General features: G+C 42.4%; 3 protein-coding genes, 1 long non-coding RNA gene and 1 other non-coding gene across 5 annotated transcripts; 2 read left to right on the top strand and 3 right to left on the bottom strand.

Moving 5' to 3' along the window:
• Positions 1–7731: 7731 nt before the first annotated feature.
• LOC133559935 (uncharacterized) lies at positions 7732–9837 on the bottom strand. Its single transcript, XR_009808343.1, has 3 exons — positions 9712–9837; positions 8004–8073; positions 7732–7854 (listed from the first exon to the last, which is right to left on the bottom strand). It is a non-coding gene; the product is annotated as an uncharacterized LOC133559935 (long non-coding RNA).
• Positions 9838–20953: 11116 nt separating this feature from the next.
• kcna1b (potassium voltage-gated channel, shaker-related subfamily, member 1b) lies at positions 20954–23517 on the top strand. The gene is made up of 2 exons (XM_061914397.1): positions 20954–21244; positions 21346–23517. Exon 2 carries the CDS (start codon positions 21367–21369, stop codon positions 22840–22842), a length of 1476 nt encoding a protein of 491 aa, XP_061770381.1. The 5' UTR covers positions 20954–21244; positions 21346–21366; the 3' UTR covers positions 22843–23517.
• Positions 23518–31160: 7643 nt separating this feature from the next.
• On the bottom strand, positions 31161–34861 carry rpl18a (ribosomal protein L18a). Its single transcript, XM_061914396.1, has 5 exons — positions 34736–34861; positions 31745–31924; positions 31545–31674; positions 31366–31475; positions 31161–31291 (listed from the first exon to the last, which is right to left on the bottom strand). The coding sequence occupies exons 1-5, from the start codon at positions 34751–34753 to the stop codon at positions 31199–31201; spliced, it is 531 nt and encodes a 176-aa protein (XP_061770380.1). The 5' UTR covers positions 34754–34861; the 3' UTR covers positions 31161–31198.
• Positions 32036–32169, bottom strand: LOC133561322 (small nucleolar RNA SNORA68). Its single transcript, XR_009808630.1, has one exon. It is a non-coding gene; the product is annotated as a small nucleolar RNA SNORA68 (small nucleolar RNA).
• A 4387-nt stretch (positions 34862–39248) lies between the features above and the next one.
• On the top strand, positions 39249–58668 carry xpot (exportin, tRNA (nuclear export receptor for tRNAs)). Its single transcript, XM_061914388.1, has 25 exons — positions 39249–39415; positions 43609–43762; positions 43928–44010; positions 44073–44129; positions 44202–44271; positions 44339–44557; positions 47547–47731; positions 50038–50206; positions 50276–50512; positions 50599–50637; positions 50711–50773; positions 50839–50963; positions 51029–51173; positions 53032–53151; positions 53374–53468; positions 53629–53698; positions 53781–54019; positions 54096–54381; positions 54459–54648; positions 54911–55027; positions 57573–57688; positions 57762–57809; positions 57891–57962; positions 58031–58087; positions 58151–58668. The coding sequence occupies exons 2-25, from the start codon at positions 43676–43678 to the stop codon at positions 58175–58177; spliced, it is 2916 nt and encodes a 971-aa protein (XP_061770372.1). The 5' UTR covers positions 39249–39415; positions 43609–43675; the 3' UTR covers positions 58178–58668.
• Positions 58669–60334: the final 1666 nt, after the last annotated feature.

Below are 60334 nucleotides of genomic sequence, written 5' to 3'. Positions count from 1 at the left end.
GGAAAAGCCAGCATCTGTGATGGTATGGGGGTGCATTAGTGCCCAAGGCATGGGTAACTTACACATCTGTGAAGGCACCATTAATGCTGAATGGTCCATACAGGTTTTGGAGCAACATATGTTGTCATCCAAGCAACGGTATCATGGACACCCCTGCTTATTTCAGCAAGACAATGCCAAGCCACGTGTTACAACAGCGTGGCTTCATAGTAAAAGAGTGCGGGTACTTTCCCGGCCCGCCTGCAGTCCAGACCTGTCTCCCATCGAAAATGTGTGGCGCATTTAGAAGCGTAAAATACGACAACAAGACCCCGGACTGTTGAACAACTTAAGCTGTACATCAAGCAAGAATGGTAAAGAATTCCACTTTCAAAGCTTCAACAATTAGTTTCCTCAGTTCCCAAACGTTTATTGCGTGTTGTTAAAAGAAAAGGTAATGTAATACAGTGGTGAACATGCCCTTTCCCAACTACTTTGGCACGTGTTACAGCCATGAAATTCTAACTTAATTATTATTTGCGGAAAAAAATAAAGTTTACAAGTTTGAACATCAAATATCTTGTCTTTGTAGTGCATTCAATTGAATATGAGTTGAAAAGGATTTGTAAATCATTGTATTCCGTTTATATTTACATCGAACACAATTTCCCAACTCATATGAAAACGGGGTTTGTTTGTATGTATGTATGTACGTATGTACAAACCCCGTCTCCGTATGTGTTGGGAAATTGTGTTAGATGTAAATATAAACGGCATACAATGATTTGCAAATCCTTTTCAGCCCATATTAGATTGAATGCACTACAAAGACAAGATATTTGATGTTCAAACTCATAAACGTAATTTTTTATGCAAATAATAATTAACTTAGAATTTCATGGCTGCAACACGTGCCAAAGTAGTTGGGAAAGGGCATGTTCACCACTGTGTTACATCACCTTTTCTTTTAACAACACTCAATAAACGTTTGGGAACTGAAGAAAATAATTGTTGAAGCTTTGAAAGTGGAATTCTTTCCCCTTCTTGTTTTATGTAGACCATTAGTCGTTCAACAGTCCGGGGTCTCCGCTGTCGTATTTTACGCTTCATAATGCGCCACACATTTTCGATGGAAGACAGGTCTGGAGTGAGGGCGGGCCAGGAAAGTACCCGCTCTCTTTTTTCTAAAAATAAGCACGGGCGTCCATGATAATGTTGCTTGGATGACAACATACGTTGCTTCAAAACCTGTATGGACCATTCAGCATTAATGGTGCCTTCACAGATGTGTAAGTTACCCATGCCTTGGACACTAATACACCCCCATACCGTCACAGATGCTGGCTTTTGAACTTTACGCCTATAACAATCCGAATGGTTATTTTCCTCTTTGTTCTGGAAGACACCACGTCCTCTGTTTCCAAATAAATTAGAAATGTGGACTCGTCAGACCACAGAAAACTTTTCCACTTTGCATCAGTCCATCTTAGATGAGCTCGGTCCCAGCGAAGCCAGCGGTGTTCCTTGGTGTTGTTGATAAATGAGTTCTGCTTTGCATAGTAGAGTTTTAACTTGCACTTAAAGATGTAGCAGCCAACTGTAGTTACTGACAGTGGTTTTATGAAGTGTTCCTGAGCCCATATGGTGATATCCTTTACACACTGATATCGGTTTTTGACTCAGTACCGCCTGAGGGATCAAAAGTCTGTAATATCATCGCTTACGTGCAGTGATTTCTCCATTTTTTTTAATTTTTTTTTTACTTTGTCATGAAAAAGGGAAGTTTTTGTGGTTGGTGCACTAATTGTAAGTGTATATTGTGTTTTTCATGTTGATTTAATGGAAACAAAAAAACGTTTTTTTTTTTTGTTTTTTTTTAGATAAAAATGAATAAAAAATTCTTCTGCGGCCCGGTACCAATCGGGACCACTGCTGTAGATGGTAAAATCCATAAATTAGCTCAATAGCTCGTTGAGAAATGTTGTTCTAAAACTGTTCGACAATTTGCTTACAAATTGGTAACCCTCGGCCCATCCTTGTTTGTGAATGACTTAGCATTTCATGGAAGCTGCTTTTATACCCAATCATGGCACACACCTGTTCCCAATTAGCCTGCACACCTGTGGGATGTTCCAAATAAGTGTTGGATGAGCATTCCTCAACTTAATCAGTATTTATTGCCACCTTTCCCAACTTCTTTGTCACGTGTTGCTGGCATCAAATTCAAAAGTTAATGATTACTTGCAAAAAAAAAAAATGTTTATCCGTTTGAACATCAAATATGTTGTTTTTGTAGCATATTCAACCGAATATGGAATGAAAATGATTTGCAAATCATTGTATTCCGTTTATATTTACATCTAACACAATTTCCCAACTCGTATGGAAACGGGGTTTGTATATATGTATATAATATATATATATAAAATGTATAATATGTATGTGTGTGTGTATTTGAATAGATGCATGTGTGTATGTATATGTGTATGTATATATGTGTTTGTACGTGTGTATTTATGTGTATATATGTAGATGTGTGTTCTAAATGTGTACATATGTGTATGTATGAGATGGAAATGTGCACGCGCTCAAGAGTTGTCTTTTATGCTGCTTATATATGTATGTATATATGTATATGAACACATATATATTTGTGTGTGTATATATACATTTCTACATAGAATATGTGAGTATGTGTAAGTATGAGATGGAAAAGCAGCTGACACGTGCACGCGCTCATGAGTCGTCTTTGTGCTGCTTGGTGGGCCGGCCCCCCGGGGCCACACACACACACACACACACACACACTCACACACACGTTTTTTGCATTGGTTGTGATGTTTTACCCACAATGCACTTGACTTGCTGTCTTGTAGATGTCGGCTTGTTTGACCCTTCACATGTGAGGCTTCACAAACAGGAAGTTAGCTTAACTTGTTTTAGCTATGCGATGTGTACAAACCGTCCCTTTACACCCAACCAACCTCAAATGGACGCCGTCCTCCCAACTTGCAATGGATCCCCCCTTCACACACACACTGACCCATTTAAAAGGTTAGTTTCTTGGCCCTGCGGTGGGATTAAGAAAACAAAGCGTGAGTGCTATATTTATCCTTTTCCTTATCTAATGCAGCAGCGTGATGATGTGGATTAAGTAGGAGTGTCCCTGCACTGCCGGCTGTAAATAACAACACAATGAATAGCCGGCATTAGGAGGCTGGCTCAATTAACTTGGCAACGTCCTTAAAAAGTGCAGCGTCCTGTTTTCCAGAAGAGATGAGATGCGTGTGCACGTGTGCGTGCCAGTGGGTTGTGCACTGGTCCTTGACTTGAGGGCAGCGTGACACAAACGCTGCTTTAATTCAGGCTGACAGGCGGTGAGTTCAGGTCCAGTCAGAAATCCGAGATTCACACACTCCACATGATGTCATTATAAAGTTCCTCAAGCAGCTCTGCCATATTTGGAGACGAGGGGAGGGGCAAAGGGGTGGAGCCTGTTCCTATTTCACATCGTCTTTGTTGTTTAAGAGGACGACCCGCGTGCGTGTGCGTGGGAGCCGCAGAGAGCCGAGTCGTACTTCTCGCCACCGGAGGTTTGCTGGAGGCAGTTACCATAGCGACAGGTAACCACTAACAACCAGCAGACACCCTCAGGTGTGTGCGTGTGTTTGTGTCAGTGGTTATGGTCCACTTCAAAAGAAGATGACCACAACAATTTGCGCATGTCAGGTGTCAGATTCAGAGCAGATTACATAAAAAAAATATATATTTGTCACACAAACACACACACACACACACACACACACACACACACACACACACACACACACACACACACACTCTTAAAGGCCTACTGAAATGAGATTTTCTTAGTTAAACGGGGATAGCAGATCCTTTCAATGTGTCATACTTGATCATTTCACGATATTGCCATATTTTTGCTGAAAGGATTTAGTAGAGAACATCCACGATAAAGTTTGCAACTTTTGGTCACTAATCAAAAAGCCTTGCCTTTACCGGAAGTAGCAGACGATGACGTCACCGCTGTGAGGGCTCCTCACATCCTCACATTGTTTATAATGGGAGCCTCCAGCAGCAAGAGCTATTCGGAACGAGAAAGCGACAATTTCCCCATTAATTCGAGCGAGGGTGAAAGATTCGTGGATGAAATTTAGAGTGAAGAACTAGAAAGAAAAAAAAAGGGAAAAAAAAAAAAGGTGATTGCAATGGGAGTGATTCAGATGTTTTTAGACACATTTACTAGGATAATTCTGGGAAATCCCTTATCTTTCTATTGTGTTGTTAGTGTTTTAGTGAGTTAAATTGTACCTGATAGTCGGAGGGGTGTGTCCACGGATGTGTTGACGCCAGTCTCTGAGAGAAGTCACGAAGCTGCAGCAGGACAGAAGCTCCGCTGATCTCCGGTAAGAGGCGACTTTTTATCACAATTTTCTCACCGAAACCTGCCGGTTGACCATGTTCGCTTGACCGCTCTGATCCATGGTAAAGCTTCACCTCCGGGAATTTTAAACAAGGAAACACAGTGTGTTTGTGTGGCCAAAGCAGGGGTAGATAACCTATGGCTCTAGAGCCAGATGTGGCTCTTTTGATAACTGCATCTGGCCCTCTGATAAATCTGAGCTGACATTGCTTAACAGTAATGAATAATTCCACTTGTAATCATAATGTTAAAAATAACATTCAAAATATAAAACATTCTCATGCATTTTTATTCAAGAAGTTGCGTTAATGGTAAGAAGTAATTTGGGCTTGCCCTCCTGGGAGTTCTTCAGACCACCAAGCAACAACATGAGAGCCTGTTTTAGGGTTAAAATATATATATTTTTTTCAATTAGTCTCTCAGTTGCATTCCAGCAATTGTCTTTTTCTCTTTCGTCCTCATTCGCCCTCTGGCTCCAGCCCCAACCCTGTCTCTCCTCCTGGCTGCTGCTTATAATAGAGCGACAGGGGATTAGATAACAAGGCCCAGGTGGCACATCTACGCACCTGTCGCTGATTTCGAGGCCGGTACTGGCAACATCCTGCTTTGCTGCAGGCCCGCAGGCCACGCCCCCTCCACAGTTAGCTTCAGAATAACAATGTTATTACAAAGAATAAGAGACCTATTATACTCTGGCACACGTTTAGTTGTGTTCAGTGTTAAAAAATATATTATATGCCTCTTAGAGAAATACATTTTAAAATATTTGGCTTCTTGGCTCTCTCAGCCAAAAAGGTTCCCGACCTCTGGGCTAAAGGCTAAAGCTTCCCACCTCTATCTTTCTACTTTGACTTCTCCATTAGTAATTGAAAAAATTGCAAAAGATTCAGCAACACAGATGTCCAAAATACTGTGTAATTGTGCGATTAAAAGAGAGGACTTTTAGCCGCAAGTGGTGCTGGCTAATATGTCCCCTCCAACCAATAACGTCACAAACACGCGTCCGTGACGTTTTCAACAGGAAACTCCGCGGGAAATTTAAAATTGTAATTTAGTAAACTAAAAAGGCCGTATTGGCATGTGTTGCAATGTTAATATTTCATCATTGATATATAAACCATCAGACTGCGTGGTGGGTAGTAGTGGGTTTCAGTAGGCCTTTAAAAGATTAGCAGGTGTGTTTTCAAAGCACTCCGTCAAGTGATGACATCATCCACGCCTCATTGTCTAAACTCCACTCGCCCCCAGTTCGGCTGCAATGCATTGTGGGCTGATGTATTGCCGCTGAGTCATGTGACTGAATCATGTGTTTGACAACGCCCCCTGCTGGCTGTCTTGGACAACACGAAGCAAACGTTTCGATTCGCATCGCAGGCTGCGAGGAGCCTCGGAGCATTTAGCGTTAGCTTAGCGCCGCGTGCGTGTGTGCCGGATGAGCGCTCGGGTGGAAAATGGGAGCGCAGGAGGCTTGAGCCAATCACAAGACTCCCCCGCCCCTCCAGAGCGCACAAAGGCCCTCGGGAAGACATGAGCACACAGGAAGTCAACATGTTCTTCACACAAGTCCAATCATGACCTCCCTCATCCTTCCCGGGTTCTCCATGGGCGTCTGAGGACGTATGTTCCGTGAAGGAGACGTCACATGACTCGTCATTTTTCTCGGCTATTTGAGCGACCCACTGTTGCCATGGAAACACTCAGTAACAGGCTCCTGTTGCCAGTCAAAATGCAGGCCCCCCTTCAGCTGACCACATGACATGCTGTGGCGTCCACAGGCCAGCGGGTGGTGCTGTAGTTCTTCGCCACACAGCACTCCTCATGTGTCTTATGCAAATGAGCCTGGAGTGTCTCACACACACACACACACACACACACACACACACACACACACACACACACACACACACACTCTTAAAGGCCTACTGAAATGAGATTTTCCTATTTAAACGGGGATAGCAGGTCCATTCTATGTGTCATACTTGATCATTTTGCGATATTGCCATATTTTTGCTGAAAGAATTTAGTAGAGAACATAGACGATAAAGTTCGCAACTTTTGGTCGCTAATAAAAAAGCCTTGCCTGTACCGGAAGTAGCAGACGTTGTCGAGCTCCTCACATCCTCACGTTGTTTACATGGGACGGGGGACGGGGGGTATTAGGATGACAGGGGATGCAAAACAAAAACAGTGCAATACGTTTTCATAACATGGTCACTACTGCCTACTTTGTCTTGTTATATTCTTATTTTACTGTTATATTGTTATTCCCATTGTTTTTATTCTTTTTGTAATATTTCTCTATTTTGTTTCCTTTTAAAACCCCATTATTTACTTTTTACTTTTTTTTAAATTGATCTCAACTCTGTACACTGCTGCTGGAATTTTAATTTTCCTGAAGGAACTCTCCTGAAGGAATCAATAAAGTACTATCTATCTATCTATCTATCTATCTATCTACCTACAATCATGGCCACCAGCAGCAAGAGCGATTCGGACCGAGAAAGCGACGATTTCCCGATTAATTTGAGCGAGGATGAAACATTCGTGGATGAGGAAAGTTAGAGTGAAGCGCTATTTACTGGGATAATTCTGGAAAATCCCTTATCTGCTTATTGTGTTACTAGTGTTTTAGTGGGATTAGAAAGTCATACCTGAAAGTCGGAGGGGTTTGGTGACCGCCAGTGTCTCTGATGGAAGCCATGGAGGAGCCAAGAAAGTCGCAGCTGCCTTTTTGACAGCTGCGGCAGGAGGACGCAAGCTCCGCTCATGTCTCCGGTAAGAGCCGACTTATTACCACAATTTTCTCACCGAAACCTGCCGGTTGACATGTGGTAGAGAAACATGTTCGGTTGACCACTCTGTTCCATATTAAAGCTTCACAAAAAACAAAGAAACACCGGCTGTGTTTTGGTTGCTAAAGGCAGCTGCAATCCACCGCTTTCCACCAACAGCATTCTTCTTTATAGTCTCCATTATTAATTGAACAAATTGCAAAAGATTCAGCAACACAGATATCCAGAATACTGTGTAATTATGTGATTAAAGCAGATGACTTTTAGCCGTGAGTGGTGCTGGGATAAAATGTCCGCTCCAACCAATAACGTCATCATTCCGCGACGTTTTCAACAGGACACTTCGCGGGAAATTTAATTTTCCAATTTAGTAAACTAAAAAGGCCGTATTGGCATGTGTTGCAATGTTAATATTTCATCATTGATATACAAACTATCAGACTGCGTGGTCGGTAGTAGTGGGTTTCAGTAGGCCTTTGAGGTTAATGGCAAGTGTGGAAGATGCGCATGTTGAAGCTCACGTGCGTCTCGGCTGCGGCAAGAGGACGCGGCTTCCGTGATGTCACACGAGATCAGACCGGGACCGCGGTGGGTCAAAGGTCACAGAGGTTGAGCTTTTGATCCTGCGTGTCGTCTTCCAGCCTGCATGATGTGAATATTTCATAAGCACAGAACAAGACACCGCTGTTCCCCGCTCAGCTTTTTCATGTGCTTCTTGAGCCCAGCCTGGCCTATCTTAGCTTAGCGTATCTCTGCATGCACACAATAGGAAGTTACAGCCTGTACTATACCTGAGCGCAAATATTGGTCAGCCAATCAGATGTCTTGCTGGCATGGGAGCATCACCAGAGGCTTGGCAGTCTGTCAATATTTTTAATATTTTAATCACAACCAGAAGATATAGCACACACACATTTTGATTGATTGATTGATTGAAACTTTATCAGTAGATTGCACAGTTCAGTACAATTGACCACTAAATGGTAACACCCGAGGAAGTTTTTCAACTTGTTTAAGTCAAGATCCGCGTTAATCAATTCATGGTACAAATATATACTATCAGCATAATACATTCATCACACAAGTTAATCATCATAGTATATACATTGAATTATTTACATTATTTACAATCCGGGGGGTGGGTTGTGGAGGGGGTTGGGCCTTGGTGTTTAGTTTTGGATATCAATGAAATCATCTGAGAAATGGACATTGTAACAGTGTAGGTCTGACTTCGTAGGATATGTACAGCGAGCACTGAACATAGTGAGCTCAGAAAGCATAAAAACTCTCGCTACTATATTGGATCCACTTTGGACTTGACTCTCACGGTTATGTTAGATCCACTATGGATTGGACTTTCACAATATCATGTTAGATCCGCTCGACCTACATTGCTTTCGGTCCCCTGGAGAGGGGGGGGGGGGGGTTGCCAACATATGTGGTCCTCTCCAAGGTTTCTCATAGTCATCATGGTCGACGTCCCACTGGGGTGAGTTTTTCCTTGCCCTTCTGTGGGCCCTACCGAGGATGTCGTTGTGGTTTGTGCGGCCCTTTGACGCACTTGTGATTTATGGCTATATAAATAAACATTGATTGATTGATTGATTGATTGATATATATACATATTATTATATATATGATATTATTATATATTATGATATATATACATATTATTGGGACGGGGTGGCGCAGTGGAAGAGTGGCCGTGCGCAACCCGAGGGTCCTTGGTTCAATCCCAACCTAGTACCAACCTCGTCACGCCCGTTGTGTCCTGAGCAAGACACTTCACCCTTGCTCCTGATGGGTGCTGGTTGGCGCCTTGCATGGCAGCTCCCTCCATCAGTGTGTGAATGTGTGTGTGAATGGGTAAATGTGGAAGTAGTGTCAAAGCGCTTTGAGTACCTTGAAGGTAGAAAAGCGCTATACAAGTACAACCCATTTATCATTTATTTATTTATTTTTTTACATTTGATTATTTTCAATTCGGGGAGATGAGATGTGGTGGGGTGAGGGTATCAGTCTAGGCCAGGGGTCGCCAACCCAAAATGTTGAAAGCTCCATATTGGACCAAAAATACAAAAACAAATCTGTCTGGAGCCGCAAAAAAATTAAAAGCCATATTAATTGGCCCTAGTGTGTGAATGTGAGTGTGAAGGTTGTCTGTCTGTCTGTGTTGGCCCTGCGATGAGGTGGCAACTTGTCCAGGGTGTACCCCGCCTTCCGCCCGATTGTAGCTGAGCTCCCCCGCGACCCCGAAAGGGAATAAGCGGTAGAAAATGGATTACATACAGATAGTGTGTCATGAGATATACATTGAATTAAGAGGACTTAAAGGAAACTAAATGAGCTCAAATATACCAACAAATGAGGCATAATGATGCAATATGTACATACAGCTAGCCTAAATAGCATGTTAGCATCGATTAGCCTGCAGTCATGCAGTGACCAAATATGTCTGATTAGCACTCCACAAAAGTCAATAACATCAACAAAACTCACCTTTGTGCATTCATGCACAACGTTATAAGTTTGGTGGACAAAATGAGACAGAAAAAGAAGAGGCATAAATCACGTCCTAGAAAGCCGGAGAAAGTTATAAATGTAAACAAACCACGGTGAGTTCAAGGACCGCCAAAATTAGTAGGACAAAACGGCACTCGCCAAATCGAATCAGTGAATCACGTTTAATATAAACTGTGTGCTTTATAGCAATTATGGAGCTTTGTGTCATGTTTGTCCTCCTACAGAAACCAAATTAAAACAAAAAATATGTTTTTTTGTCCTGATCTTTTCCCTTTTTCATATATTTTTGAAAAAGCTCCAGAGAGCCACTAGGGCGGTGCTAAAGAGCCGCAGGTTGCCAACGCCTGCTCTAGGGTTATAGTTGCCTGGAGGTGTTCTTTTAGTGCGGTTTTGAAGGAAGCTAGAGATGCACTTTCTTTTACACGCATCCAAAGCACCTGAGCAGAAAGTCCAGAAGTGGTTCCTCCTCCCCAATGTACAATTATAGATGTGTCCTTCTATTAATTATTTGAAACCATGAACGCCATACCTTGACAATTTTACCATAATGCCCACAAAATGATGACGTCGCTTATTATTTTAATATTAGTGCATGATGTTAAGATGGGCTTCACGGTGGCAGAGGGGTTAGTGCGTCTGCCTCACAATACGAAGGTCCTGCAGTCTTGGGTTCAATCCGAGGCTCGGGATCTTTCTGTGTGGAGTTTGCATGTTCTCCCCGTGAATGCGTGGGTTTCCTCCGGGTACTCCGGCTTCCTCCCACTTCCAAAGACATGCACCTGGGGATAGGTTGATTGGCAACACTAAATTGGCCCTAGTGTGTGAATGTGAGTGTGAATGTTGTCTATCTGTGTTGGCCCTGCGATGAGGTGGCGACTTGTCCAGGGTGTACCCCGCCTTCCGCCCGATTGTAGCTGAGATAGGCGCCAGCGCCCCCCGTGACCCCAAGAAGGGAATAAGCGGTAGAAAATGGATGGATGGATGCATGATGTTAAGATGTGGTGTGCACTGCCACCACTAGCACACCCACAAACAAATCAGGACTCTTTAGCCAGCACTTTTTTCTTAGCCAGCACTTGTGTTTTCTTTACGTTTACTTTTGAAAGAATATTTAGTTTGTCGTCCTTCTACCGTAGTACCTCTTTGTTTTTTGCTCTGAAATGGTTTCAAAAGGTCCAACGAGAACTGAATCATGTAAAAAGCCAAGCAATGATTCCTATCATCTGTTTGTTCTAGACACCCACGAATATGAATGAAATCTACATACAGTGGGGCAAAAAAGTATTTAGTCAGCCGCCGATTGTGCAAGTTCTCCCACTTAAAATGATGACAGAGGTCTGTAATTTTCATCATAGGTACACTTCAACTATGAGAGACAGAATGTGAAAAAATAAAATCCAAAGATTCACATTGTAGGAATTTTAAAGAATTTATTTGTAAATTATGGTGGAAAATAAGTATTTGGTCAACCATTCAAAGCTCTCACTGATGGAAGGAGGTTTTGGCTCAAAATCTCACGATACATGGCCCCATTCATTCTTTCCTTAACACGGATCAATCGTCCTGTCCCCTTAGCAGAAAAACAGCCCCAAAGCATGATGTTTCCACCCCCATGCTTCACGGTAGGTGTGGTGTTCTTGGGATGCAACTCAGTATTCTTCTTCCTCCAAACACAACGAGTTGAGTTTATACCAAAATGGATACATGGATGATACAGCAGAGGATTGGGAGAATGTCATGTGGTCAGATGAAACCAAAATAGAACTTTTTGGTATAAACCCCACCCCAACCGCCCCTCCCCCAGGACAAATTATGGGGACCACTGATCTACGGTTCGTAAAATCATCAAAAGGTTCAGAGAATCTGGAGAAATCACTGCACGTAAGCGATGATATTACAGACTTTTGATCCCTCAGGCGGTACTGCATCAAAAACAGACATCAGTGTGTAAAGGATATCACCACACGGGCTCAGGAACACTTCATAAAACCACTGTCAGTAACTACAGTTGGTCGCTACATCTGTAAGTGCAAGTTAAAACTCTACTATGCAAAGCAAAACCCATTTATCAACAACACCAAGGAACGCCGCTGGCTACGCTGGGCCCGAGCTCATCTAAGAGGGACTGATGCAAAGTGGAAAGGTGTTCTGTGGTCTGACGAGTCCACATTTCAAATTATATTTGGAAACAGAGGACGTGGTGTCCTCCGGAACAAAGAGGAAAATAACCTTCCGGATTGTTATAGGCGCAAAGTTTAAAAGCCAGCATCTGTGATGGTATGGGGGTGTATTAGTGCCCAAGGCATGGGTAACTTACACATCTGTGAAGGCACCTTTAATGCTGAAAGGTACATACAGGTTTTGGAGCAACATATGTTGTCATCCAAGCAACGTTATCATGGACGCCCCTGCTTATTTCAACAAGACAATGCCTAGCCACGTGTTACAACAGGGGGGCTTCATAGTAAAAGAATGCAGGTACTAGACTGGCCTGCCTGTAGTCCAGACCTGTCTCCCATAGAAAACGTGAGGCGCATTATGAAGCCTAAATTACGACAACGGAGACCCCTTTCTTGTGAAAGACAGAGCATTTCTTGGGAAGCTGTTTTTATTCCCAATTAGCCTGCACACCTGTGGGATGCTCCAAATAAGTGTTTGATCAGCATTCCTCAACTTTATCAGTAATTATTGCCACCTTTCCCAACTTCTTTGTCACATGTTGCTGGCATCAAATTCTAAACTTAAGGATTATTTGCAAAGAAAAAATGTTTATCAGTTTGAACATCAAATATGTTGTCTTTGTAGCATATTCAACTGAATATGGGTTGAAAATTATTTGCAAATCATTATATTCCGTTTATATTTACATCTAACATTATTTCCCAACTCATATGGAAACGGGGTTTGTACTTTCATTATTATTTATATCCCACATTTAGTTTTTAATTAACATTAGTCATAGTGTTAACTACAATGTTGATTCAAAGGTGATAAATTTTTTTAAGACAAATATATATTTAAGTGTTTTTTAAATGTGTGAATGGACGTTTTAAGAAATAACCCAAACTGTTCCACAGTTGAACCCGCCTGACAGAAACACATCTACTTTTTAAGCTCGTTCTTAGGTTTGCTTTCTGAAATAAAGCTGAACCTTTGAGGTCATAGGGATTCTCTCTGGGTTTGAACCTCACCTGTAGACAGCCAGGCAGCATGTGGTTATCAGCTTTGTAAGCCACAATAGTCAACAAGATCGTGCAGTTTTAATGTTTTTAATTTAATGAACAGAGCATTGGTATGGTCATAATAATTCACGTAATGTACAATTCTAATCGCTTTCTTTTGAAGTAAGAATATAGAGTTGCTGTTTGATTTATAATTGTTACCCCAGATTTCAACACAATAATTAAGATATGGGAATATGAAAGTGAAGTGAAATATATTTATATAGCGCTTTTTCTCTAGTGACTCAAAGCGGTTTACATAGTGAAACCCAATATCTAATTTATTTTTTTTTATTTTTATTTTTTTACATTTAAACCAGTGTGGGTGGCACTGGGAGCAGGTGGGCAAAGTGTCTTGCCCAAGGACACAATGGCAGTGACTAAGATGGCGGAAGCGGGATTCGAACCTGCAACCCTCAAGTTGCTGGCCCGGCCGCTCTACCAACCGAGCTATACCACCCCACAAGAATTATATAACATGTGAAGAGCTTTTTGATTTACAGAGTTTTTACTTTCATGTAACATAGCAATAATTTTTGCCATCTTTGTGTAAGTATATTTATGTACAGTTTACAATTTATTCATCATCTATATAGATTCCCAAAAATGTTATTGAATACACCCTTTCTAGCTCCATATCATCAATTCTTATATGACGCTGTATGTTATTTTTCCTATTTCCAAAAATTTAATATTTTGTTTTCTTTAGGTTGATTGATAGTTTATTGGCATCAAACCATTGCTTTAGTATGTGGAGTTCAATCTCTACAGTCTCTAGGAGTTGGTCAAGGTCTTGCCCAGAACAGTACAGACTTGTATCATCTGCAAAAATAATACAGTTGAGTTTTTTAAAGATTTTACAAATGTCAATATACAGTAAAAACAATGTTGGTCCCAGTACAGAACCTTGGGGTACACCGTGTGTAATAATCTTTTTATCTGAATCTACATTGTTCATATGCACATACTGCTCTCAGCCACCAAGATAACTTTTCAACCAATCATGAGCAAGACCTTTGACACCATATCTAGTAAAGTGTGATCGATGGTGTCAAAGGCTTTGTTCAGGTCAATAAAAACACCAACAGCAAATTCCCTCTTATCAATTGCAGTGCTTACCTCCTCAACTAGTTCCATCGCTGCCATGGAAGTAGACCTATGGTTTTTTGATTAATTGATACTTTTATTAGTAGATTGCACAGTTCAGTACATATTCCGTACAATTGCCCACAAAATGGTAACACCTGAATAAATTTTTCAACTTGTTTAAGTCGAGGTCCACGTTAATCAATTCGCTTCCCCTTTGGTCCGCATGACAGGATGTCGAATATTTCCAAAAACAATTTGAAATGTGGACTCGTCAGACCAAAGAACACTTTTGCACTTTGCATCAGTCCATCTTAGATGATCTCAGGCCCAGAGAAGCTGGCAGCGTTTCTGGATGTTGTTGATAAATGGCTTTTGCTTTGCATAGTAGGACTTTAATTTGCACTGACAGATGTAGCAACAAAGTTTATTTAGTGACAGTGGTTTTCTGAAGTCTTCCTGAGCCCATGTGGTGATATCCTTTAGGGATTGATGTCATTTTTTTGATACAGTGCCGCCATATGTGGTCCTCTCCAAGGTTTCTCATAGTCATCATTGTCACTGTCTTAACGTCCCAAAGGGTGTGAGTTTTCCTTGCCCTTATGTGGGCTCTACCGAGGATGTCGTTGTGGTTTGTGCAGCCCTTTGAGACACTAGTGATTTAGGGCTATATAAATAGACATAGATTGATTGATTAATTGATTAAATACGGGAACTTTTACACACACATAGGCGCAGATTCCGTGGTTGCTTTGGGGCCCGAGAACCCACAGACCATGCCGAGCACCCACGTGGAATTTTCAATCTTTAAAATAATTTTAAAAAAATCAATATTGTTGTAGTTTATTTAACACACTTTTATTCCATGGCCTTTAACACTCTGTGATCTCCATCCTGCTCTGGCGTCCCATAATGCACCTGCTGTCAACCTGTCTCTGTGTTGTACTTGTTTTTTTTTTATCTTGCTCTGTTTGTGTTGTGTTGGCTCGTTTTTCTTGTGTTATCTTTAACCTGCCTATTGTACAGCCCTTTGGCTACCCCTGTGGTTAATTTTAAAGGCCTACTGAAATGAGATTTTCTCATTTAAACGGGGATAGCAGCTCCATTCTATGTGTCATACTTGATCATTTTGCGATATTGCCATATTTTTGTTGAAAGGATTTAGTAGAGAACATCGAGGATAAAGTTCACAACTTTTGGTCGCTGATAAAAAAGCCTTGCCTGTACCGGAAGTAGCAGACGATGTGCGCGTGACGTCACTGGTTGTAGAGCTCCTCACATCCTCACATTGTTTAGCGATTCGGACCGAGAAAGCGACAATTTCCCCATTAATTTGAGCGAAGATGATAGATTCGTGGATGAGGATATGAGAGTGAAGGACTAGAAAAAAAAAAAAGGAAAAAGGCGAGGGCAGTGGGTGCAATTCAGATGTTATTAGACACATTTACTAGAATAATTCTGGAAAATTCCTTATCCGCTTATTGTGTTACTATAGTGTTTTAGTGAGATTATATGGTACGGGTGTGGTGACCGCCAGGGTCTCTGAAGGAAGCCACGCAGCTGCAGGAGGACGCAAGCTCCGCTCATGTCTACGGTAAGAGCAGACTTATTACCACAATTTTCTCACCGAAACATGCCGGTCGACATGTGATCCGGAACCATGTTCGCTTGACCGCTCTGTTCCATAGTAAAGCTTCACCTTCGGGAATTTTAAACAAGGAAACACCGGCTGTGTTTGTGTTGCTAAAGGCAGCTGCAATACACCGCTTCCCACCTCCACCTTTCTACTTTGACTTCTCCATTATTAATTGAACAAATTGCAAAAGATTCAGCAACACAGATGTTCAGAATACTGTGTAATTATGCGATTAAAGCAGACTACTTATAGCTTGGATCCGGCTGGAAAAAAATGTTTGCTATAACCGGTGACGTCAAACACACGCGTCATCATACCGCGACGTTTTCAACAGGATACTTCGCGCAAATTTTTAAGTTGCAATTTAGTAAACTAAACCGTCCGTATTGGCATGTGTTGCAATTTTTATATTTCATCATTGATATATAAACTATCAGACTGCGTGGTAGGTAGTAGTGGGTTTCAGTAGGCCTTTAACTTCACTGAAAGTTTATTTATTTTTTAATAAACACAGACCGTGCACCCACTGGCAGAAATGTAGATTGGCGCCTATGCATACACCACCTTGAAACACATGCACCTTTACATACAAAACCCAAAACCGGTGAAGTTGGCACATTGTGTAAATCGTAAATGAAAACAATGATTTGCAAATCCTTTTCAACTTATATTCAATTTAATAGACTCCAATGATAAGATATTTCATGTTCGAACTGAGAAACTTCTTTTTTTCCCCGCAAATAATCATCAACTTAGAATTTAAAAAGTTGGCACAGGGGCATATTTACCACTGCGTTACATGGCCTTTCCTTTTAACTCAGTAAACTTTTGGGAACTGAGGAGACTATTTTTTGAAGCTTTTCAGGTGTAATTATTTCCCATTCTTGCTTGATGTGCAGCTTAAGTTGTTCAACTGTCCAGGGTCTCTGTTGTGGTATTTACGCTTCATAATGCGTCACACATTTTCACTGGGAGACTGGTCTGGACAACAGGCAGGCCAGTCCAATACCCACACTCTTTAACTATAAAGCCACGCTGTTCTAACACGTGGCTTGGCATTGTCTTGCTGAAATAAGCAGGGGCGTCCATGATAATGTTGCTTCGAAGATGGCGATTTTTCAAATTTCTCAGTCTTTTTTGCCACACGTGCCAGTTTTTTTCAAACATGTTGCAGGCATCAAATTCCAAATGGGCTATTTTTTGCAAAATATTACGTTTTCCAGTTCGAACATTAAATATATTGTCTTTGCAGTCTATTCAATTGAATATACGTACGTTGAAAAGGACTAGCAAATTATTGTTTTCTGTTTTTATTTACGATTTACATAATGTGCCAACTTCACTGGTTTTGGGTTTTGTACATACACCTTTACACACGGCAACATTTTTACACACATACGCTTTTATCACAGGTATACCTTTACACATTTATACTTTACACCTGTACACAGAAACGTGTACATTTTTACACCCATACACTTTTACACATGCACACTTTGACACACTCTACACGTGCACATACCTATACACACACACACACACATACATACACTTTTACGCACATACACTATTACAGGCGTGCAAGTTTTACAAATGGCAACATTTTTACACACATCCTTATATTATGGCACTTTTATACTCATACACTTAACACACATCTACACCTTTACCCACTTACACTTTTACACACATACATTTTCAAACAAACTTGTACCTCTGTACACACAAACACGTACACCTTTACACACGTATACATACAGTACAGGCCAAAAGTTTGGACACCTTCTCATTTCAGTGCGTTTTCTTTGTTTTCATGACCATTTACATTAAAGATGGTCATTGAAGGCATCAAAACTATGACACCTGTGAAGTGAAAACCGTTTCCGGTGACTAACTCTTGAAGCTCATAGAGAGAATGCCAAGAGTGTGCAAAGCACTAATCGGAGCAAAGGGTGGCTATTTTGAAGAAACTAGAATATACTTTTTTTTCAGTTATTTCACCTTTTTTGTTGAGTACATAACTCCACATGTATTCATTCATAGTTTTTTTTCAGTGTAACCTGCTCAGTGGACCTGAGATCGGTAGGTCGTGAGTTCAAATCCCGGCCGAGTCATACCAAAGACTATAAAAATAGGACCTATTACCTCCCTGCTTGGCACTCAGCATTAAGGGTTGGAATTTGGGGTTGAATCACCATAAATGAATCCCGGGCGCGGCACCGCTGCTTCCCACTGCTTCCCTCACCTCCCAGGGGGTGATCAAGGGTGATGGGTCAAATGCAGAGGATAATTTCGCCACATCTAGTATGTGTGTGACAATCATTGGTACTTTAACTTCAGTGACAATCTACAATAGTCATGAAAATAAAGAAAAATGCATCGAATGAGAAGGTGCGTCCAAACTTTTGGCCTCTACTGTATATAGAAATACACCTTTACACATGTATATACTTTCATACACGTATATTACTACAAACCCCGTTTCCATATGAGTTGGGAAATTGTGTTAGATGTAAATATAAACGGAATACAATGATTTGCAAATCATTTTCAACCCATATTCAGTTGAATATGCTACAAAGACAACATATTTGATGTTCAAACTGATAAACTTTTTTTTTTTTGCAAATATTTAAGAAGTTGGGAAAGGTGGCAATAAATACTGATAAAGTTGAGGAATGCTCATCAAGCACTTATTTGGAACATCCCACAAGTGTGCAGGCTATTTGGGAACAGGTGGGTGCCATGATTGGGTATAAAAACAGCTTCCCAAAAAAATGCTCAGTCGTTCACAAGAAAGGATGGGGCGAGGAGGTACACCCCTTTGTCCACAACTGCGTGAGAAAATAGTCAAACAGTTTAAGAACAACGTTTCTCAAAGTGCAATTGCAAGAAATTTAGGGAGTTCAACATCTACGGTTCACAATATCAAAAGGTTCAGAGAATCTGGAGAAATCACTCCACGTAAGCGGTATGGCCGGAAACCAACACAGTTGCCCACATATGTTGATACCAAAATGGATACATGGATGATACAGCAGATGATTGGGAGAATGTCATGTGGTCAGATGAAACCAAAATATAACTTTTTGGTATGAACTCAACTTGTCGTGTTTGGAGGAAGAAGAATACTGAGTTGCATCCCAAGACCACCAAACCTACTGTGAAGCATGGAGGTGGAAACATCATGCTTTGGGGCTGTTTTTCTGCTAAGGGGACAGGATGATTGATCCGTGTTCAGGAAAGAATGAATGGGGCCATGTATCGTGAGATTTTGAGCCAAAACCTCCTTCCATCAGTGAGAGCTTTGAATGGTTGACCAAATACTTATTTTCCAGCATAATTTACAAATGAATTCTTTAAAATTCCTACAATGTGAATTCCTGGATTTTTTATTTCACATTCTGTCTCTCACAGTTGAAGTGTACCTATGATGAAAATTACAGACCTCTGTCATCATTTTAAGTGGGAGAACTTGCACAATCGGTGGCTGACTAAATACTTTTTTGCCCCACTGTATAGAGATTTCATTCATATTCGTGGGTGTCTAGAAAAAACAGATTATAGGAATCATTGCTTGGCTTTTTACATGATTCAGTTCTCGTTGGACCTTTTGAAACCATTTCAGAGCAAAAAACAAAGAGGTACTACGGTAGAACTTGCACAATCGGTGGCTGACTACATAATTTTTTGCTCCATTGATTGATTGATTGATACTTTTATTAGTAGCTTGCACAGTTCAGTACATATTCCGTACAATTGACCACTAAATGGTCAATTGTTTCAACTTGTTTAAGTCGGGGTCCACGTTGATCAATTCATGGTACAAATATATACTATCAACATAATACAGTCATCACACAAGTTAATCATCATAGTATGTACATTGAATTATTTACATTATTTACAATCCGGGGGGTGGGATGAGGAGCTTTGGTTGATATCAGTACTTCAGTCATCAACAGAGAAATGGACATTGAAACAGTGTAGGTCTTACTTACTAGGATATGTACAGCCAGCAGAGAACATAGTGAGTTCAGATAGCATAAGAACAAGTATATACATTAGAAGTACATTTGATTATTTACATTAGGTTATTTATAATCCAGGGAAATGGGATGTGAATGGAGGAGGGTATTAGTAAAGGGTTGAAGTTGTCTGGTGGTGTTGTTTTAGAGCGGTTTTGAAGGGATAGAGATGCACTTACTTTTACACCTGTTGGGAGTGCATTCCACATTGATGTGGCATAGAAAGAGAATGAGTTAAGACCTTTGTTAAATCAGAATCTGGGTTTAACGTGGTTTGTGGAGCTCCCCCTGGTGTTGTGGTAGTAGGAAGTAGTTTGACATGTACTTCGGTATCAGGGAGGTGTAGCTGATTTTATAGACCAGGCTCAGTGCAAGTTGTTTTACTCTGTCCTCCACTCTGAGCCAGCCCACTTTGGAGAAGTGGGTTGGAGTGAGGTGTGATCTGGGGTGGAGGTCTAAAAGTAACCGGACTAGCTTATTCTGGGATGTTTGGAGTGTAGATTTGAGGGGTTTGTAGGTGCTGGGGTACCAGGAGGTGCAAGCGTACATGTGTGTGTTAAACTGTGTGTGTGTGTGTGTGTGTGTGTGTGTGTGTGTAAGGCCAAGGTTAAAACGCAGCGCAAGACGCCATCGTCACGGCAACAGTGTTGTTTTTGTCGCAACTACAGGATCCCAGTGTACGCCATCTCTGTTGTCAGACGCGGTCACGGCCGCCATCTTGACAGGCCCTCGGACGTCCCTCCGTCATCTGTTGGCGTGACGTGATGCTAATAATTGCTCGCTTAAGTCGCACGGCAGTCTTCAAGGGCGACTCGGCCGCGCTCTTTACCCCGCATGCTACGGCGCCTAAAAATAGCGTCGGACGACGAGGGGGCCGCATGCGTTATATAAGCAGCCTTTATGAATGGGGGCGCCGCAGCTGCCGACGCCGAGGCGCGTGGGAGCGAGCTGGCGTTTTGTACGCATCACAACACGCCGAACCTGGGGGGGGGTCAAAGGTCACGCACGGTGACCCGGCGGCGCGGAAGGGCGGGCGCTTACAAGGTGACTGACAGCAGTGTCATGTGACCTTCACGTGCCGCAAGTGTGTGTGTGTGTGTGTGTGTGTGTGTGACACAGTCGCCATGGCAACACAGGAATATTCCCCGCTGCTGGTCTCGGATCAGTCCGTGGACTCTCTCACTGTGGCGCCAAAAGTGAGTCTGCAATGCGTCGTATCCCCCCCCCCCCCCCCCTCTTCCCCTCCACCTAGCCCCGCCCTCCTCCACGCGACAATATGTTTCCAATGAGCGTGCACGGACGCGCGCTCCGCTGGCGGATTTTCTGACGGTCCCGATCCAGAAAGACCACCGAGGCGAGGAAAGAGGGAGATTGCGCTGCGGGCTCCGTGCGTGCGCATGACGGCCAGCATGTTGGCGGGACTCGGCCCGGTCGTGCGCGGGTCCGGCGGGCTTGCGCGAGCGGGAAAACAACACATTGAAGACGCGTGCACGTTTGAGTGACAGCAAAGGACGCATCGAGATGTCCGCCTCCTGCAGGTGATGATGATGATGATGATGATGATGATGGACTAGGAGCCCGCCGCTCTGACCCGCACTTCCTGTCCTGCACCCTCCCCTCCACCCCACCCCCCCTCCAGCCCCACGCCCCCTCCACAAGCATGACGGTGGTGTCCACGGACAACGTGGACGAGAGCGCCACTCTGCCGGGTCACCCTCAGGACGACGAGTTCGGCGTGCACGAGTGCTGCGAGCGCGTGGTCATCAACGTGTCGGGTCTTCGCTTCGAGACGCAACTCAAAACGTTGGCGCATTTCCCGGACACGCTCCTGGGGAACCCTAAAAAGAGGATGCGCTACTTCGACCCGCTGCGGAACGAGTACTTCTTCAACCGCAACCGACCCAGCTTCGACGCCATCTTGTACTACTACCAGTCCGGGGGTCGGCTGAGGCGGCCCGTCAACGTCCCGCTGGACATGTTTTCCGAGGAGATCAAGTTCTACGAACTCGGGGCCGAGGCCATGGAGAAGTTCCGCGAAGACGAGGGTTTCATCCGCGAGGAGGAGCGCCCGCTGCCAGATAAAGAATTCCAACGGCAGGTTTGGCTCCTCTTCGAGCACCCGGAGAGTTCTGGCCCGGCCCGGGGCATCGCCATCGTGTCCGTGATGGTCATCCTCATCTCCATCGTCATCTTCTGCTTGGAGACGCTGCCGGATCTCAAGGAGGACGTGGGCGAGCGGCGGCGGGCGGCGGGAAACTCAACCGGCAGCTACAGGAGCTACGTGCTAACGGACCCGTTCTTCATGGTGGAGACGCTCTGCATCATCTGGTTCTCCTTCGAGCTCCTCGTGCGTTTCTTCGCCTGCCCCAGCAAGATGGCCTTTTTCCGGAACATGATGAACTCCATCGACGTGGTGGCCATCATCCCGTACTTCATCACGCTCGGAACCGAGCTGGCCGACGACCCGGACGACAAGGAGGGCAAAGGGGGCGGCGGGGGCGGCGGTGGCGGTGGTGGTGGCGGCGGCGAGCAGGCCACGTCGCTCGCCATCCTGCGCGTTATCCGCCTGGTGCGCGTCTTCCGCATCTTCAAGCTGTCCCGCCACTCCAAGGGTCTGCAGATCCTGGGTCAGACCCTCAAGGCCAGCATGCGCGAACTGGGCCTGCTCATCTTCTTCCTCTTCATCGGCGTCATCCTCTTCTCCAGCGCCGTTTACTTCGCCGAGGCCGAGGAGCCCGAGTCGCACTTCTCCAGCATCCCGGACGCCTTCTGGTGGGCTGTGGTCTCCATGACGACGGTGGGCTACGGCGACATGTACCCGGTGACCATCGGCGGCAAGATCGTGGGCTCGCTGTGCGCCATCGCCGGCGTGCTGACCATTGCTCTGCCCGTGCCCGTCATCGTGTCCAACTTCAACTACTTCTACCACCGCGAGACTGACGGCGAGGAGCAGGCCCAGCTGCTCCACGTCAGCCAACAGAACCTGGCGCCGGACGACGGCTCCTCGATGCTCAGCAAGTCCGAGTACGTGGACAACAGCATCGACAACCTGCGCGAGGCTAACCTCCGCGGCGCCAACTGCACGCCGCCGACCCGGAACTGTGTGGACGGTGGCAAGCTGCTGACGGACGTGTGAGGCTGTTGTCACGGTAACAGCACCTTTTGATTGAGGACGCCAGCATCAAAGTGTTAGCCTCATTAGCATGTCGCTGATTGCTTGTTTAGTCCTATTTTTAGACTTCCTTAGATTAAAACTCTGTGGACATTTGGAGGAGGCGGGGTAAGTGTTTGTCGTCATGGCAACGCACGCGTAGACCCCTCTTCTTCAGCATGCGGCCTCATCATCATCGCTGTCTGCGTGCGCGCGTGTCAGAGGTTGCCTCAGGAGGGCGGCTTTTGTCCTTCTCTGACGTTTAGTGCCTTCAAGTCGTCTCACCAAGTGCCTTGGCGCCGCTCGCAGACGTCCACGGACGCGCTGACGCCGCCCAGGTGACTGCATCATGTGACGTCGATGACATGCGACAGCCTCATCATCTTTCTTCTCATGGTGATGTCGTCTTTTCACGTAAACAGGAAGCGATGAAACGCGTTGACCTCCAGGGCCGCGTGCGTGGGTTTTGCGCGCGTTCGCAAAGTGGCCGCTTAAAGCGCACATAAACAGCACGCAGCCTCTGACCAATCAGCGGCCGGCAGTAGAAAACTAGGCGGAAAAATGGCCTTCAAAAGGGTGATATGAAAGAGCATTGTTCCATTGTTGAAAGACACTGTTCATTTCATTTCGTCCTAATAATAAAGCTTGGAAATATACAGATTACTTTGCGGTGCGTCCATTTTGTAAGGGTGGGGGGGGGGCTCCAAATTAAATTCAACTTAAAATTTGGCCCTGGTGACCCCACATGACTCTATGGCACCGGTCAGGGTGGGTTTAAACTGAACCAGCGAACCATGGCGATGATGTCCCAAAGAGGGTTCTACATTCATTTACCGATGTTCTTCACTTAACGACCTTTTTAATTGTTTACAGTGGGGCAAAAAAAAGTATTTAGTCAGCCACCGATTGTGCAAGTTCTCCCACTTAAAATGATGACAGAGGTCTGTAATTTTCATCATAGGTACACTTCAACTGTGAGAGACAGAATGTGGGAAAAAAAAATCCAGGAATTTACATTGTAGGAATTTCAAACAATTCATTTGTAAATTATGGTGGAAAATAAGTATTTGGTCAACCATTTAAAGCTCTCACTGATGGAAGGAGGTTTGGGCTCAAAATCTCACGATACATGGCCCCATTCATTCTTTCCTTAACACGGATCAATCGTCCTGTCCCCTTAGCAGAAAAACAGCCCCAAAGCATGATGTTTTCCACCCCCATGCTTGACAGTAGGTGTGGTGTTCTTGGGATGCAACTCAGTATTCTTCTTCCTCCAAACACAACGAGTTGAGTTTATACCAAAATGGATACATGGATGATACAGCAGAGGATTGGGAGAATGTCATGTGGTCAGATGAAACCATAATAGAACTTTTTGGTATAAACTCAACTCGTCGTGTTTGGAGGAAGAAGAATACTGAGTTGCATCCCAAGAACACGGATCAATCGTCCTGTCCCCTTAGCACAGGGGTTGGGAACCTTTTTGGCGGAGAGAGCCATGAAATATTTTAAAATGTATTTCTGTGAGAGCCATATAATGTTTTTTTAACACTGAATACAACTAAATGCGTGTATTTTTAAGTAAGACTAACACTTTTAGAGTATAATAAGTCCCGTATTCTTTTTGATAACATTGTTATTCTGAAGCTAACCAATTATAAATAAAATACTTCTTAATGAGACTTCTCGAACTGGTGTGGTAGAAAACGGATGGGCGAATTAAAATGTAGAAGAATGTTTTATATTGTCAACGTTGTTTTTAACGCGTACCATGAATTGATTTACGTGGACCCCGACTTAAACAAGTTGAAAAACTTATTCGGGTGTTACCATTTAGTGGTCAATTGTACGGAATATGTACTTTACTGTGCAATTTACTTATAAAAGTTTTAATCAATCAATCCATCAATCAAAACTGTGATTACTAGCGGAATTATTCATTACTTATCCTGTTAAGCAATGTCAACTAAGATTTATCTGAGAGCCAGATGCAGTCATCAAAAGAGCCACATCTGGCTCAAGAGCCATAGGTTCCCTACCCCTGCCTTAGCAGAAAAACAGCCCCAAAGCATGATGTTTCCACCCCCATGCTTCACAGTAGGTGTGGTGTTCTTGGGATGCAACTCAGTATTCTTCTTCCTCCAAACACGACGAATTGAGTTTATACCAAAAAGTTCTATTTTGGTTTCATCTGACCACATGACATTCTCCCAATCCTCTGCTGTATCATCCATGTATCCATTTTGGTATAAACTCAACTCGTCGTGTTTGGAGGAAGAAGAATACTGAGTTGCATCCCAAGAACACTATACCTACTGTGAAGCATGAGGGTGGAAACATCATGCTTTGGGGATGTTTTTCTGCTAAGGGGACAGGACGATTGATCCGTGTTAAGGAAAGAATGAATGGGGCCATGTATCGTGAGATTTTGAGCCAAAACCTCCTTCAATCAGTGAGAGCTTTGAATGGTTGACCAAATACTTATTTTCCACCATAATTTACAAATAAATTCTTTAAAATTCCAACAATGTGAATTCCTGGATTTTTTTTTTCACATTCTGTCTCTCACAGTTGAAGTGTACCTATGATGAAAATTACAGACCTCTGTCATCATTTTAAGTGGGAGAACTTGCACAATCGGTGGCTGACTAAATACTTGTTTGCCCCACAGTATTTATTTATTTATTTATTTATTGTTTTACTTCTTGCTGTTCCAAGATGGGCGCCACGACCGGTTGATTTTAGTGAACCAGACAGGAGGTGCCGACCCACAGTGACCCCCGCCGGTCACGTCAACGTCAGCTGGTCATGTGACACCACCTTTGGATCAAATATTCATGCGCACGTCGGCTGCTGGAACCATCAGCTGACCTCATCTTGACGGAGACCCAACATGCTAATAGCATTAGCCACATACAAGTAAACATTGGGGCACGTGCTCGTTGTGCAGGGAATCAGCTGATGTTCGTCTATACCAGGGGTCGGCAACCCGCGGCTCCGGAGCCGCGTGCGGCTCTTTAGCGCCGCCCTAGTGGCTCTCTGGAGCTTTTTCAAAAATATATGAAAAATGGAAATGATAAGGGGTTCCTATAGGAGGATAAACATGACACAAACCTTCCTAATTTCTGTAAAGCACACTGTTTATATTAAACATGCTTCACTGATTCGAGTATTTGGCGAGCGCCGTTTTGTCCTATTAATTTTGGCGGTCCTTGAACTCACCCTAGTTTGTTTACATGCATAACTTTCTCCGACTTTCTAGGACGTGATTTATGCCACTTCTTTTTCTGTCTCATTTTGTCCACCAAACATATATCGTTGTGCATGAATGGACAAAGGTGAGTTTTGGTGATGTTATTGACTTATGTGGAATGTGCTAATCAGACATATTTGGTCACTGCATGACTGTAAGCTAATTGATGCTAACATGCTATTTAGGCTAGCTGTATGTACATATTGCATCATTATGCCTCATTTGTAGCTATATTTGAGATCATTTAGTTTCCTTTTAAGTCCTCATATTTAAATTTATATCTCATGACACACTATCTGTATGTAATATGGCTTTTATTTTTTTGCGGCTCCAGACGGATTTGTTTTTGTATTTTTGGTCCAATATGGCTCTTTCAACTTTTTGGGTTGCCGACCCCTGCTTTAGGAAGACAAACATGACACAAAGCTCCCTAATTGCTATTAAGCACAATGTTTATATTAAACATGCTTCACTGATTTAAATATTTGGCGAGCGCCATTTTGTCCTACTAATTTTGCCGGTCCTTGAACTCACCCTAGTTTGTGTCTATGCATAACTTTCTGCGACTTTCTAGGACGTGATTTATGCCACTTCTTTTTCTGTCTCATTTTGTCCACCAAACTTATAAGGTTGCGCATGAATGCACAAGGTGAGTTTTGTTGATGTTATTGACTTGTGTGGAGTGCTAATCAGACATATTTGGTCACTGTATGACTGTAAGCTAAATGATGCTAACATGCTATTTAGGCTAGCTGTATGTACATATTGCATCATTATGCCTCATTTGGAGCTATATTTGAGCTCATTTAGTTTCCTTTAAGTCCTCATAATCCAATTTATACCTCATGACACACTATCTGTATGTCATATGGCTTTTTTTGCGGCTCTAGACGAATTTGTTTTTGTATTTTTGGTCCAATATGGCTCTTTCAACATTTTGGGTTGCTGACCCCTGCTTTAGGAAGACAAACATGACACAAAGCTCCCTAATTGCTATAAAGCACACTGTTTATATTAAACATGCTTCACTGATTCGAGTATTTAACGAGCGCCGTTTTGTCCCACTAATTTTGGCGGTCCTTGAACTCACCGTGGTTTGTTTACATGCATAACTTTCTCCGACTTTCTAGGACGTGATTTATGCCACTTCTTTTTCTGTCTCATTTTGTCCACCAAACTAATAACGTTGTGCACGTATGCACAAAGGTGAGTTTTGTTGATGTTATTGACTTATGTGGAATGCTAATCAGACATATTTGGTCACTGCACGACTGTAAGCTAATTGATGCTAACATGCTATTTAGGCTAGCTGTATATACATATTGCATTATTATGGCTCATTTGTAGCTATATTTGAGGTCATTTAGTTTCTTTTAAGTCCTCATATTTCAATTTATATCTCATGACACACTATCTGTATGTAATATGGCTTTTAATTTTTTGCGGCTCCAGACGGATTTGTTTTTGTATTTTTGGTCCAATATGGCTCTTTCAACTTTTTGGGTTGCCGACTCCTGATCTAGAGCCAGATGTGGCTCTTTTGATGACTACATCTGGCTCTCAGATAAATATTAGCTGACATTGCTTAACACGATAAGTAATGAATAATTCCGCAGGTAATCACAGTGTTAAAAATAACGTTCAAATTATAAAACATTGGCGATGAGGTAGCGACTTGTCCAGGGTGTACCCCACCTTCCGCCAGATTCAAGCTGAGATAGGCACCAGGCCTCCCGCGATCCCAAAAGGGAATAAGCGGTAGAAAATGGATAGATGGATTATAAAACATTCTCATGCATTTTAATCCAACCATTCGTTTTGTATCGCACATGTTGAAGTCGTCGCATTAATGGTAAGAAGTATTTTAATTATTATTGGTTAAATTTAGAATAACAATGTTATTAAAAACAATAAGAGACGTATTACACTCTAAAAATGTTGGTCTTACTTAGAAATGCACACATTTACTTGTATTCCGTGTTAAAAAATATTATATGGCTCTCAGGGAAATACTTTTTGAAATATTTGGCTTACATGGCCGGGCTTCACGTTGGAAGAGGGGTTAGTGCGTCTGCCTCACAATACGAAGGTCCTGAGTAGTCCTGGGTTCAATCCCGGGTTCGGGATCTTTCTGTGTGGAGTTTGCATGTTCTCCCCATGAATGCGTGGGTTCCCTCGGGGTATTCCCGCTTCCTCCCACTTCCAAAGACATGCACCTGGGGATAGGTTGATTGGCAACATTATAATTGGCTCTAGTGTGTGAATGTGAGTGTGAATGTTGTCTATCTGTGTTGACACTGCGATAAGGTGGCGACTTATCCAGGGTGTACTCCACCTTCCGCCAGATTGAAGCTGAGATAGGCACCAGCGCCCCCCGTGACCCCAAAGGGAATAAGCGGTAGAAAATGGATGGACGGATGGATGGGCTTACATAGCTCTCTCAGCCAAAAAGGTTCCCGACCCCCTGGTCTCTGCAGGGGGCGTGTCTTCATGCTCGCCAAAAGACGAAGTGAACACGTGACGTCTCACTACATGTGCCTAACTCATGAATCAACATCTTCGAAGTCACATGACCCCAGAAATTGTCTGTTTAAAGTGTGACCTTTGACCCCCACTTAAGCAACAGGCCAGCAAGGCGTCTCTTCAGGGAGGAAGGAAGTCCACCTGGTGAAGCAATATTTCTATAGTTGTTGACTTTGATCGGTGTGGCTCTATTGATAGAGCGGCCGTTCCAGCAACTTGAGAGTTCCAGGTTCGATCCCCTGCTTCCGCCATACTAGTCACTGCCGATGTGTCCTTGGGCAAAACACTTTCCCTACCTACCCACACTGGTTTAAATGTAGCTTAAAGATGTAGATAATGGCTTTTAAAGGCCTACTGAAACCCACTACTACCCAACACGCAGTCTGATAGTTTATATATCAATGATGAAATATTAACATTGCAACACATGTCAATACGGCCGGTTTAGTTTACTAAATTGCAATTTAAAATTTCCCGCGAAGTATCCTGTTGAAAATGTCGCAGAATGATGATGCGTGCTTGTGACCTTATTGGTTGGAGTGGAAATTTTATCCTAGCACCACTCACGGCTAAAAGTCGTCTGCTTTAATTGCATAATTACACAGTATTTCGGACATCTGTGTTGCTGAATCTTTTGCAATTTGTTCAATTAATAATGGAGACTACAAAGAAGAAAGATGTTGGTGGAAAGCGGTGTATCGCAGCCGGCTGTAGCAACACAAACACATCCGGTGTTTCTTTGTTTGTTGTGAAGCTTTAATATGGAACAGAGCGGTCAAGCGAACATGTTTCCCGACCACATTTCAACCTGCAGGTTTCGGTGAGAAAATTGTGGTAATAAGTCTGCTCTTACCAGAGACATGAGCGGAGCTTGCGTCCTCCTGCAGCTGTCAAAGAGGCTGTGACTTTTTTGGCTCCTCCATGGCTTCCATCAGAGACACTGGCGGTCACCACACACCTCCGACTTTTCGGGTATGACTTTATAATCTCACTTAAACACTAGTAACACAATAAGCAGATAAGGGATTTTCCAGAATTATCCTAGTAAATGTGTCTAATTTACTCTAACTTTCATCATCCACGAATCTTTCATCCTCGCTCAACTTAATGGGGAAATCGTCGCTTTCTCGGTCCGAATTGCTCTTGCTGCTGGTGGCTATCATTATAAACGATGTGAGGTGCCCTACAACCCGCGACGTCACGCGCACATCGTCTGCTACTTCCGGTACAGGCAAAGCTTTTTTATTAGCGACCGAAAGTTGCGAACTTTATCGTCGATGTTCTCTACTAAATCCTTTCAGCAAAAATATGGCAATATCGCGAAATGATCAAGTATGACACCTAGAATGGACCTGCTATCCCCTTTTAATTAAGAAAATCTCATTTCAGTAGGCCTTTAATATGAAAAGCGCTTTAAGTCTTACAGAAAAGCGCAATATAAAAATGATTAACTTCACTATTATTGACTGGTATTGATGCAGTTGATTCCATTATTACCCACATGGGGGCAGTAGAAAAACTTAGCAGCCAGCACAGCAGCTACTAAACACTGCTCTCCTATGGACCCTTTCAGCTACTGCAAATTATTTGTCACTTGCCCATCCATCCATTTCCTAGTGCTTGTCCCTTATGGGGTCGCAGGGGGTGCTGGAGCCTATCCCAGCTCCACATGGTCAGAAGGCGGTGTACACCCGGGACAAGCAAGATTTTAAATGGTATTCCTAGAAATTTCCCGAGTTTTAAGAGCTATTTTTTAAGTTATTGACTAAACAGCATATTCTTAATTGTAGAAGAAATAATTATATTTGCCTATTCCATCCATTTTCTATCGCTTGTCCATTTTGGGGTCGCTGGAGCATATTTTGGCTGCATTCGGGCGTTAGGCGGGGTACACCCTGGACAAGTCGCCACCTCATCACAGGGCCAACACAGACAACATTCACACTCACCTTCACACATTCGGGCCAATTGTAGTTTAAAAATGTTAAATTTGAGAAAATAACTGTTCAAATCACAAATTTGATTTTCACCACAAAGGAAGTATTATCTTAGCGATTTTGTAACATCCCCAACATATCTTACTTTAAGAATTGCCAATTAATATTTATTTCTAGCTTGAAGTCCTGCTAATTTCTAGATATCTTTATTTAGGATGCCTTCCCAAGTAAAATTAACTAGCTGCACAGACAGATAATTACACTAGTTTTTAGTACTTTTGCCTAAAATATAGTATTTTGTCAGTTCTAAAGTTAACAAAAGTTGACTAAGAAACGACAGTCTTTAGACTTAAAAATATATTATCTTTGTGTTATAGTGCAATCATTTTGTACAGCAGTGGAAAAGAATAAACCCTTTTATTTCAGATGTTTTTGTCTTTAAAAGTGGATATCCCTAAGGCTTAAACTTTCATTGTTCCATCCACTTTTATGGTGTGCATTTACGGTTAGAGGCTTCTCTGTAAACCACTTGTTTCTAAGTAATCTAGCATGCACTCTGCTAATGACTATTTAAAAAACAAAACAGTATGTTTCATTCCAACAAGATAACTTTATTTGGGCCCCACGTTTAGAAGAAGGTGTTTGGTCTCTTGGTGGTGAAGCGCGGCTTGTGCTGGCGGCGCAGGACCCGGTGAGGCAGCGGGAATTTGATCTTTGAATCCTACGGGAGGAAATCAGCTCCCGGTTAGTGGGAAATAAAGTGAAACATGTTGACGAGTGGAAGGGGTGGCTCACGTGGAACTGCTTGATGGCCGGTCTGCGACACTTGTTGGCGGCAATGATCTGCACTTTCATGATCTGGATGGAGTGGGCGCGGGCACGGTGGCGAGCTCCCATATCCCGATCTGCAAGGAGACAATTATTTAGACATTGGACACACTGCACAGCCCTCACAAATGTTAAAGGTCACTCACAGCACTGTGTGACAGCTCCAGAGGTGGTGAGGTCACGGTACTCTCTGTACATGTTGTGAGTGCCACTACGAGAGTCGTAACGCAGCCAGATGCCAAAGTTCTTCACCTTCAGAGGGGTCTTCTCGTGGACCTGGACACAACCTGTGTTAACTGATGGTCGTTTAGGGCAATCGGCGCGTCACACGATAGTCAACACTCACCAGTCCACAGTAAACAGTCTCGCCTGACGCCTTCTTCATCTTCCTCAATTGGGACACAAAGTACCAGAAACGAGACTTGGCCACCACATGGTTGGGGGCAAAGATCCTCATGCGGTACAGAGGGGGGGACGGGTTCTTGGCAGAGGGCAGCAGACGCCCGATGACCTTGTACTCTCTGAGCTTTACACACAAAGAAGACAAGTTAACACAGGTATCGTGAACATCCTGATTGGTATCTGGAAATAGGAGCTTTCATGTACTGCAGGTGAAATACACAGTTCCAGATGCAAACAATGTCAATCCTTGAATTCACTTTCAAAGGCACTGCAGCATCAGAGAAAGGCGACAAGGATCACATTTGCTTTCTGCACACCAGAAAAAAATCACATCACTGGGATCATGTGACTTTTGGGTTGGTGTGCAAACAAACCATTTGAAAAGGTTACACCTAGGGCTGGGCGATATATCGCGGGTTTGTCTCTGTGCGATATAGAAAATGACTATATCGTAATATTTGAGTATACGTTCTCACGCAGTTGCTTTTAGTTGCGGGCCTACACTTCAGGCTCTTCTCACTCTTTCCTGTCTTTCCTTCTCACAGACAAGCAGGCGCACGTTCTTACATACGTCACTTACTGTCACGTCATGCTTCAAGTGGGAATATGTCAAACAGAAAACCACAATTTTCTTAAGTGTGGGGCAAAAGCATTGCTATAAAAAGTAGCATTACTGCTAATATGTACCATCATTTGAAAAGTCACTCGCTAGAGAATGAAGTGAAATTAATAACCGTAGTAACCTACCACAGAGTGAAGGACGAATACTATTTGATTTCCTATTATGCAGCTCATTTTTATTTGACACTTAAAATGTCTCTGACAATCTTGCACTTTATGTTTTGGAAATGACTTGAATGTTTGTGCCATTGCTTAATAACTTTAATAAATACACTTTTGGTCAAATGACTTATCGTATTTCCTTGAATTGCCACAGGGCATATAGTATGCGCCTGCTTTGAATTCCTGCCGGGTCAAACCCGCTTCGCAAAATAATTAGCGCATGCTTAGTATTACCGCCTGGTCAAACTCGTGACGTCACGAGTGACACTTCCCCTGTCATCATTTTCAAAAATTAGAGGAGGCTGGTTTCTATACCAGTAATTAGATATCGCATAAAGGGAAGAAGATTAAGAGCTATTCAGTAGGCTCTAAGGTCCAAGCTTACATCACACTCAAATTTTTACTACATGCCTTTGGTAAGTGCCGGAGTCAGAAGAGGTTTTTAAAAGATTAGCGCGTGCTTACTTTTACCGCATGCCTTTGGTAAGCGCAGGAATGATTAGAGGTTTTAAATTAATTAGTGCCCCGGTGGCAATTCAAGGAAATGCGGTAGTTGTGATTTCCCTCTCTGCATGAAAGTTTAAAAGTAGCATATATGAATGCAGTATGAAGAAGAATGTTTTGATGTCGACACATAGAATCATCATACTGCTGTGAATATATGCATCAAGTGTTCATTCAAGGCCAAGGTAAAATAACGTAATATACCATATTTCCTTGAATTGCCGCAGGGCATTTAGTATGTGCCTGCCTTGATTTACTGCCGGGTCAAACTCGCTTCGCAAAATAATTAGCGCATGCTTAGTATTACCGCCTGGTCAAACTCGTGACGTCACGAGTGACACTTCCCCTGTCATCATTTTCAAAATGATGATTTTTTGGGTAATTTGAAATCGCATAAAGGGAAGAAGATTAAAAGCTATTCAGTAGGATTTAAGGTCCAAGCTTACATCACACTCAAATTTCTACAGCATGCTTTTGATAAGTGCCGGAGCGAGAAGAGGTTATAAAATAATTAGCGCATGCTTACTTTTACCACATGACTTTGGTAAGCGCAGGAGTGAGAAGAGGTTTTAAATTAATTAGTGCCCCGGTGGCAATTCAAGGAAATACGGTAGTTGTGATTTTCCTCTCTGCATTAAAGTTTATAAATAGTATATATGAATGCACTATGAAGAATGTTTTAATGTAGACATATAATAATCATACTGCTGTGATTATATGCATCAAGTGTTCATTCAAGGCCAAGGCAAAATAACGTAATATACCATATTTCTTTGAATTGCCGCAGGGCATATAGTATGTGCCTGCCTTGATTTACTGCCAGGTCAAACTTGCTTCGCAAAATAATTAGTGCATGCTTAGTATTACCGCCTGGTTAAACTCGTGACGTCACGAGTGACACTTGACCTGTCATCATTTTCAGAATGATGTTTTTTTTGATAATTTCAATTCGCAGAAAGGGAAGATTAACAGCTATTCAGTAGGATTTAATGTCCAAGCTTACATCACACTCAAATGTTTACTGCATGCCTTTGGTAAGTGCCGAAGTGAGAAGAGGTTATAAAATAATTAGCGCATGCTTACTTTTACTGCATGCCTTTAGTAAGCGCAGGAGTGAGAAGGGGTTTTAAATCACGATATTTGAAAAAGGCGGTGTCGCCCAGCCCTGGTTACAGCTAATGTGACTATGTATATGAACATGAGGGCTCATTCAGGTGCAAAACTTACGTTAAATGACAACTTATTTACTTCCAATAAACAGAAACATTCCACCATAACCGTTAGCATTAGCATGCGTTAGCATCCCGCTAAGTCGGCGTTTAAAGTGGGATAAATTTACATCACTAAACCAAACAAACTTGTATGCAAATAAAATAAGTACGGTAACTTTGTCCGTCCAGTTCCATTTAAGTCTTATTTTACGTAAGTCTTCTTTTACGCCGTCGTCGTCGTCCACATGGTGTCGCGGCCGCCATGTTGGAAGCAAACCGACACCGGAGCGAAAAAAACGTGCAATCTATCGACAAAGGACGAGACTTTCACACATGTCAAAGCAACAACGGGAAGCCTTTGTCGTTATAAGTCAATATCTACAAGCGGAATTGGCTTCCCGTCCGTTTTTTGAGGGTGAATTGATCATTTTACGTACAGTGCCGGACGCCTTCATGGTGCCTTTCGCCCAGCCACAGTGAAAGAGGAAGTCTGGGGGCGGAGACTGCACACGTCAAGTGGTCGACAGGGGGACGGACTTCCGGTCAAATTCCGCCAACAAAATAAAGCATGCAAACAGTTTTTCGATAATAATTGTATATATATATATATATATATATATATATATATATATATATATATATATATATATATATATATATATATATATATATATATATATATATATATATATATATATATATATATATTCAATTCAACACAATTCTCAATTCAAAAACAATTTTTTTCCCGATTTAAAATGATTCTCTATTCATTCAATACATAGAATTTCAGCAGGATCCACCCCAGTCTGCTGACATGCTAGCAGAGTAGTAGATTTTTGTAAAATCTTTTATAATTATAAAGGACGATGTTTTATCAACCGATTGCAAAAATGTAAATTTGTTTTAACTATTAAATGAACCAAAAATATGACTTATTTTATCTTTGTGAAAACATTGGACACAGTGTGTTGTCAAGCTTATGACATGAGATGCAAGTGTAAGCAAGCCACTGTTACACTATTGTTCTTTTTTTAATTTTTTTTTTATAAATGTCTAATGATAATGTCGATGAGGGATTTTTAATCACTGCTATGCTGAAATTATAACTAAAATTGATACTGTTGTTGATAATCCAATCCAATCCAATCCACTTTATTTATATAGCACATTTAAACAACAATAACGTTTCCAAAGTGCTGCACACCCATGTTAAAAACAATTGTAAAAAAAATTAAAATAAATAAATAAAATAAAATTTAAAAAAAAGTATATATATATATATATTATGCTCCACCAATGACTGAATAAAAACAAAAAATAAATAAATATAAAACCAATAAAAACAATATAAAAACAAATATGATTAAAAACTATTTTAAAGGGTAAAATCAATTAAAACAGTAAAATAGAAATCGAAGTGTATAAAAAACACAGAGGACAACAGAGAACAGATAATATTCATTTTTGTTTCACTACTTTTGGTTTATTTTGTGTCGTGTTTGTGTCTCCTCTCAATTGCTCTGTTTATTGCAGTTCTGAGTGTTGCTGGGTCCGGTTTGATTTTGGAATTGGATTGCATTGTTATGGTATTGCTGTGTAGTGGTTTGTTAGATTGATGAAAAAAAAACCAATAAAAAAAAAATAAAATCGATTAAAAAAAAAAAAGATAATCGATTCTGAATCGCACAACCTGAGAATCGCGATTCGTATTCGAATCAATTTTTTCCCACACCTCTAGTATTTAAAGGCCTACTGAAGCCCACTACTACCGACCATGCAGTCTGATAGTTTATATATCAATAAAATACTAACATTGCAACACATGCCAATACGGCCGGTTTAGTTTACTAAATTGCAATTTTAAATTTCCTGCGGAGTTTCTTGTTGAAAACGTCGCGGAATGATGACGCATATGATGACGCGTGCTTGTCACGTTATTGGTTGGAGCGGACATTTTATCACAGCACCACTCACGGCTAAAAGTCGTCCGATTTAATTGCATAATTACACAGTATTTTGGACATCTGTGCTGCTGAATCTTTTGCAATATGTTCAATTAATAATGGAGACTATAAAGAAGAATGCTGTTGGTGGAAAGCGGTGGATTGCAGCTGCCTTTAGCAACCGAAATACAGCCGGTGTTTCTTTGTTTGTTGGGAAGATTTAATATGGAACAGAGCGGTCAAGCGAACATGTTTCCCGACCACATGTGAACTTGCAGGTTTCGGTGAGAAAATTGTGGTAATAAGTCGGCTCTTACCGGAGACATCAACTGAGCTTGCGCCCTCCTGCAGCAGCTGTCAAAGAGGCAACTGCGATTTTCTTGGCTAATCCATGGCTTCCATCAGAAACACTGGCGGTCAACACACCCCTGCGACTTTCAGGTATGACTATATATCTCACGAAAACACTAGTAACACAATAATCAGATAAGGGATTTTCCAGATATATTCTAGTAAATGTGTCTAATAACATCTAAATCGCTCTCACTGCCCTCGCCTTTTTTTTCCTTTTCTTTTTCGAGTGCTTCACTCTAACTTTCCTCATCCAGGAATCTTTCATCCTCGCTTAAATTAATGGGGAAATCGTCGCTTTCTCGGTCCGAATCGCTCTTGCGGCTGGTGGCTATCATTATAAACAATGTGAGGATGTGAGGAGCTGTCACGCCAAATTTCTTCCCCCCTACAAAAACCTTTCCCCCCATCTACTTCCGGGGTCATGTTTCCTCTTACGTCACACATGTTTCCTTTTACGTCTCAATATTGGGCTTCCACGGACCAGCCGCATACAGTAAAGGTATGTTCTTACTCGAAGTTAGAGTGAATCTCAGTAAATCGTGTTTGCCAACAATATCAACCTAAAACCCATCCGTCTGAAAGAAAAATTAACCCTGAAGTAGCGTTGACCCGTGGAAAACGAATCAAAAATCGTTTAATTCTCCGTCCTGTACGGTAGTCAAATGTGCAATGAGTATTTGTTCACATATGCATTTCCAAAGTAACACGATTTATGGGAAAGATGAGTGCTGACGTAAAGACAACGATTGAAACTAAAAACATTTAAGTTCACATAAATGCCATTTTAATTTAGTTCACTTACACAAAGAACTAAAAAAACCTGAATTACACGGTTATTCATTTCCGCATATGTCCACGAGTCAAATGTGCATTTAATCAGGAATATCCTCAAGTTAATTTGTCCGATTAATACAGACGTTTTGTTAACGCGTTATCATGAAAATATAACGCTATATTATAAAAATATAACGCTATATTATAAAAATATAACGCTATATTATAAAAATATAACGCTATATTATAAAAATATAACGCTATATTCTAAAAATATAACGCTATATTATAAAGATATAACGCTATATTATAAAAATACAGACGTTTTGTTAACGCTATATTATAACAAATAAAAAACATTTAAAAAAAACAATTTACAAACACAAGCTATGGGATGACGTAAGAAGAAACGTGAGGAAATGTGACCCCGGAAGTAAATTATTATTATTTTTTTTCTTTATAAACCTTAATTAAAATATGCAACATAGAAGCAAATAAATAATAATAAACAAAACAAGTACAGAAGCAGTACAAAACAGCACCAAGGGGGTTGTAAACTCAATAGAGCAACTAAAATAGAATATTATATATACATACATATATATATATATGTATATATATACATATATATACATATATATATATATGTATACATATATATATCTATATATATATATATATATATATATATATACATACATATATATACACACACACACATGTATGCATATATTCATAAATCTATGTATATATATATATATATATATATATAATATATATATATATATATATATATATATATATATATACACACACACATATGCATGTATATATATATATATATATATATATACGTATATATACATATATGGCAATATCTTCCATCCATCCATCCATCCATTTCCTACCGCTTATTCCCTTTCGGGGTCGCGGGGGGCGCTGGCGCCTATCTCAGCTACAATCGGGCGGAAGGCAGGGTACACCCTGGACAAGTCGCCACCTCATCGCAGGGCCAACACAGATAGACAGACAACATTCACACTCACATTCACACACTAGGGCCAATTTAGTGTTGCCAATCAACCTATCCCCAGGTGCATGTCTTTGGAAGTGGGAGGAAGCCTGAGTACCCGGAGGGAACCCACGCATTCACGGGGAGAACATGCAAACTCCACACAGAAAGCAATATCTTATCAACTTTTTTTTATTTTTATTTATAAATTAAAAAAATTACAAACAGTAAGTCAAACAACAATATAAAACATTATGAAAACAGTACAAAACAGCGCCAGAGGGTTGTAAATTCAAAATAACAAAAATAGAATATAAACAAATATATACATAATACACAAAGTGCAAAGCCATAGGCTCATTCAGATTTATTAAATAAATTAAATTTGGAACACAGCATCATTGTTTCCACAGTTTTTTTGTTGTTAGAGGTAGAGAGCGTTTTAATGAAAAGGGGGTGGGGGTTTGTAGCGGGGAAGAAATTTTGCGCGACAGAGCCCGACAACACGTGACGTCACGCGCACATCGTCTTCTACTTCCGGTACAGGCAATGCTTTTTTTATGAGCGACCAAAAGTTGCGAACTTTATCGCCGATGTTCTCTACTAAATCCTTTCAGCAAAAATACGGCAATATTGCGAAATGATCATGTATGACATATAGAATGGACCTGCTATCCCTGTTTGAATAAGAAAATCTCATTTCAGTAGGCCATTAATATGGTATTATTAAATTTATTTTTTCAAACAACGTATTTCTTGAAACAATACGTCTACCTTAGAGTCATTTTTGTACAATTATAAGCGCTATAAAATGACTCAAGTACGTAAATGTGTAAAGATTCAGCTCGCTGGGGTTTAACCTCTTCCGGTTCATTGAGCCGGAAGTGAACCGAACAGACACGCCGCACCGCCGCCTCTCTCGTGCCAGTAATTGTGACGACATTCTAGACAATTCTGCTCCTTTCCGCGAACCCCGCATTGTTGTCATCGGGGGACAGAGACCACTGTGAACCAACTGTGGTCACAATAAGGTGAGCCTTTGAGGTTGTCCTCCTCTTCTTTACGTTGTCTTATTCGGCCAGACGCTTAGTCTCTGTGATCGATAGAGACGATCTTCCTTGGTTCTGATAAAACTAAAAAAAAAAAAAAAAAAAAAAAAAAAAGCATGTTAACTGATGCCGCACCCCCCCCCAAGCGTTTGTTTTCGTGTCAGTACTCTGGGGGGAGGGGGGGACGCTAATGCTAGCTCACGTTAGCAAGCTAGCTCCCCCTCAGGGCTCCCTTGTTTGCATGATTTATTAACAGGTGCACAGACTTGAACGGTTTTCAGCTAACATAAGACTTTTTCAATTTAAAACCCTTTTTCTCTCTGGTGAATATGTTGTGCAGTGATTGTTTAACGCAAATGATGTGATTTGTGGTGAAAATGTACTATTTTTGACATCTCCATCTACCATGAATTGATTAACGTGGACCCCGACTTAAATAAGTTAAAAAAACTTATTCAAGTGTTACCGTTTAGTGGTCAATTGTACGTAGGGCTGGGTGATATTGTTTTTTTTAATATTGCGATATTTTTAGGGCATATCGCGATATGCCGCCGGTTCTTACCAAAGGCATGCGGTAAAAGTAAGCATGCGCTAATTATTTTAAAATCTATTCTCACTCTGGCAATTACCAAAGGCATTAGGGCTGGGCGATATAGCCTTTTTTTAATACCGCAATATTTTTAGGCCATATCGCGATATACGATATATATTACGATATTTTGCCTTAGCCTTGAATGAACACTTGATGCATATAATCACAGCATTATGATGATTCTATGTGTCTACATTAAAACATTCTTCTCCATAATGCACTAATATATGCTACTTTTAAACTTTCATGCGGAGAAGGAAATCACAACTAAGTCAATTTACCAAAACTGTATTTATTAAAGGTGACTTTTCAAATGATGCTACCTATTAGCAGTAATGCTACTTTTGGTAGCAACACTTGTGCCCCACACATGACAAATTAAAGTTGTCCATTCGACATATTCCCGCTAGAAGCCGAACCACCGCCAGACGATGGACTCCGTGCTGTTTTTCTTGGGAATTAGTTCTTCCTTCATTTGTTACGAGATCCGCACCTTCTTTCTCCGCAACAACCCGCTAGCATCACAGCTAACGTTAGCCATGCCATGACCTCTCCGCTTGGCGAGGGCGTGTACGTATGTGACGTATGACGTGACAGTAAGTGACGTATGAATATGCGCCTGCTTGTCTGTGAGGAGACACAGGAAAGAGGAGGAGAGTGTAATGCCCGCAGCTGCGTGAGCACGTCGACTCGAATATTACGATATAGTCATTTTCTATATCACACAGAGACAAACCCGCGATATACATCGTATATCGATATATCGCCCAGTCCTAAAAGGCATGCAGTAAAAATTTGAGTGTGGTGTAAGCTTGGACCTTAAATCCTACTGAATAGTTCTTAATCTTCTTCCCTTTATGCAATTTCAAATTACCGGTATTGAAATCAGCCTCCTCCATATTGAAAATGATGACAGGGGAAGTGTCACTCGTGACGTCACAAGTTTGACCAGGCGGTAACACTAAGCATGCGCTAATTATTTGGCGAAGCGAGTTTGACCCGGCAGTAATTCAAGGCAGGCGTATACTATATGCCCTGCGGCTATTCAAGGAAATACGGTATATTACGATATTTTGCCTTGGCCTTGAATGAACACTTGATGCATATAATCACAGCAGTTTATACATATGATTATATGTGTATACATTAGAAAAAATATTCTTCATACTGCATTCATATATGCTACTTTTAAACTTTCATGCAGAGAGGGATATCACAACTAAGTCACTTGCCAAAAAGTGTATTTATTAAAGGCCTACAGAAATGAGATTTTCCTTATTTAAACGGGGATAGCAGGTCCATTCTATGTGTCATACTTGATCATTTTGCGATATTGCCATATTTTTGCTGAAAGGATTTAGTAGAGAACATCGACGATAAAGTTCGCAACTTTTGGTCGCTAATAAAAAGGCTTTGCCTGTACGGGAAGTAGCAGACGATGTGCACGTGACGTCACGGGTTGTATGGCTCCTCACATCTTCACATTGTTTACAATCATGGCCACCAGCAGCTAGAGCGATTCGGACTGAGAAATCGACCTTTTCCCCATTAATTTGAGCAAGGATAAAAGATTCGTGGATGAGGATATGAGAGTGAAGGACTAGAAGAAGAAAAAAGAAGAAGACGAGGGCAGTGGGAGCGATTCAGATGTTATTAGACACATTTACTAGGCTAATTCTGGAAAATCCCTAATGTGCTTATTGTGTTGCTAGTGTTTTAGTATGATTATATAGTCATACCTGAAAGTCGGAGAGATGTCTCTGAGGGAAGCCACGGAGGAGGCAAGAAAGTCGCAGCTGCCTCTTTGACAGCTGCAGGAGGAACGACACAAGCTCCGCTCATGTTTACGGTAAGAGCCGACTTATTACCACAATTTTCTCACCCAAACCTGCCGGTTCACATGTGTGTAGAGAACCATGTTTGCTTGACCGCTCTGTTCCATATTAAAGCTTCCCAACAAACAAAGAAACACCGACTGTGTTTGTGTTGCTACAGCCGGCTGCAATACACCGCTTTCCACCAACATCTTTCTTCTTTGTAGTCTCCATTATTAATTGAACAAATTGCAAAAGATTCAGCAACACAGATGTCCAGAATGCTGTGTAATTATGCGATATAAACAGACTACTTTTAGCGTGTTCGGTGCTGGAAGAACATGTCCGCTTCCACCGGTGACGTCACGCCCACACGTCATCATACGCGTCATCATTCCGCGACGTTTTCAACAGGATACCTCGTGGGAAATTTAAAATTGCAATTTAGTAAACTAAACCGGCCGTAGTGGCATGTGTTGCAATGTTAAAGGCCTACTGAAACCCACTACTACCCACCACGCAGTCTGATAGTTTATATATCAATGATGAAATATTAACATTGCAACACTTGCCAATACGGCCTTTTTAGTTTACTACATTACAATTTTAAATATCCCAGGAGTTTCGTCTTGAAAACGTCGCGTAATGATGACGTGTACGCGTGACTTCACTGGCTGTTAGGAAATATGAGCGCTGCACACGCATACAGCTAAAAGTCGCCTGCTTTAACGGCATAATTACACAGTATTTTGGAGATCTGTGTTGCTGAATCTTTTGCAATTTGTTCAATTAATATTGGAAAAGTCACAGTAGAAAGATGGAGTTGGGAAGCTTTAGCCTTTAGCCACACAAACACACGGTGATTCCTTGTTTGAAATTCCCGGAGGTGAAACTTTACTATGGATAAGAGCGCGGTCAAGCGAACATGGATCCCGACCGAATGTCAACCAGCAGGTTTTGGTGAGAAAATTGTGGTAAAAAGTCGCTTCTTACCGGAGATCCGCTGAGCTTGCCCCGTCCATAAAGCTGCCGTCGACTTCCCTGAGACACTGGCATCAAGACACCCGTGGACACACACCTCCGACTATCAGGTACTGTTAAACTCACTAAAACACTAGCAACACAATAGAAAGATAAGGGATTTCCCAGAATGATCCTAGTGAATGTGTCTAAAAAAAATTGAATCCGTCCCAATGCAATCGCGTATTTTTTTTTTACTTGTTTTTTTTTTTTTTTTTTTTCTAGTCCGTCGCTATTAATATCCTCAAACACGAAACTTTCATCCTTGCTCAAATAATGGGGAAATTGTCGTTTTCTTGGTCCGATAAGCTCTTTTTTTTGGAGGCTCCCATTAAAAACAATGTGAATATGTGAGGAGCCATCAACATGTGACGTCATCGTCTGCGACTTCCTGTAAAGGCAGGGCTTTTCTGTTAGCGACCGAAAGTTGCGAACTTTATTGTGGATGTTCTTTACTAAATCCTTTCAGCAAAATCACGAAATGATCAAGTATGACACATAGAATGGACCTGCTATCCCCGTTTAAATAAGAAAATCTAATTTCAGTAGGCCTTTAAGATTTCATCATTGATATATAAACTATCAGACTGCGTGGTCGGTAGTAGTGGGTTTCAGTAGGCCTTTAAACAAGTTGAAAAACGTATTCAAGTGTTACCATCTAGTGGTTAATTGTACGGAATATGTACTGTACTGTGCAATCTACTAATAAAAGTCTCAATCAATCAATCCTGGTCTGATCTTCCGGCCAGATGAGAGAAAGCTGTGTGAGGTCGACTGAGAGGAGCACAGTGACCGTGGAGCAAAGCTAACCCACGAATGGCCTGCCAGTCTGTTGCTGCAATCATGGACGAGCAGGCCCTGCTGGGGCTCAACCCGAATGCTGATGCCCGATACAGGCAGAGGGTGAGGATATTAGTCAGCTCCGTGTGGCAGGCTGGGTTACGTTTCACTCACTCTAATTCCAGAAGCTGACAATTGATATCCTTTGCATCAGTCTAACGTACATCTACTGAATGATTGTTTTGCTTGATACCAATGCTCATGTAAAGGTTCTTGTGTGCCCTTCAGGCCATGGCATACTTCGAGCAGCTGAAGGAGTCGCAGGACGCCTGGGAGGTGTGTGCACAGGCGCTTGCTAAAGGCGTCTACAGGTATGTAAGTGTGTGGGCCTGTACACGTCATGTAAGTGACTTCATACCCTGTTTATGTCCAGTGATGACCACGTCAAGTTCTTTTGCTTCCAAGTTTTGGAGCATCAGATCAAGTTCAGGTGAGGCAGCGGCGGGCTCTGTAAATGTATTTGTTATTGCTTGTAATTAATGATTGGCATGCAATGTTGCAGACACAGCGGGCTAAGTGGCGCCCAGCAGCAACTCATCAGAGAGACGCTGATGAAGTGGCTGCAGATGCAGGTGAGTGCCGACGTGATCGGACAGGTTCTTTTAAAGACGCGGCGTTGACAAGCTTTTGTTGATGCAGTTGATGAACACTCAGCCTGAGAAGGTCTTTATCAGGAACAAAGCTGCTCAGGTGTTTGCTCTCACCTTCATCATGGAGTACCTCACCCTCTGGCCCAAGTTCTTCTTTGACATCCTGTCCCTGGTGGGTGTCAACCCTCACGGCGTGGACATCTACCTAAGGACGCTCATGGCCATCGACGCCGAAGTAGTGGACCGAGACATCCTACACGCACCTGAGGTACTGTCCTGGTTTGACCTTTGAACGTCGCAGAGGACAAATTTCACCACACCTAGTGTGTGTGTGTCTGAGACAATCCTTGGTACTTTAACTTTAACAAGTGTCCTGAGTTTGATTGCGAAATGTATATACTAAGTATATCAAAGTACTTTTGATAGCAGGTTGATATCCATCCATCCATTTTCTACCGCTTATTCCCTTTTTGGGGTCGCGGAGGGCGCTGGCGGCTATCTCAGCTACAATCAGGCGGAAGGCGGGGTACACCCTGGACAAGTCTCCACCTCATCGCAGGGCCAACACAGATAGACAGACAACATTCACACTCACATTCACACACTAGGGCCAATTTAGTGTTGCCAATCAACCTATCCCCAGGTGCATGTCTTTGGAAGTGGGAGGAAGCCGGAGTACCCGGAGGGAACCCACGCATTCACGGGGAAAACATGCAAACTCCACACAGAAAGATCCCGAGCCTGGATTTGAACCCAGGACTGCAGGACCTTTGTATTGTGAGGCAGACGCACTAACCCCTCTTCCACCGTGAAGCCCAGCAGGTTGATAACAACACGCAAAAAAACGTATTGATACCTGCTTTTTTAGTTATCGTCAGTACCAAATACTGTACAACACTTCTTCCATGGATAGACGCATTAATTCTCGATTTATGCACACTTAGTCAGTGCCAAAGAAGAACGTCTGCTGCCTTTTAAAATAATGAGATAGTCTTTCCCATATATTTACTAATTCATGGGAGGTATATTATCCGCTTCTACATTGTCGGAACCTTGAACCGGCATCCGCTTCCGAGCGGGGGATTTCGGGCACCCAACTCGCCTCCCTCCCACAGAGGGAGGAGGGGGGTTTAATGTCTCCCGTCTACGCCCGTCTCGCGGGTCGGAGGCGGGAGCGCCCGGGGCCCTAGCGCCCCCGGGCGACGTGCCAAACCTTTCTCAGAAACAAATTATATAAAGGAACTGTTGCAGTGTATCATAACTGTAAGTGTACTGTAACTCCACTTCACAACACACTTTATACGCGTCTGGTTTGCCAGAGAATAAGACGCAGCAGGAATGATCTGTGATGCACTTAAGCCACTTTATGTGTGTGTGCATGTACGTTTGCGCGTGCGTGCACGTTTGCGCGTGCGTACAGTACAGGCCAAAAGTTTGGACACCTTCTCAATTCGATGTGTTTTCTTTTACTGAAGGCATCAAAACTATGACACCTGAGAAGTGAAAACCCTTTCAGGTGACTACCTCTTGAAGCTCATTATGAGAATGCCAAGAGTGTGCAAAATAGTAATCAGAGCAAAGGGTGGCTAATTTGAAAAAACGGGATTAAAAACATGTTTTCATTCATTTCATCTTTTTTTGTTAAGTATATAACTCCACGTGTTCATTCATAGTATTGATGCCTTCAGTGACAATCTACAATGTAAATAGTCACGAAAATAAAGAAAACCCATTGAATGAGAAGGTGTGTCCAAGCGTTTGGGCTGTACTGTGTGTGTTTGTGTGTGTGTGTGTGTGTGTGTATATATCTTTTTTTTTTTTTTTACGAAGCCACGCTGTTGTAACACGTGATGAATGTGGCTTGGCGTTGTCTTGCTGAAATAAGCTGGGGCGTCCATGAAAAAGACGGCTCTTAGATGGCAGAATATGTTGTTCCAAAACCTGTATGTACCTTTCAGCGTTAATGGTGCCTTCACAGATGTGTAAGTTACCCATGCCTTGGGCACTAATGCACCCCCATACCATCACAGATGCTGGCTTTTGAACTTTGCGTCGATAACAGTCTGGATGGTTCGTTTTCCCTTTGGTCCGGATGACACACTGTCAAATATTTCCAAAAACAATTTGAAATGTGGACTCGTCAGACCACAGAACACTTTTCCACTTTGCATCAGCCCATCTTAGATGATCTCAGGCCCAGAGAAGCAGGCGGCGTTTCTGGATGTTGTTGATAAATAGCTTTCGCTTTGCATAAAGAGCTTTAACTTGCACTTACAGATGTAGCGACAAACTGTATTTAGCGACAGTGGTTTTCTGAAGTGTCCCTGAGCCAATGTGGTGATATCCTTTAGAGATTAATGTCGGTTTTTCATACAGTGCCGTCTGAGGTATCGAAGGTCACGATCATTCAATGTTGGTTTCGGGCCATGCCGCTTACGTGGAGTGATTTCTCCAGATTCTCTGAACCTTTTGATGATATTATGGACCGTTGATGTTGAAATCCCTAAATTTCTTGCAACTGCAGTTTGAGAAACATTGTTCTTAAACTGTTTGACTATTTGCTCATGCAGTTGTGGACAAAGGGGTGCACCTCCTCGCCCCATCCTTTCTTGTGAAAGACTGAGCATTTTTTGGGTAGCTGTTTTATACCCAATCATGGCACCCACCTGTTCCCAATTAGCCTGCACACCTGTGGGTTTTTCCAAATAAGTGTTTGATGAGCATTCCTTAACTTTATCAATAATTATTGCCACCTTTCCCAACTTCTTTGTCACGTGTTGCTGGCATCAAATTCTAAAGTAAGGATTATTTGTAAAAAAAAAAAAAAGGTTTATCAGTTTGAACATCAAATATATTGTCTTTGTAGCATATTCAATTGAATATGGGTTGAAAATGATTTGCAAATCCATTGTATTCCGTTTATATTTACATCTAACACAATTTCCCAACTCATATGGAAACAGGGTTTGTATGACAGCCTTTTGTGAATGTTTTGTGCTGTAGTTAATTTATGACACATATCTGTGTGTGTGTGGGGAGGGCGGGGGGTTCCTTCCCACTGTTTTGTCCTTTCCCAATCACACTTTAAAATGTACTTTTAAAATTAAATGCGTTCTGTATTTTTTTAAAAATTGTGCTTTTGAATAAGTGTTGAAAATACAATTAATAGGTATTGTCTAATGTAATTTTGGTATCGTGACAACAGACAACTCTATTCCTGAGGTGCCTGGAAATTAAACATGAGCATTGTTTTCCAGGACACGCGCAGGAACACTTTGATTAAAGACACCATGCGTGAGCAGTGCATTCCCAGCCTGGTGGAGTCCTGGTTTCATATCCTACAGACGTACCAACAAACCCACCCCGAGCTCACCTGCCAGTGTTTGGAGGTGGTCGGAGCCTACGTGTCCTGGATCGAACTCAGCCTCATCGCAAATGAACGGTCAGTTGCCTTCTCTCCTGTACATCACTGGTTTATACCAGACTAATAATTTTCGCCTCATTTATCGCCAACAGCCTATTTTCCAATGACAAAAAAATAGGACGATAACTAATCAAAACAAATGCACGTTCACTCAGACGGTAACACAATTAACTGACATTTTACTCAACGAACAAAAACGACAAAAAATTTTGACAGAAACAAAATCAAATCATATTTAATTTCATCTTGCAGATATGTGGGACACGTTTGGAATATATCCAATCACATGTCTTTAACAGTGTAAATATGAAAGAGGGGCTAGCAGTTCCTTACAAATGAGAGCCAATCAGAGTTTTTTTCCTTGTGACCCGAGGAAGTTGGGGTTATCACTGGCAAAACAAAAATGCAGGGATTTAACATGTTCCTCATCGTAATATGAGTTCACCTGGGAGAAAGTAAAAAGGTCACGTTTCTTTTTTGAAGGTAGGATGCCATAAATATAAATTAAAGCTAATTCGACTGTATATCTTTCCCACAAAAGTGATCAAGTAATTTTCTTTGCCCCAAGGTATGGTTTATTTAATGGTAAATCTAAAGACGTAACCACTTACAATGTGGTCCAACGTGCTTACGTCACACGCACAGTAAAGAGAGAAATTAGATTTAGCGTTTCCTATTTATTTATTTGAGGCGGATATCTAATAACAAATGAACCCCCACTCCCACTCCTTATCTTTAGTGTTGAACAAATGCTTGGCAAGTAGTCTAATTAAAGGAGCTTTCAAATGAACTTAAATAGGCTTTATATTTAATACTTGTATATTTTAGTCAATAAAATTCAAAATTTACTGTAATTTCAGCTGACTTAAATTGTTGTGTAATTTTCGTTGAATAAAACTCAGTGAATTTAAATGACTAAAATACATCAAAAGACTGTGACTAAAACGACACAGTAGTTAATGCTGTGATCAACGTTAATTACAAACTAAATGTGGAATGTAAATTATAATGGAAGTATAATTGTTTGTATATAGTAAATAATTGGTGCAAAGGTTTAACTAACACGTGTACAGTGGGGCTAAAAAGTATTTAGTCAGCCACCGATTGTGCAAGTTCTCCCACTTAAAATGATGACAGATGTCTGTAATTTTCATCATAGGTACACTTCAACTGTGAGAGACAGAATGTGAAAAAAAAATCCAGGAATTCACATTGTAGGAATTTTAAATAATTAATTTGTAAATTATGGTGGAAAATAAGTATTTGGTCAACCATTCAAAGCTCTCACTGATGGAAGGAGGTTTTGGCTCAAAATCTCACGATACATGGCCCCATTCATTCTTTCCTTAACACGGATCAATCGTCCTGTCCGATTAGCAGAAAAACAGCCCCAAAGCATGATGTTTCCACCCCCATTGCTTCACAGTAGGTATGGTGTTCTTGGGATGCAACTCAGTATTCTTCTTCCTCCAAACACGACGAGTTGAATTTATACCAAAAAGTTCTATTTTGGTTTCAACTGACCACATGACATTCTCCCAATCCTCTGCTCTTTCATCCATGTATCCATTTTAGTACAAACTCAACTTGTCGTGTTTGGAGGAAGAAGAATACTGAGTTGCATCCCAAGAACACCACACCTACTGTGAAGCATGGGGGTGGAAACATCATGCTTTGGGGCTGTTTTTCTGCTAAGGGGACAAGACGATTGATCCGTGTTAAGGAAAGAATGAATAGGACCATGTATCGTGAGATTTTGAGCCAAAACCTCCTTCCATCAATGAGAGCTTTGAATGGTTGACCAAATACTTATTTTCCACCATAATTTACAAATAAATTATTTAAAATTCCTACAATGTGAATTCTTGGAATTTTTTTCCACATTCTGTCTCCCACAGTTGAAGTGTACCTATGATGAAAATTACAGACCTCTGTCCTCATTTTGAGTGGGAGAACTTGCACAATCGGTGGCTGACTAAATACTCTTTTGCCCCACTGTATATGGGTATTTCACATGTCTTCTGTGTATATAATTGAACAGTGTTTATGTTGTGCACAAGGTGTATTTATAATATGTTGTGCAAAGGAAAATTAATATTTTTAGGAAGCTCATCTTGAATTTGACATTGTTTATATGGTTAGGCGCAGTACGTGTTCAACTTCAGCCTAACCCCTTTCGGTCTGCAACATTTTCAATTTAGGAATGTACAACTGTTTGTTTATTTTGTTGACCACTGACCAAAGAAAAAAATAATAAACATTTAAAACAGCAGTCAAAATTCGCACTGCTTTGTGCTAGTGTAACTGGTCTGTACTGGTCTTAGGTTCGTTAACGTGCTGCTAAGCCACATGTCAGTGGATGAGCTCCGAGAAGAGGCCTGTGACTGTCTGCTGGAGATTGTCAACAAGGGCATGGACCCCCTGGACAAGACCAAGCTGGTGGAGTCTCTCTGTCAAGTCCTGCAGTCTGCTGGATTCTTCAACGTGGACCAGGTGAGTCTTGTTCAGTCGCTCTATTGTACTCCAAGTCCACCTTAATGTCGTTGTCCCCATTTGTATTAGGAGGAGGATGTGGATTTCCTGGCTAAATTCTCGCGTCTGGTCAACGGGATGGGCCAGAGTCTGGTCTTGAGCTGGACCAAACTGGTCAAGGCAGGAAGCTTAAAAGACGCTACCGACACGCTACACGCTTTGGAGGCCAAAATTCCCCTAATGCTACAACTACTGGTGCACCAGGACGACGACATCTCGGCCAATGTGGTGGGATTCTGCTACGAGTACCTTCACGTCCTCAAACAGGCCAGTCAGACCTCTACTCTTGGCCCCGCCCACTTGTCAGGCTTTATGAGATGACTTACTGCTTATCCTGTTGTTGACTTCCACAGCTTCCTGAACTAAGTGAGCGTCAGAAGAGCAACATGGAGGTTAGTGCTTGAATGCTCGTGTGCGTGCGCATGTAATTGAGATTGGACACTTACGCGGTGGTCTCCACATCAGGCCATAATGCTGGCGGTTATCAAGAAGCTGACGTATGATGACGAATACAATTTTGAAAACGAGGTAAGTTTACATTGGTCGTGTGATGTGTGGCAGCCATGTTGACGGCCTATTGTGATGTCTGTCAGGGTGAGGACGAGGCCATGTTTGTGGAGTACAGGAAGCAGCTGAAGATGCTGTTGGACCGTCTAGCCCAGGTGTCTCCTGAGCTGCTGCTGGAAGCTGTCCGTCGTGTCTTCAACACCACCATGCAGTGAGGCTCCGCCCACCTCTTCGTGCCACGCCCGCCATGCTCGCACTGATCATATTTTCTTTTAGGAATTGGCAGAGCACCTCCTTCATGGAGGTGGAAGTGGCTGTCAGGTTGCTGTACATGCTGGGCGAGGCGCTGCCCACTTCTCACGGTGCTCACTTCTCAGGAGACACCGTGAAGACCAGCGCTCTGCAGGACATGATGAGGACGGTCAGTCACATGATTTTCACACCTCGCTCCCCATGATGTAGGTGTCTCAAATGCCTACTGAAACCCACTACTACCCACCACGCAGTCTGATAGTTTATATATCAATTATGAAATATTAACATTGCAACACATGCCGATACGGCCTTTTTAGTTTAATAAATTACAATTGTAAATTTCCCGGGAGTTTCGTCTTGGAAGCGTTGTGTAATGGTGACGTGTACGCAAGACGTCACAGGTTTTTAGGAAGTATGACCGCTGTGCGCACACACAGCTAAAAGTCGTCTGCTTTAACGGCATAATTACACAGTATTTTGAAGATCTGTGTTGCTGAATCTTTTGCAATTTGTTCAATTAATATTGGAGGAGTCAAAGTAGCAAGATGGAGTTGGGAAGCTTTAGCCTTTAGCCCAGGGGTCGGGAACCTTTTTGGCCGAGAAGCCAAATATTTTAAAATGTATTTCCGTGAGAGCCATATAATATTTTTTAACACTGAATACAAGTAAGACAAACATTTTTAGAGAATAATAAGTCTCTTATTCTTTTTAATAACGTTGTTATTGGAGCAGTACATCTCGGATGGTAGAGTGGCCGTGCCAGCAACTTGAGGGTTCCAGGTTCAACCCCCGCTTCCGCCATCCTAGTCACTGCTGTTGTGTCCTTGGGCAAGACACTTTACCCACCTGCTCCCAGTGCCACCCACACTGGTTTAAATGTAACTTAGATATTGGGTTTCACATGTATAGCGCTTTGAGTCACTAGAGAAAAAGCGCTGTATAAATATAATTCACTTCACAATATAAATTACTTATTCTAAAGCTAACCAATAGTAAATATAATACTTCTTACCGTTAATCCGATTTGTTGAACAGGTGCGATAGAAAATGGATGGTTGGATTAAAATGCATGAGAATGTCTTATCTTTTGAACGTTATTTTTAACACTGTGATTATCAGCGGAATTATTCATTAGTTATCATGTTAAGCAATGCCAGCTAAGATTTATCTGAGAGCCAGGTGCAGTCATCAAAAGAGCCGCATCTGGTTCGAGAGCCATAGGTTCCCTACCCCTGCTTTAGCCACACAAACACTCGGTGATTCCTTGTTTAAAATTCCTGGAGGTGAAAATTTACTATGGATCAGAGAGCGGTCAAGCGAACATGCATCCCTACCGAATGTCAACCAGCAGGTTTCGGTGAGAAAATTGTGGTTTAAAAAGTCGCCACTTACCGGTTATCAGCTGAGCTTGTGCCGTCCGCACAGCTGCCGTTGACTCCCCTGAGACACTGCGCGTCAACACAACTGTGGACGTACACCTTTGATTATCAGGTACTATTTAACTCACTAAAACACTAGCGACACAATAGAAAGATAAGGGATTTCCCAAAATTATCCTAGTAAATGTGTCTAAAAAAGTCCGGAATCCGTTCCAATGCAATCGCGTTTTTTTTTTTTTTTTTGATTGTGTTTTTTTTCTTTTTTTTTTTTTTCTAGTCCGTCGCTATCAATATCCTCAAACACAAGTCTTTCATCCTCGCTCAAATTAATGGGGAAATTGTCGTTTTCTCGGTCCAAATAGCACTTTTTGTTGGAGGCTCCCATTAAAAACAATGTGAATATGTGAGTAGCCGTCAACATGTGACGTCATCGTCTGCGACTTCCGGTAGAGGCAGGGCTTTTCTCTTAGCACCGAAAGTTGAGAACTTTATCGTGGATGTTCTCTACTAAATCCTTTCAGCAAAAATATGGCAATATCGCGAAATGATCAAGTATGACACATAGAATGGACCTCATATCCCCGTTTGAATAAGAAAATCTCATTTCAGTAGGCCTTTAACAGTATTTGTGTCCTGATCAAGCAGCTGGTGACGTGTGGCGTCAGCGGCTACCAGCACTCGTCTGTGTCTCTGGAATTCTTTGAAACGGTCGCCCGATATGATAAATTCTTCATCGTTGAGCCGCAGCACATCCCCATTGTATTGGTACGTGTCATCTCAGAGAGCAAGTGATGTCATCATGGGCCAGTCTTTACTTGTGTGTGTGTGTGTGTGTGTGTGTGTGTGTGTGTGTGTGTGTGTGTGTGTGTGTGTGTGTGTGTGTGTGTGTGTGTGTGTGTGTGTGTGTGTGTGTGTGTGTGTGTGTGTGTGTGTGTGTGTGTGTGTGTGTGTGTGTGTGTGTGTGTGTGTGTGTGAATGTGTTGTCAGATGGCTTTTCTGGACCATAGAGGACTGAGACACAACAGTCCAAAGGTCCGCAGCCGGGTGGCTTATCTTTTCTCCCGGTTCATCAAAACACTGCAGTGAGTGTACTATAACGCCTACTGTACTATTTTACTACAATGGAGTACTAGTATTACATTACTACTACTACTATATGTAGCTTGTCAAGTAGCTGCCTTTCACTGTGCATCAAACAGAGCCTTTGTGTCGATCACTGATTGGTTCCTGATCTGTCGCCAGCAAACACATGACGGCCTTCATCGAGGACATCCTGACCCGGATCCAGGACCTGCTGGAGCTGGCTCCTCCTGTACGTGAGCATGCCAGAAGTCACGGTGCCCCTGGGCATCAGTGACATTCATGTAGCATCTCTGTTGCTGTCCTCCCTCCAGGAGAACGGTTTCCCGGCACTTCTTACCAACGACGACCAGCTCTTCATGTTCGAGTCGGCCGGCGTGCTGATAGTGAGTGGCGAGAGTCCGGTGGAGAGAAAGCAGGCCATGATGAGAGGTCTTCTGGCGCCGCTGATGGATGCCTTCCGCTTGCTGCTTACCAAGCTTCCGCTGGAGACGGACGAGGAGAGGCAGGTCGCCGTCGCCGACTGCCTAAGCCACGCTGTCGGCTTCGCCAGGTGAGATGGTCATTTTGTGGCCCCTTTTGTCCCAACGTGGTCAACTTTTCAGCAACAGTCTTTTCCCCGCTCGCAGTCGCACCAGCAAGGCGTTCAGCAATAAGCAGACAGTGAAGCAGTGCGGCTGCACGGAGGTCTACAGAGACTGTCTGCACACCTTCCTGCCTGCGCTGAGCTGCCCCCTCCAGCGGGGGGTGCTGCGCAGCTGCGTGCGCTCTTTCTTGCACCGCATGATCATCTGCCTGGAGGAAGAGGTGCTGCCCTTCATTCCCGCCGCTTCCGAACATATGCTGAAGGACTGCGAGGCCAAAGACCTGCAGGAGTTTATCCCGCTCATCAGCCAGATTACCGCCAAGTTCAAAGTAGAAAATGTTCTACAAGTCGCACAATGACTACGTGACGGCGTCCGACAACTAATTGTCTCTCGTTGCCATGACAGCGGCAGGTGTCTCCATTCCTGCAGCAGGTGTTCATGCCGCTTGTGCTAGCTATCTTCGAGGCGTTAGCTCGGCCGGCCGAGGACAACGACCAGGCCGCCGCTCTGGAGAAGCAGATGCTGCGCAGGAGCTACTTCTCCTTTATCCAGACCATCGCAGGAAGCGGCATGAACGAGGTCATGGCCAACCAAGGTGAGACCTCTGACACCACCTCGGCCTCCTTTTTTTTAATTAATTAATTAATTTTTTTTAATTTATTAATCAATACAACAAAACAATACCACAACAATGCAATAAATTCCAAAGCCAAACACTCAGAATAGCAATAATCAGAGCAATTGCACCTCGGCCTCCTTAAAAACCACAAGCTCCTTTTTTACGTTTTTTATATTCTTTTAATTCTTTTTTTTGGGTAAAACCTGAATTCCTGTGTGTGTGTGTGTGTGCGCTCCAGGAGCAGAGAACATGGAGCGTGTGGTGTTCACCATCATCCAAGGTGCAGTGGATTTCCCTGACCCTGTGGCCCAAAAGACCTGCTTTATCATCCTGGCCAAGCTGGTGGAGATTTGGGGTGAGAGTGACTACTGTGTGCCTGACACCAGTGTTGTTTTCGTCAACGATGACGAAATCATTTCGTTGACGTCACTTTTTTTCATGACGATAACGAGACGGTGACGAGATAAACATATCTCTCTGATGACGAAAACATGACGAGACGAGAACGGACGAAAATGTTACTGTGTAATCCGCCAGACATTTAAAATGCATGACATTTCTGTTTTTTGTGTGTGTCATTTAAAACCTAAAAAGTATCTGCTGCTGCATTCTATCCTTGTTTGGTCACGCCCACCAACTGGCGTGCAAAGCACACAACGTGCTCAACACGTCACACTGTTGTTGTTCATCAGGCAATGGACCGTGAGTTTCAACACAGGGGCTCGGTGGTTGCAAACGTAGAGACCACATACGGGTGTATTTTAAATATAACGCAGCAGATAATAAAACAGTGTATTGTGAAGGAAGACGGTGACAAGCGTGGCCACAAAATATGCGGAAAAAATACGACCAACCTTAAGCGGCACCAAATGATGTTAACATAATCGATAAATGTCATAGTAAGCTAATACATTAGTACGTTTTCCACATACTCCTGGCGCAAATGGGCTGCTAACTTCAGGCTAAAGTTAGCTTTTGTTACGCTAACGTCAATTCATCATGTGTGTGTTACTTTAGCAGCATGTTTAGCAATGTTTACATTCAGTGACGGTGTGGTTATCTCTTTGTGAGTACGTTCTGTCAGCACGTAGTTTGATATGTTAAACAGGTCGAGTTACTGTTTTACGTAGAGTCTGCTAGCTTTATTAGTACAGAGACAGATATGTGATTGGACATCTCTGCGCTGCTGATCCGCCTCCGCTTGGGATGTTTTCCTGCTGGCTCCGCTGTGAACGGGACTCTCGCTGCTGTGTTGGATCCGCTTTGGACTGGACTCATGCGACTGTGTTGGATCCATTATGGATTGAACTTTCACAGTATCATGTTAGACCCGCTCGACATCCATTGCTTTCCTCCTCTCCAAGGTTCTCATAGTCATCATTGTCACCGACGTCCCACTGGGTGTGAGTTTTCCTTGCCCTTATGTGGGCCTACCGAGGATGTCGTAGTGGTTTGTGCAGCCGTTTGAGACACTAGTGGTTTAGGGCTATATAAGTAAACATTGATTGATATTAAGTTTGTTCTTGTTATGAGACAGGCCCTCCTCTAATTCATATTAAACACTGTTGTTGTTGTTGTTTTTATTTATTGAATTTACTAGTGTTTACAGTATTTACAGGGTGGTCTATTTTTGTTCCAAAAACTTAAGAACATGTTTGTTTCATACTTTCAAGTATGTACAGTATAACTCTCTGGTATAACTTACAACCTACCTCACTGTACCTTGGGAATTAATTGATTATTTTTATTACATGGTTTGCACAACTTAAAGATAGAGTGGGGTTGTATGATATCTGTTGTAATTGCACTGGCAGACAGGGCCAAGTTGAGCATATGTGCGCCTCATCCATCACTCATATTTTGGGCATGTTTATGTTCATTGTCACTACTTGAACAAATTCTGAGAAATAAAGCCACATTTGCTGACATAGAATGTTTTTGTTTTTTGGCTTTTTTGGAGTAATGAACTTTGATTCCCCTGTTACTACTTTATCTGTGTGTAATACACTATCCTTGGATCAGAAATTTGCTTTTGGGTGGAATCCTTATGTCTAAAACCATTCCTTTATAGTTATTTGTGAAAATAGCAGATCTGCAAGCTTAAAATGGGTTGAACTTCTGCTTCCACAGTGGAGTGTTTTAAGTCTCGTCTTAAGACCCACTTTTATTCTTTGGCTTTTAACACTACGTGAGTTGTGTGGTCCTCTGTTCTCTGTTGTCCTCTGTGTTTTTTATACACTTTGATTTCTATTTTACTGTTTTAATTAATTTTACCCTTTAAAATAGTTTTTAATCATATTTGTTTTTATATTGGTTTTATATTTATTTATTTTTTGTTTTTATTCAGTCATTGGTGGAGCATAATATATGTATATATACTTTTTTTTAATTTAATTTTATTTTTTATTTTTATTTTTTTACAATTGTTTTTAACATGGCTGTGCAGCACTTTGGAAACGTTATTGTTGTTTAAATGTGCTATATAAATAAAGTGGATTGGATTGGATTGAACTGAACTTCTAGATCTGCTGCTATTTTCACAACTTATGTGTGACACTGCCCAACAGCAATCTCCGATACTTACTGACTTAAATTAATTTGTTAAGACTATACTTATATAGTTATACTTTTTATTCTTTTTTTTGTACTAAAACTAAACTAAAACCTTTTTGACTTTTCATCAACTAAAAGTAGACTAAAACCCTTTTGAGTTTTCGTCGACTAAAACTTGACTAAAACTATCACATATAAAAGTGACTAAAATGTGACTAAAACTAATAAGCATTTTAGTCCAAAAGACTAAGACTAAATGTAAGATGGTTGTCAAAAACAACATTGCCTGCCATGACAACACACTCTTTGACTTTCTTTGTCCTCTGACGCTGTCATCCCGCCCACAGGGGGCAAAGACGGCATGGTGGGCTTTGACGACTTTGTGTACAAGCACATTGTTCCCGCCTGCTTCCTGGCTCCCCTCAAGCCAACCTTTGACCTTTCAGACGCTCAGACCGTACTGGTAAGTGTGAGGCAATCATTATGTGCTTTTTTTTCCCTTTGAGGCTCCGCCTTCATGGTACTTAATATTTCAGACGCTTTCCGAGGTGGTCGTCACGCTGAAGATGATCCACGTCAAACAGGTCAGAACACAAACATGACTGTTTTTTTTTAAACGTGCGAGCATCAGCCGCCATTTAGACCCTGCTGCTTATGTATATCAGGGGCCGGAGTTTGTTCAATTCCTCCAGCACAACTACCTGCCTTCCCTTCACGTGTCTCCCGACATCGCACAGGTCAGAGTCTTGCGTTGTAGGAAAAAGAAGCAGGGTGTTTGGGTTAACTTCCCGTCTTATCCTCGCAGGAGCTGTGTCACGTCCTCCAACAGCCAGACATCAAAGTCTTAAAAACCTACATGAAGGTTTGCGTTGTACTTTTTAATCGTCATCATCTCGTCTCTGACTTCCATATTGTTGCCCCACAGGCGTTCTTCCAGCGAGCCAAGCTGTAGGGGGTGAAAGGGCACAGGAAGTCGGCATAGGAGCTGCAGTTTGCACTTGAAAGCGAGCCCGGTGTATCTAAGCGAGGTCAAGGGTCAGCGAGCGGCGGAGCCCGTGACAAGACGAGCTGTCCACGTGAACTCTGAACTTTGCAGGAGGCGTGGCTTAGTGTGGAGAACTTTTTTTTTTTTTTTTAATTCTCCTAAGAACGCTAAAGGGCTGAATTTTTATTTTTTTTGGCGTGACCTAATTTAATATGCAAATCATGTGTCAATCATCTCAGCTCTTGAATTAAGATGTTTCGGTTCCATAAGAGGAACAAGGCGTAAATATAACGACCAGCGTTCTTCGCTTTAGTTTTTTGTTCTCTAATGACAAATAGAGGAAATAAAACACTTTAAAGACTTCACTGTGAACAAATGAAATGTGGCTTAGATAATAAACATGTATTGTTTATTTTACAGCATGTAGCTTTAAGTAAAGGAAAGAATTTTTTTTTCAAGTTGATGACTTTATTTTCTTAAGAGCAGCTGGATCAGGACATTTCATTTATTGCTTCTCCACAAGGAGGGCGTGTCATTTAGTGTTGCTGTTCTCTTGCATGCAGAAGGCGCTGAGGAAGACTCCGCCCACAGCCCAAAGCCTGGCATGGGTGTCATTCCGCTTATGACGAAGACTCTCCAACTTGGACATGAGTAATTTGAAGAGGACGTTGTCAAACTTGTACTTATCGGACAGGAATACATCCACCAACCTCTGGGAGGAACCAAACTCATGCTTCAGTCCCCTGATCACCTCCTTGACCATCCAGTTCACCTTGCAAGGTCCTAACTTTGTCCACGACAGCAGGACTTTGTCCCCCGTCATCATCTTGGACACCCTGTGAACGGTGGACAGGGTGTCACACGAGTGCACTAGGCGGCACAGGTTCTTTGGCAAGCCTGCAAACAGCCGCACCATCAGAACGTCCACCAGCGTCAGGAGCTCCTCGTGGACCGTGCACATGGGCCGGAACGGCGATGTGGACACTTCTAGGGGTGGCCTCAGTGGACGCTCATCCAGTTCAATATCGAGATTCGCGTTTTGCTGCGATGAAGAGCAGCGATGATCTGTGGTGATCGCATCTGTGGCCGGGCTTTCGGTGTTCTCTAAGGATTCCAGACTCCTGGTGCTGACCGCCTGCTGCGGCATGGACTGAACAAGGTTGGTATCAAGTGGTGGAGTCTTGAGCGGCCAAGGGTCTATGTCCTCCAGCACCGAAAATGTGCGGAGAGTTTCTGGGTAAGGGTCTCCTCCGGGGACTGGGGGCGGGTTCTTGGGACGGGGGAAGTCCATCTCCGGCGGTTTGGTTTTGGTGAGGACAATCACATTCTGCACAGAAGGTGGATGGGGCAGCAAAGTGTCTGAGAGCAGGTTCTCCACCTCGATTTCTGAACTTATGACCCTGGTTAGGGTGTCCATGGCGTCTGACACGGAAGGGGGATCAGGTGGTGAGGGAAGGTAAGTGGTCAAGTCCAAGGTCTTTGGCTCCTCCACATCCAAGTCCCGCATGGTCTCTGTACTTTCCGTTCTGGAGTTGACCAAATCTGGGCAGGAATCACCAATGACGGCAAGGTGTCGATTCTTGAGTCCGGAGTCTTCAATGTCTTCCTGTAAACACACCTCCATTTTGTTTTGTGGACTTTTGGTTCCGGAGGTCACCTTTGAGCAGAAATCACTAGTAGTGTCTGGGGTTGGACTCATGGACCTTGGTGTGTCTTTCTGCAAACGCACCTCCAGTGAGTATTCTGGACTTCTGGTCTTGGGGGTGTCTTCCTGCAAACACGCTTCCAGTGTTATTTCTGGAGTTTTGGATCCAGGGGCAATCATCTCTGCAAAGCAGTAATCATCGGTTTTATATTGGGGCGGACTCTTGGATCTGGGGTTTTGCCGTAAACACACTTCCAAGTAGTTTTCTGCACTTGTGCCTCTGTAGGTTATCTCGTCCGCACAGGAATCAGCAGGGTTGTCTTGAAATAGGCTCTCGGGCCTGGTGGTGTCCTTCAAACGCACAACCAATGTGTTTTCTGGAGTTTTGGTTTCAGGTGCAACCATCTCTTCCAGGCAGGAATCATCAGTGGCATTCTGAGGTGGACTATTCAGCCAGGAGACTTCCTGGTCATTTTCTG

This window comes from Nerophis ophidion, linkage group LG10 (assembly GCF_033978795.1).
Source record: "Nerophis ophidion isolate RoL-2023_Sa linkage group LG10, RoL_Noph_v1.0, whole genome shotgun sequence".
NCBI lineage: Eukaryota > Metazoa > Chordata > Actinopteri > Syngnathiformes > Syngnathidae > Nerophis > Nerophis ophidion.
This window is presented reverse-complemented; position numbering and strand designations above follow the sequence as displayed.

Excerpts from the sequence above, each read along its gene's own strand:
- kcna1b (XM_061914397.1), top strand. The coding sequence starts at position 21,367 with ATGACGGTGGTGTCCACGGACAACGTGGACGAGAGCGCCACTCTGCCG.
- rpl18a (XM_061914396.1), bottom strand. Across the intron at positions 31,675-31,744 it reads AGACTGTTTACTGTGGACTG|GTCCACGAGAAGACCCCTCT; the intron begins GTGAGTGTTGAC and ends GGTTGTGTCCAG. Across the intron at positions 31,476-31,544 it reads TGGAGCTGTCACACAGTGCT|ATCGGGATATGGGAGCTCGC; the intron begins GTGAGTGACCTT and ends GTCTCCTTGCAG.
- xpot (XM_061914388.1), top strand. The coding sequence starts at position 43,676 with ATGGCCTGCCAGTCTGTTGCTGCAATCATGGACGAGCAGGCCCTGCTG. Across the intron at positions 51,174-53,031 it reads TGCAGGACATGATGAGGACG|CTGGTGACGTGTGGCGTCAG; the intron begins GTCAGTCACATG and ends CTGATCAAGCAG. Across the intron at positions 53,699-53,780 it reads TGCTGGAGCTGGCTCCTCCT|GAGAACGGTTTCCCGGCACT; the intron begins GTACGTGAGCAT and ends TCCTCCCTCCAG.